Below are 71,636 nucleotides of genomic sequence, written 5' to 3'. Positions count from 1 at the left end.
AGGAGAGAGACCCAAAGGTCTGGATGTAGAGGGATTCTAGGTCCAGGAGGCAGAGAGGGACCTGGGCCGGGAGGCAGAGAGGGACCAGGGCCAGGAGCTACAAGGTGTCGAGGGCTGGGAAGACCCGGGTCACCAATGTCGCTAGGCAGAGAGGGACCAGGTCTGGGCGGAAGATGGGGAGGGAGGTAGAGGGGACCAGGGATGGAAGGTTGACAGGGGGACCAGGGTCAGAAAGTAAAGTGGGGTCAGGGGTGAAAGGCAGAGGGTTCCAGGGCCGAGAGGCTGGGGGGGACCAGGGCAGGGAGGCATATGGGGACCAAGGCCAGGAGGCAGAAGCGTACCTGGGCAGGGAGACGTGGGGACTAGGGCCGGGAGCTAGAGGGTACTCAGGGCCGGAACGGAGAGAGACCCAAGAGGCTGGAGGTAGAAGGAGATCAGGCCCAGGAGTCAGAGGGGCACCAGGGCAGGGCGTCAGAGTGGGGCCAGAAGACAGAGGGATACTGAGGCCGGGAGGCAAAGGGGGACTGGGGCTGAGAATTGGGAGGGACCAGGGCAGAGAGGCAGAATGGGACCAGGGCCAGGAGGCCGAGTGGGACCGTGGCTGGGAGACAGAGGGGGATCCAGGCGGGGAGGCTGTAGGGTACTTTGGCCAGGAGGCAGAGGGGGACCAGGGCCTGGAGGCATAGTGGTACTAGGGCAGGTATTCAGAGGGGCACCAGGGCCAGAATGCAGAAGGGTACCTGGACCGGGATACAGGGGGATCAAGGCTGGGGATCAGTGGGTTAACTGGGCTGAGAGATGGGGGAGCAGGGCAGGGAGGCAGAAGGTGACCAGGGCCAGGAGGCTGTGGTGTACTTGGGCCGGGAGGTAGAGAGGGACCAGGGCCTAGAAGTGGGGGTGTTCAGGGCCAAGAGGCAGAGGGGGACCAGGGCCTGGAGGCCTAGTGGCACCAGGACAGGTAGGCAGAGGGGTACCTGGGCCGGGTGACAGGGGGGACCTGGTCTCGGAGGCAAAGGGGAACCAGGGCCGAGAAGCAGGGCGGGGCCAGGGAAGGGAGGCAGAGGGGGACCACGGTCGGTAGGTATTGGGGTACCTGGGCCAGGTGACAGGTGGACCAGGGCCAGGAGGTAGAGGGGACCAAGAGCCGGAATGGAGAGAGCTCCAAGGGCCTGGAGGTAGAAGGAGACCAAGTCCGGGCTTCACAGAGGGACCTGGGATGGGAGGTAGAGGGGTACTTGGGTCAGGAGACATGGGGACGACGGCCAGGAGGCAGAGATGTACCAGGCCGGGAGATGGGCAGCAGTGCCGGGTTGAATATGGAACCCAGGGCTGGGACGGAGAGGGGGTCCCGGGCCTGGGGACAGAGTGGGACCAGGCCTTGGAACCATAGGGGGCCCAGGGTCAAAAGGCAGGGAGGTACCTGGGCCGGGAGGCAGAGGGTGACCTGGACCAGGAAGCAGAGGGGTACCTGAGCCGGGAGGCAAAGGGGGACAAGGGCAGAAAAGCAGGGGCGACAAGGGCAGGGAGGCACGGGGGACCAGGTCCGGGAGGCCGAGGGACACCTGGGCCTGGAGGCATAGAGGGACCAGGATTAGGAGGCAGAGGGGTACCTGGACCAGGAAACAGAAGGACCAGGGCCAGGAGGTAGGTGTGACCCAGGGCTGGGACAGAGAGAGGGGCCAGGGCATGGAGGTTGAAGGAGACCAGGGCTGGGAGGCACAGAGGAACCAGGGCTGAAAGCCAGATGGGGATCAGGGTGGGGAGACAGAGGGGGATCAGGACCAGGAGGCAGAGGGGTAACTGTGCCGTGAGGCAAAGTGGGACCAGGGTCGAGAAGCAGGGGCGACAAGGGCAGGGAGGCAGAGGGGTAGCAGGGTTGGGAGGCTGAGGAGCACCAGGGCCAGGAGGCAGATGGGGACCAGGGCCAGGAGGCACAGGGGTACCTGGGCCGGGAGTTGAGGGGCCCGGGCTGGGAGGCAGAGGGGGACCAGGGCAGGTAGGCAGAGGGGTACCTGGACCAGGAGGCAGGGGGACCAGGGCAGGGAGGCAGAGAGGGACCAGGGCTGAGTGGCGACGGGGCGCAGGGACTGGGAAGCAGAAGGGAGCCTGGGCCAGGAGACATGGGGACCACGGCCTAGAGGCAGAGGGGGAGGGCCAGGGCCAGGAGACGGGCAGCATGGCCGAGTGGTATATCGGACCCTGGGCTCGGACAGAGAGGGGGACCCAGGCCTGGAGGCAGAGGGGGACCAGGCAGAGGGGGACCAGGGCAGGTAGGAAGAGGGGGGACGGGGACCAGGACCGATAGGCAGAGGGGACCCAGGGCCGGGAAGGAGAGAAATCCAAGGGTCTGGAGGCAGAGGGGGACCAGGGTCGAGAGGCGGGAGAGACCAGGACAGGGAGGCAGAGTGGGACCCGGGCCAATCAATCAATCGTATTTATTGAGCGCTTACTGTGTGCAGAGCACTGTACTAAGCGCTTGGGAAGTACAAGTTGGCAACATATAGAGACAGTCCCTACCCAACAGTGGGCTCACAGTCTTAAAGGGGGAGACAGAGAACAAAACCAAACATAGTAACAAAATAAAATAAATAGAATGGATATGTATAAGTAAATAAGTAGAGTAATAAATATGTACAAACGTATATACATATATGCAGGTGCTGTGGGGAAGGGAAGGAGGTAAGATTGGGGGGATGGAGAGGGGAACGAGGGGGAGAGGAAGGAAGGGGCTCAGTCTGGGAAGGCCTCCTGGAGGAGGCGAGCTCCCAGTAGGGCCTTGAAGAGAGGAAGAGAGCTAGCTTGGCAGATGGGCAGAGGGAGGGCATTCCAGGCCCGGGGGATGACGTGGGCCGGGGGTCGATGGCGGGACAGGTGAGAACGAGGCGTGGTGAGGAGATTAGTGGCAGAGGATCGGAGGGTGCGGGGTGGGCTGTAGAAGGAGAGAAGGGAGGTGAGGTAGGAGGGGGCGAGGTGATGGAGAGCCTTGAAGCCGAGGGTGAGGAGTTTCTGCCTGATGTGCAGATTGATTGGTAGCCACTGGAGATGTTTGAGGAGGGGAGTAACATGCCCAGAGCGTTTCTGGACAAAGACAATCCGGGCAGCGGCATGAAGTATGGATTGAAGTGGTGAGAGACATGAGGATGGCAGATCAGAGAGAAGGCTGATGCAGTAGTCCAGACGGGATAGGATGAGAGCTTGAACGAGCAGGGTAGTGGTTTGGATGGAGAGGAAAGGGCGGATCTTGGCAATGTTGCGGAGCTGAGACCGGCAGGTTTTGGTGACGGCTTGGATGTGAGGGGTGAATGAGAGAGCGGAGTCGAGGATGACACCAAGGTTGCGGGCTTGTGAGACGGGAAGGATGGTAGTGCCGTCAACAGCCAGGAGGCAGAGGTGGACTTTGGCCTGGAGGCTAAGGGGTAAGTGGACTGGGAAGCGGGTCCAGGCCCAGGAAGTAGAGGGGTACCAGGGCCAGGAGATAGGGGGACCAGGGCCGGTTGGTAGAGGGGACCCAGGGCTGGGAAGGAGAGAGACGCAAGGGCCTGGAGGTAGAGGGAAATTAGGGCCGGGTGGCACAGAGAGACCAGGGCCCGGAGGCAAGAGGGACCAGGGCTGGAAGGGACCAGGGCTGAGAGGCGAAGGGTACCTGGGCCGGGAGACAGGGGGACCAGGGCCGGGAGGCAGAGGGGTACCTAAGCTGGGGGACGGGTTACCAGAGGGCGAAAAGGGGCCAGGATGCGGCCAGGAGGCGGCAGGGTACCTAGACCGGGTGTCAGAGGGGAAACCGGGCAGGGAGGCAGAGGGCGACCATTGCCAGGAGGCAGAGGGGGACCAGGGCCGTGAGTCAGAGGGGGTCCAGGGACGGGAGGTAGAGGTAGACTGTTGCCGGGAGGCAGAGGGGTACCTGGACCGGGAAGCAGGGGGACCAGCTTTGGGAGGTAGGGGGGTACCTGGACCAGGAGACAGGGAGTCCAGGGCGGGCAGATAGAGGGGACCCAGGGCAGCGACGGAGAGAAGGACCAGGGCCTGAAGGTAGAGGGAGAACAGTGCTGTGAAGCACAGAGGGACTTGGGCCGGGAGGCAGAGGTGATCCAAGGCGGGGACGCAAGGGGGACCAGGGCCAGGAGGCAGAAGCGTACCTGGGCTGGGAGACAGGAGAACCAGGGCCGAGAGGCAGAGGGGTACCTGGACAAGGAGATGGGGTTCCAGATGAGGAAAAGGGGCCAGGATGCATCCAGGAGGAGGCAGGGTACCTAGGCCAGGAGTCAGAGGGGGATTTGGGCTGAGAGATGGGGGAGACCAGGGCAGGGAGGTATAGGGTGACCAGGTCTGGGTGGCAGAGGGAGACCAGGGCTGGAAGTCAGGGGGGACCAGGGCCGGGAGGCTGAGGTGGACCATGGCCAGGAGGCAGAGGTGGACCATGGCCGGGAGGCAGAGGGGTACCTGAACCAGGAAGCAGGGGGACCAGTACCGGGAGGTAGAGGAGCACCTGGGTCAGGAGACAGGGAGACCAGAGTGGGCAGGTAGAAGGGACCCAGGGCTGCAATGGATAGAAGGACCAGGGCCTTGAGGTCGAGGGAGTCCAGGGCCGGGAGGCACCAAGGGAGCAGGGAGAAGGAAGACAGGTGGACCAGGTCCAAGAGGCAAGGGGACCTAGGCCGCGAGGTAGAGGGGACTCAGGCGGGATGGAGAGAGGGGCCAATCGAAGAAACCAATGCCAATCCTTGCACTGCAGTATGCAGTCTATCAGGAGTCTATTTTACCGCACCAACCATTTTTCTTCTAATGTGCTTATATAGCGAGGCTAAGAAAGAAAGTCGTTTGAATGTCTATTCCCTGCAATCTTGTAAAGCCACTTGCTTTGAAACCGGTCTGGGATGAAATACTATATGAACCCTCCTTGGAATATAATTTCACGTCCATCTACAATAGTAATAATGTAACAGAAGATGTCTTAAGGGAATCGAAGAAACCAACGCCAGTCCTTCCAGTATGCAGGCTATCGGGAGTCTAATCCACCGCACGTACCATTTTTCTTCTAACTGGTTAAGAAAGAAAGCTGCTGGTTTCTCGCAGTTGATTGGTAGCCACTGGAGATTTTTGAGGAGGGGAGTAATATGCCCAAAGCGTTTCTGGACAAAGATAATCCGGGCAGCAGCATGAAGTATGGATTGAAGTGGAGAGAGACACGAGGATGGGAGATCAGAGAGAAGGCTGGTGCAGTAGTCCAGACGGGATAGGATGAAAGCTTGAATGAGCAGGGTAGCGGTATGGATGGAGAGGAAAGGGCGGATCTTGGCAATGTTGCGGAGCTGAGACCGGCAGGTTTTGGTGACGGCTTGGATGTGAGGGGTGAATGAGAGAGCGGAGTCCAGGAGGACACCAAGGTTGCGGGCTTGTGAGACGGGAAGGGTGGTAGTGCCGTTAACAGAGATGGGAAAGTCAGGGAGAGGACAAGGTTTGGGAGGGAAGACAAGGAGTTCAGTCTTCGACATGTTGAGCTTTAGGTGGCGGGCAGACATCCAGATGGAGATGTCCTGAAGGCAGGAGGAGATGCGAGCCTGGAGAGAGGGGGAGAGAGCAGGGGCAGAGATCTGGGTGTCATCTGTGTAGAGATGATAGTTGAAGCCGTGGGAGCGAATGAGGTCACCAAGGGAGTGTGTGTAGATCGAGAACAGAAGGGGACCAAGCACTGAACCTTGGGGAACCCCCACAGTAAGAGGATGGGAGGGGGAGGAGGAGCCTGCAAAAGAGACTAAGAAGGACCGGAGAGATGAGAGGAGAACCAGGAGAGAACGGAGTCTGTGAAGCCAAGGTCAGATAGCGTGTTGAGGAGAAGGGGGTGGTCCACAGTGTCAAAGGCAGCTGAGAGGTCGAGGAGGATTAGGACAGAATCCTCCAAACAATGGAGGACACCAAACAATGGCCCTTCTAATCCGGCGGCTACTGGCCTTCGTCCTCGCCCAGATCCTGGCTCTCCTGGGACTGGCTCTCCTCTCCTGGATCCACCTGGTACTTACCTTCCTCGTCCATCTAGGTCTCCTCCTCTTCCTCCTAGACTAGGCCCTCCTCCTCCCTCGGTCCAGGTCCTCTTCCTGTGTCTCATCCTGGCCTTTCTGTTCCTCCATATCTTGGCCCTCCTCCTTCTGCTGACCCTCTTCTTCTTCTGCCTGGTCCTGGCCCACCCCGTTCCGTCTGGTCCTGGGCCTCCTCCTCCACCTGCTCCTAGCTCTCCTGCTCCAAATGATCTTTCTGCCTCCTCCTCTGTCTGATCCTCACTCTCCTCTTTCGCCTGGGCCTGGCACCACTCCTCCACATGGTCCTGACCCTCCTCACCCACCCGGTCTTGGCCATTCTCCACTTTCTGGTCCTGGTCCTCCTACCCCATCTGGCTCCTCCATCTGGCACTGGCCCTCATCCTCTGCTTGGTCTTGGTTCTCCCCTAAAGCCTGGTCTTATCCCTCTTCCTCCGCATGATCCAGTTCCTCCTCTGCCTGGTCCTGGCCCTCCTCCTCTGCTGGATCCTGCACCTACTCCTTCTCTTGGTCTTGGCCCTCCTTCTCGTTCTTTTCCAGGCCCGCCAACCCTTCCTGGTACTAGTAATCCTCCTCCACCAAACACTGTCCCTCCTTCTCCGGCTAGTCCTGGCCTTTGTCCTCCGCCAGGTCCTAGCTCTCCTGGGATCTCCACCTGGTACTTGCCTTCCTCGTCCATCTAGGTCGCTTCCTCCTCCTCCTGATCTTGGCCCTCCTCCCTCAGTCCAGGTCCTCTTCCTCTGCCTAATCCTGGCCTTCCTCCTCCTACAGTTCCTGGACCTCCTCCTTCTGTTGATTCTCTTTTTCTTCTTCTGCCTGGTCCTGGCCCACCCCCTTCTGTCTGATCCTGGGCCGCCTCCTTCACCTGCTCCGAGCTCTTCTCCTCCAAATGATCTTTTTCCCTCCTCCACTGTCTCTCCTCCATCGCCTGGGCCTGGCATTCCTCCTCCACATGATCTTGACCCTCATCACCCACCTAGTCTTGGCCATCTGCCACTGCCTGTTCCTGGCCCTCCTACCCCATCTGGCTCCTCGACCTGGCACTGGCCCTCATCATCTGCTTGGTCTTAGTTCTTGCCTTCAGCCTGGTCTTAACCCTCTTTTTCCTAATTATCCAGTTCCACCTCTGCCTGGTCCTGGCCCACCCCCTTCTGTCTGGTCCTGGGCCTCCTACACCACCTGCTTCTCGCTCTCCTCCTCCAAATGATCTTTTTGCCTCCACCTCTGTCTGATCTTCGGGAAGGCCAATTTCAAAACAGTACAAGGATGCTTTCATATTTAACGAGCTTACAGTATAGGGATTTAACCTTCGGAGGTCAACAGAGGTTTGGGAAGCAGAGAACTGAAGAAAGAATTTGTTATTCTAAAAAAAGCAATCACCAACATTACTGCAAAACAAAAAAAAATTTATCCTAGGAGGATGTTATCTGTAAGGACATGGGCTGTCAATAACGGCATCTGCTATTTCTACAAATCATCATCCTCCTCAAAAGTATTTACTGAGTGCTTATTGGGCACAGAGTACTGTACTAGGCATTTCTGGGATCATATTTCTATTAAAAATTGTGGCAGGGAATTGTGAACATTTGAAAATGGTTAATCTCGATGGGGCTCCGGGAAAACCGAACCAAGCTACAGCGATCCGGAGATGTCGGAAAGTAACTTTATGACAACTGAAAATGAGAAGTAGTGTGGCCATTCTAGTGAGAAGCAGAGGGGCGTAGTGGAAAGATCCCAGACCTGGGAGTCCAGAGGACCTGGGTTCTAATGCCGGATCCGCCGCTTGCCTGCTGTGCGGCTTTTGGCAGGTCACTTCACTTCTCTGGGCCTCTGTTACCTCCTCTGCAAAATGGAGATGAAGACTGTGAGCCCCAAGAGGGATAGGAACTGTGTTCAACCTGACAAACCTGTATGTGCCCTGGTGCTTTGTACAGTGCCTGGCACCTAGTAAGTGCTTAACAAATACTATTAAAAAGAACAAAAAAAACCCCAAAAAACCCACAGTGCTCTTAATGTGGTTGGAGTGCATATTTCCTGGACTGAAATAAATCTGAGGTAACATAAAAGTGTAAACACCGGCAAAGAATAATTCCTGGGTAACTTCTCTGTGGACATCTCTAGGAAAGGGCTTCCCAAAGAAAAACAGCCCATCACGTGCCGTACGCAACAAAAGACGAAAGAGCAAATAGATATCGGGATCAAACTTTACATATAAAATCCCCTGGCCACCGGAATTCCAAATCTCTTCCGGACTATTCCAGTGCTTGGCACATAGTATGCACTTAACAAATACCATCCCCATGGAAATGTGGACCTGACTCTCAGACCCAGCCCTTACACACACATCCTTACGTTTGGCCATTTCCCTTATCTGGAACTTATTTTCAGGTGTTGTCTTCCCTTCTACACTATAAGCTCCTTGTGGTCAGGAACCGTGTCTACCACCTCTATTGAATTTTACTCTCCCAAGTGCTTAGTACAGTGCTCTGCACACCGCTTAAGCGCTAGACAAATACCCTGTGGACTGATTATTTCTTTAGAAATTGAAGCCCAAAGGCAGGATCCCCTCACTTTTCAAAAGCCTCCCTTCCTTCTCCTTGCCTGGGCTCGTTCAGGGTCTCCAAAACCCCAACCTAAATGGCTGTCCTGATTACTGATGCCATCCTCTGAGGCTCCCCAGCAGTCCCCAGAAGCGCCAGGTCACTGGTTTGGGTGAAGTGTCCACAAAGAATTCCAACTGAGGAAAGGCCAAGAGGCCACTGTTAATCATTGCCTGGGTTAGCTCACTTGGCATTGACAGAGTCCTTTTCCTCCAAAGTTCCCAGAAAGGCTCGGGGGGCTCTTCTTTTCAAACCAGTCTGGAAGAGAGAAGAGGGACCTGAACCTTCGAAACCGACGGGGAGACTGCGTTTTGTAATAATAATTCACTCATTCATTCAATCGTATCGAGTGCTTACTGTGTGCAGAACACTGTACCTAGTGCTTGGAAAGTGCAATTTGGCAACAAATAGAGACAATCCCTACCCAACAACGGCTTCACAGTCTATAAGGGGGGAGACAGAATAATAATAATAATAATAATAATAATAATAATGATAATTGTGGTATGTGTTAAGCGCTTACTATGTGCCAGGCACTGTTCTGAGTGCTGGGGTGGTTACAAGCAAATCGGGTTGGAAACAGTCCCTGTCCCACATGGGGCTGACAGTTTCAATCCCCATTTTACAGATGAGGTAATCTGGGCCAAGTGACTTGCCCAAGGTCACACAGCAGACAAGTGATGGATCTGGGATTCGAACCCATGACTTTCTGACTCCCAGGCCCATGCTCTAGCTGCTCATTCCATCTTATTTACTGAGCACTTACTGGGTGCAGAGCACTGCACTAAGCACTTGGGACCGCCCACAACAAGTTTACAGTCTAGAGGAACGAGGAACTCTTCTGCCCACCAAAACCTGCCTCCTTGTCATTCAGAGATGAAACCAGGGGGCCGGTCTCACCTCAGTAGATCAGTGGTTTTTACTGAGTGCTTACCCCGTGCGGAGCACTGTGCTAAGCGTTTACCTGAGTTTCTAGCTGGTGCTCTTCTTGCCACTCACATTAGTTACTTTAATTTGTTCTCCACAGGTCCCCTGTGAGGCTGGGTTCAGGTATTACCATTCTGCTTTCCAGATGGGGAAACTGAGGCCCAGGGAGGTGAAGTGACTTGCCCAAGGCCTCGCTGCAGAAGGGCGACAGAGCTGGGAATAGAAGCCAGGGTTTCCAGGGCCGCGGCTCTCCTACCACTCCAAGCTGCCTCTCCGTAGCGGGAAGACCGTACCTCACCCTCTGCCGGGTTTACAGTATTGCTCCCCATCCACGAGTACCACCAGAGTCTCCGGGGCCCCTTTGACGGGGATCAGCTCGCTTCCGCACAATAGCCGGGTGACCTTCCCAGTTGGGATCAAACACACGCTCCGGGCCAGGAGCTGTCTGATACCCCACCCGCCGCGTCAAATTCTTAATCTCCCATCCAAGAGCCTTTAGAAATGGGGAGACCCTCAGGGAAGTGAAATAACCTCGAATTCTAGGCACAGCAATTGTCCGTGCCTAGGGTTTAGGGACTTAATTAAAACGGGAATGCACTATAAATAGGGGGTGGGGGTGGGGGATGCAGACAGTGAAATGGGTTTGATTCCATTTCCCCCATTAAAAAAAATGATAAGAATTCTTCCTCCTGGAGTTGCTATTTTAGGGGTGGGCAGACTTGTGGCAGATGAGAGAACCGAGGTGTCAGTATTACCCACTTCCAACTTTGGCTTTTCCAGAATTCTTGAGAGGCATTTCTGGTTCGATCGAACTCACTAACATTTTGCTGCCACGGTGTTTTTCTATCTTGACCATTCACATCCATGAACAGGCACAGGGACAACTCAAGTGAAACTCAAAGCAGTGAAGAGCCCTTCAGGTAGACAGTGTGATAAGCTAAACTGCAAAACCTGGACAATGTTTTTGGACTAGAAGGCAGTTGCTATGGAGATGGTTGCTAATTGCATTCAGCCAGGAGAAGGAGGGCATTCAGGATAGGCAGAACTGGACTGTATCTTAGAAGGCGCCACGCCGTACACAATCTGCACATCTCTCATCTCTAGAATACCTGGGTGCCTTTGCTTAGCTTGCAGAACAGCCTAAGAAATGACAACGGCGTGTTTTTCTTCCCTCCAGCCCAGGTTCGGTCGATCACATCCAGGATCCACCAGTCCTTCCTTTGGGGGTGAGGGGGACCAAAGGCACCCCAAAACTCCATGCCTGGGGCTCTCCGAGAGGAAGAGAAGTGAAAAACCCCACAGAACCGTATGAAACATTCCGATTGGCTGCCTTCCTTTCGAGCCACATAAAAGAGCCATAAAATGAAAATCACTTCCAAGAGAGTAAGCCTCCTGTGATTCACGGTTTGCCTCCACCACGAACTAGAAGTTACTGGGTCAGGACTCATAAATGAAATAAAATAAAATAAATTCAGTATTTCCTCCTCTGATGGGGTCACATGGAACCAGGCAGGTTTGCTGACTCATCCTCCGGCAGATTAAAACGAATGTGTTGAAACTCAAATGGTTTGCCCTGTAGGGCGGACCTTTCAGCTGATTTCAATTAAAAGAGAAGGCCACCGATAGCTTCATGGCCCTTTCATTAGGTAGTATTTATTGAGCGCTGACTGTGTGCAGAGCACTGTACAAAGCGCTTGGGAAAGTACAATACAATGATAAACAGTGACATTCCCTGCCCACAATGAGCTTACCATCTAGAGGGGGAGAGAGACATTAAACTGGGCCCATTGCTTGCACTGGACTCGCTCTGAGTGGCCTAGGGATTCATATGTGGAAGCTTAGTTTCCTCATCCAGAAAATGGGGACACAACACCCATTCTCCCTGTAAGCCCCATGTGGGATAGAGACTGGACCTACCCCGGCGCTTAGAACATTGCCTGACACGTCCCAAGTGCTTACAAATACCCTAATAATAGCCATAATAATAACGAGTCAAAGGAATCCGCCATAGCGATTTACTGGGGAGAGCAATTGGTCGGCCCAGTTGCCACTCACTGCCTAAACTGGAATCTAACTGGGACTGAAACTGTTCATTCAAGCCCCTGTGCCTCAGGACTAATATAACAATTGGGCTATTTGTTAAGCACTTACTCTGGGCCAAGCACCTTGCTAAACGCAGTATAAAATCCTAAAATGACCAGCTCAGACCCAGTCCCTGTATACTATACTCAGCAGATCGCTGCCTAGACCAGCACACAATGGCAGTTTTTCTTTTTTATGGTATTCGTTAAGTGTTTACTGCATGTCAGACACCATTCTAAGCATTGGGATAGATACATGTTTACTCAGTTGGGCACAGTTCCTGTCCCGCATCAGGTTCACAGTCTAAGTAGGAGGGAGAACGGGAGAATTGAGGCCTGGAGAATCGAGGTGACTTGCTCAAGGTTAGATGGCAACCTTTGGCCAGAGTCAGGATTAGAACCCAGGTCCTCTGATCCTCAGGCTGGCACTCTTTCCAATAGGCCAAAGTGCTTCTTTAACACATTTGATGGCATAATAATAATACTAATAATGATAACTGTGGTACTTGTTAAACACTAACTGTGTGCCAAGCACTGTAGTAAGCCCTAGGGTAGATACAAGATCAGATACAAGATACAAGATCAGATCCCACATGGGGCTCACATGTTACTAAAGGGAACAGGTTACTAAATTTCCATTTTGCAGATGAGGGAACTGAGGGCCAGAGAAGTGAAGTGACTTGCCCAAGGTCACACAGCAGACAAGTGGCAGAGCCGGGATTCGAACCCAGGTCCTTCGGAGTCCCAGGCCCGTGCTCTATCCACTAGGCCACGCTGCTTCTCGGCCTTACAGCGAGGGCCTGATTCTGCTCTTAAAGAACACACAAACTGGCCACTTTCCAACCGAAGCCTGAATTTTCTAATGCTGTATTTGGTTCGAATCAATCAATCAATCAATCAATCGTATTTATTGAGCGCTTACTATGTGCAGAGCACTGTACTAAGCGCTTGGGAAGTACAAACTGGCATCACATAGAGACAGTCCCTACCCTACAGTGGGCTCACAGTCTAAAAGGGGGAGACAGAGAACAGAACCAAACATCCCAACAAAATAAAATAAGTAGGATAGAAATGTACAAGTAAAATAAATAAATAAATAGAGTAATAAATATGTATGTATGTATGTACAAGTCGAAGTAGGTCTTTCGCGCCAAGAACCACGGGCTTTGGAGTCAGAGGTCATGGGTTCAAGTCCTGGCTCCACCGCTTGTTAGCTGTGTGACTTTGGGCAAGTCACTTCACTTCTCTGGGCCTCAGTGACCTCATCTGTAAAATGGGGATGAAGACTGTGAGACCCCCGTGGGACAACCCGATCCCCTTGCAACCTCCCCAGCTCTTAGAACAGTGCTTTGCACATAGTAAGTGCTTAATAAATGCCATTACTATCATCATTATTATTAGGGTTTTCCTTCTTGTTCTCAGAATCTCCGGATTTGGAGTGCTGGGCCAGAGTCCAAGTAGAGGAGATGGATTCTGTTGCTGAGAAAGGGAAAGAGAGAGACAGGTAGAGAGATAGGGAGATAGCAATCATACAAACGTGCACACAGCAGGTTCAATAAGTTTCAGCTCACCCCACCTCTGCCATCCTGAAATTGAGGGAGGCCAGAAGGGCTGAGAGTGGTTCACCATGGCTTACTGGATAGAACATGGGTCTAGGGCTCAGGAAGACCTGGGATCTAATCCCGGCTCTGCCACATGTCTGCTGTGTGACCTTGGGCAAGTCGCTTCACTTCTCTGGGCCTCAGTGACCTCATCTGAGGGGTCTGAGGGGTCTCAGTGGGGTCTGAGACTCTGAACCCCTGTGGGACAGGGACTGTGTCCAATCCAATTTGCTTGTACCCACCCCAGTGCTTAGTACAGTACCTGTCACACAGTAAGCAGTTTACAAATACCACAATTATTATTGTATTCCTGCAGGAATTACCACCGGGAGGCAGATGCCAGAGAAGCAGTATTACACACAGGGGATCGAGAGGGCAAGGCAAAGCAGAAAGGAGCCGGTAAATTGTTCTGGGGGAAATGTACGTTCCGCCTAAAAATATAATGGGAAGACTCCAAATGGAATATCCCGGCCCTTTACGGTAGCTCTTCATGGGGACGCTAGCATATCTACCGTAGGAGATCGACACGTGGGATTTTAAGAGGACCCAGGGGCCAACCTTCACACGCCTCCGAGGCCCCGCTTCCTATTTCCCGGCCCATCTGCAGAGGAAGCAGCGTTGTCTAGTAGATAGAGCACAAGCCTGGAAGTCAGAAGGACCTGGATTCTAGTCCCAGTTCCTCCACTTAACTGCGGTGTGACCTTGGGCAAGTCACTTCGCTTCTCTCAGACTCAGTTCCTCATCTGTAAAATGGGGATTAAATCCTATTCCCTCCCACTTAGATTTTGAGCGCCACATGGAACTGGGATTGTGTCCGACCTGATTACCTCGTTATCTCCCCCGGGACTCGGAACAGGGCTTCACACATAGAAAGCACAAAATAATGATGATGATAATAATAATAATAATAATGAAGAGTACAAGACATTATTTTGATGTTATATCAATAACAAAATAAGAATAACAAAAATCAAGAGTTCATGTCACTTGAGTACATCTCAGCAAGTCAGGAAAGCACAGGGTTACGGAATAAGTCCGTTGAACCTGCAGTTTTAATACCAGGTTTTGACTGGGGAAAGATTCTCTGGGAAGACACGGGGGGGGGGCAGTGTGGCCTAGTGGATGGAGCACAAGCTTGGAAGTCAGGAGACTCAAGTACCGTGTGACCTTGGGCAAATCACCAAACTTCTCCAGGCCTTGGTTTCCTCATCTGTACAGTGGGGATAAGACAGACTGTGAGCCCCCTTTGGGACGGGGCCTATGTCCAGTCCCAATAAATACCACTGATCCATTTCATACTCTTGCACCTACCCCTGGGTTTAGCACATAGTGTTTAAGTAAATATTATTGTTAAGGAAATTATCTTTGTTAGGGCCACGAGCCACTGGGAAACGACAAGAAAATAGAAGGTTCCTATTTACAAAAATTCAAAGGGGTGGGTATTTGACTGGCACTTGATGTTCCGCCATCTGAATCCTGGAAACAGTTAGAAGCTTGAAGTATCCCAGGGAAAGGGAAATATAGGGGCTGAAATTCCCAGGGCTTCCCAAGCTATTTTATTGGAAGATCCTTATTCACTTACTTACTTCGAAAGCAAGGCCGGAGTGGGCCACAACCGTAGAACGCGGTAACCACCGGGCACGACTGGCACCGAGAGGAGCATTTCTCCATGTCCTGAGGGACTTGGTGCAGAGTGTCGGTGTGCCGGTAGCCAGGTACGTCATTCCCTTCGAGGTAGGGGACCTCGGCCACTCTTCAGTTACGGAGTTTAAGCACTGGTTCTCGGGGTGGGAAATATATTTGTTATATTGTTCTATTAAACTCTCCCAAGTGCTTAGTATGGTACTCTGCACACAGTAAGCTCTCCATAAATACCGTTGATCATTTCTATTAATGTCTGTCTCCCCCTGTAGACTTTAAGCTCACTTTGGGAAGGGAATTTGTCTGTTGTATCGCTCTATTTCACCCTTCCAAATGCTAAGTATAGTGCTTTGCACAAAGTAAGTGCTCAATAAATATGACTGGTTGATTGATTGATTATCTTGTACCTTAGCTCAGTGCTTGGCACTTAAAGAGCACTTAATCCATACCATTTTTTTTTAAAAAAAATGCTATCCCTGCCCTCAAGGAGCTTACAGTCTAATGCACGGTGTAGTGCATCGAGCACAGACCTGGGGGTCAGAAGGCCATGGGTCCTAATTCCAGTTCCTCCACTTGTCTGCTGTGTGACCTTGGGCAAGTCACTTCACTTCTCTGGGCCTCATCTGAAAAATGGGGATTGAGACTGGGAGCCCCACGAGGGACACGGACTGGGTCCAACCCGATTTGCTTGTATCCACCCCAGGGCTTAGTGCAGTGCCTGGAACATAGTAGGGACTTAACAAATACCACAGTTATTATCATTAATGGAGACTCCATACAGCCCCAGACAGACACTTCCACAGGAGGTATAGGAGCATGAGAGTGCGAGGACCTTGAGTTCCCTCCCTTTTAATAACTGAAAGACGATTACACCCCCAACCTTCAGAGCCTTATTGAAGGCACATCTCTAGCTCCAAGAGGCCTTCCCTGACTAAGCCTTCATTTCCTCCTCTCTCACACCCTTCTGGGGCATGCTGACTGGCTCCCTTGATTCACCGCCCCCCCCATCCCCACCGCACTTACGTACATATCTCTAATTTTATTTATTTCTATGAAGGTCTGTCTCCCCCTCTAGTCTGTAAGGGCATGGTGGGAAGGGAACATTCATTCATTCGTATTTATTGAGCGCTTACCGTGTGCAGAGCACTGTACTAAGCGCTTGGGAAGTACAAGTTGGCAACATATAGAGACGGTCCCTACCAAACAGTGGGCTCACAGTCTAGAAGATGCCTGTTATATTGTTATACTGTAATCTCCCAGGAGCTTAGTACAATGCCCTGCACACAGTAAGGACTCAATAGATATGACTGATTATCACAGTGAAGAAATACATCCAACTAATGCACCTGAGGCTTAATCCCCAAGGTATTTCTACCACAGAATTTTCTTATTAGTGCTACTTGGCCTTAGGCCCCCTAATGCAAAATTAGGCCTTCCTAATGCAAAATCTTGTAATTCTGTTCTTAGGGCTAGTTAGTCCTTTGGCCCCAAAGCCTTCTTTACACAACATTGTGTTCTTAGTCAAAAGAGCACGGGCCTGGGAGTCCAGAGGACCTGGGTGGGTCTTCTGTGGGACCTTGGGTGAGCCGCTTCACTTCTCTGGACCTCAGTTCCCCCATCTCCATAATGGGAATTCAAAACCCGGTCTCCCTTAATTAATCAATCAGTCATAGTTATTGAGCGCTGACTGCATGCAGAACACTGTACTATGCGCTTGGAAGAGTACAGTAGAACAATATAACAAACACATTCACTGCCCACAATGCCTATGTAGACTGTAAACCCAGTGTGGGATCTGATAATCTTGATTCTATCCCAACGCTTAGTACAGGTAGGTGCTAGGTGACCTTGGGCAAACCACGTCACTTCTCTATGCCTCTGTTCCCTCATCCATAAAATGGGGATGAAGACTGTGGGCCCCAAGAGGGACAGGGACTGTGTCCGATGTGTTTAGCTGGTTTCTGCCGCAGCAGTGAGTACAGTGCCTGGCACATAGTAAATACAAAATAATTCCTGCATCACAGTGCCTGACCAGGTGTGCTGGAATCCTGGACAGATGGGCCAAACACAGATCGACACAGTTCTTGGCTTCCCGTCGACGGTCTTGGAGACTATACGTGAAGAGGCCTAGTGGGTAGAGCCCGAGCCTGGGAGTTGGAAGATCCTGTGCTCTAATCCCGGCTCTGCCACTTGTCAACTGTGTGCTCTTAGGCAAGTTGCTTCAGTTCTCTGTGCCTCAGTGGCCTCGTTTGTAAAATGGGGACTAAGACTGTGAGCCCCATGGGGGAAAGGGACTGTGTCTAACGTGATTACTTTGTATCTATCCCACCACTTAGAACAGTGCCTGGCACATAGTAAGCGCTTAAACAAATACCACCATTATTATTATTTTTCTCTGTGCCTTAGTTACCTCATCTGTAAAATGGGGATGAAGATTGTGAGTCCCATGGGGGACAGGGACTCTGTCCAACCTGATTATCTTGTATTAACCCCAGCACTTTGGACAGTGCCTCGCACCAAGGAAGCACTTAACAAATACTATTAAAAAAAAGCCAATTAAAAAGTCTTTAACCAGTTCCCCTTCTTCCTCCATCCCTTAACTTGTGTGGGTCCCTTAAGGTTCTCTTTTGAGACCCTTTCCATCTGACTTTACACTCACTCCCTTGGGGAGGGAGTTCATTCATTTCCACGGCTTTAATTATCGCTGTTCCGGGTGAGATTTTTGGAAAATGCCCTGGGCGGTAGAGAGGCCAGAGGCAGAGAGACCAGTGAGGAGACTGATAGGATAGTCAAGCCGGGATGGGACAATATTTGCCGGATGTGGTGGACTGTCAGGAGATGGCGTTTGCAAAATGTTTCGGGCTTCTCAGCAGAGAGCCATAAAATAAAGCCAAATGCTGAATACCCAGATTATTAGCAAGAAGCAGCGTGGTTTAGTGGATAGAGCTCTGACCTGAGAGTCATAAGGACCTGGATTGTAATCCCAGCTCCACCACCTGTCTGCTGTGGGTCCTTGGGTGAGTCACTTCACTTCTCTGGGCTTAGGTTCCATCTCCTGGAAAATGGGGATTAAGGCTGTTAGCCCCATGTGGGACATGGATTGCGTCCAACCGGATTAGCTTCTATCTACCCCAGTGCTTAGTACACTGCCTGGCACATAGGCACTTAACAAATGCCATGTAAAAAAAAGACAAGAATATTCAGAATTTTGTAAGCTCGTTGTTGAGAGGGAATGTGGCTGTTTGTTGTTGTTTTGTACTGTTCCAAGTGCTTAGTGCAGTGCTCTACACACACAGTAAGCGCTCAATAAATTCGATTGAATAAATAATTGAATAAATGAACATCAATCGAGAATCCTATTAGGTTCCATTCCTTCTCCCTCTGCCTCCCTAAAATCTTTCTAACCAATGGAAACATGGTCTAATTTGAATTTCCCCACCTCTACCTGCCCCAGTGCACTTAATCCTACCAGAGATCCTGCATCATTAGGCCATAAACTCCTAAAAGACCAGGAGGTGTCAGGTCTTATAAGTTTTTTTATACTTCCAGCCACCTAGTAGAGTGCTCTTGCATAAAGCAGGCATTCAGTAAATGCTGCTGAGGATGATGACGGATAAGCCTCACTTTTCTTCATCTCCCACTCCCTTCTGCATCACCCTAACTTGCTCCCTTTGCTCTTCCCCTCTCCCCGCCCCCCACAGCAGTTATGCATATATCTGTAATTTTATTTACTTATATCGATGCCCGTCTCCCTGCCTTCCCCCCCAACCCCCAGACTTTGAGCTCACTGTGGGCAGGGATTGTCACTGTTGATTGTTGTATTGTTCCTACCCAAGAACTTAGTACAAGTGCTCTACACACAGTAAGCGCTTAATATATACAATTGAATGAATGAATGAATGAATTGTTCAATCAAGGGCATTTAATGAATGCCTACTGTGCGTGCAGGACACCGGACTAAAAACCTGGGAAAGCACAGTAAAGCAGAGTTGGTAGATATGTGCCTGTCCCAGAAGGAGTGTACAGTTTACAGGTGAGAGAACAACAAACGGTTTGTGATATTTACTGGCCAGTACACGGTACCATTCTCAATATTTCAAGCAGGAGGAGCAGCGTGGCCTAGTGGATATGGCACGGGCCTGGGAGTCAGAGGGCCTGAGTTCTAATCCTGGCTCTAGAACTTGTCTGCTGCGTGATCTTGAGCAAGTCACTTCAATTCTCTGGGCCTCAGTGACCTCATCTGTAAAATGGGGATGAAGATTGTGAGCCCCATGTGGGACAGGGACTGTGTCCAGTCTGATGACTTGTATCTACCCCAGTGCTCAGTACAGTGCCAGGCACATAGTAGGTGCTTTAAAAATTATATTAAAAAAAGTGCACGGAAATGGTTTGAATGCAGGCTACTAGAAGGAGACTGATGAGCTCCCAGGTGACAGGGATAAAAATGGAGGTCAAACAATCCTCCATCCACAGTTCTTGCCTTCCAGTATAATTATTACAGTATCCCATTTGATTTGCAGTGTCATAAACGCCACATGTATTGAGAATACACAGGTGCAGATAGGGTCAGCAATCTTGTATTCTGGCTAAAAGGAAACAGATACAGTTTATTTATTTATTTATTAACGGGACTGAAACAGAACTTTGGTAAAGACAGGCACCTAAAAGACATGAAAAATGAATACAAGATTTCCTCCCCAGTATCTCCAGGGGGCTGTAATTTAGGGAATACATTTTTACTAAGTTGGATATATCCCTACCCAAATTTGCCATAACACCCAGTCAGAGGCCTGGAGGGGACTATGAGAGGTTGGCTAGAATATTCCCCTGCCTCCAGGCGAGGCTACTTTTAAACCATCCCGGACAGACAACACCGAACCCTTCTTTAAAAGGTTTCCAAAGGCTCTGCCATTGGTTTCATTGCCGAAGCTTCACTGGTTATTGTGACATTTGTGCCAGGCTCTGTAAACTAGGCGCTGGAGTAGATACCAGCTAATCAGGTTGGATACAGTCCCTGTCACACGTGGGACTCACCATCGTAATCCCAACTTTCCAGATGGGGTCACAGAGGCCCAGAGACATGAATTGACTTACCCAAGATCACACCGTGGACAAGTGGCTAAAATGGGTTTAAAACCCAGGTCCTGTGACTCCCAAGCCCGTGTACTTTCTGCTACGCCATGCGCTTCATTGTGTTCCCACCCAGCCAAATATCTTCCTAATGGCTTCAATTTAAAACAGTGCTTGACACATAGTAAGTGCTGAACAAACACCACAATCGTTAATTTTTATCATTTTCTGAAATGAAATATCCCCGATTATTGTTGGGGGTTTGGGGTTCGTTTTTTTTTTTTTCTTTTTTTTTATATAGAATCTGTGGGACACTATCCTCATCCCACATTTGGCTGAAAGTCTAAGTAGGAGGGAATAGGGTTGAATCCCCATTTTTCAGCTAAGGAACCCGAGGCCCAGAGAACTGAAGTGACTTGAGGGCATGCCCATTCCTATAGGCAGAAAAAGAGAAGCACAATTTTGGTCACCCTGAGACTCCCAAGGACTTTAGAACTGGAGCAAGGGAACAGGGAAGGGTCCCCAAGTCTTGAATATTCTTTTTTTTAATGGTATTTGTTAATCACTTACTACGTGTCAAACATTGTTCTAAGCACTGGGTTGGGTACAGGTCAATTAGGTTGGACACAGTCTCTGTCCTTCATGGGCCTCACGATCTAAGTAGGAGGGAGAACAGGTACCGAATCCCTGTTTCACAGTTGAGGAAACTGAGGCCCAGAGAAGTCAAGCCACTTACCCAAGGTCACACAACAAGCAACTCCTCACTCTTGGCTTCAAGGCTCTCCATCTCCTCGCCCCCTCCTACCTCACCTCCCTTCTCTCCTTCTCCAGCCCAGCCCGCACCCTCCGTTCCTCTGCTGCTAACCTCCTCACCGTACCTCGTTCTCACCTGTCCCGCCGTCGATCCCGGGGCCCACGTCCTCCCCCTGGCCTGGAATGCCCTCCCTCTGCACATCTGCCAACCTAGCTCTCTTCCTCCCTTCAAAGCCCTACTGAGGACTCACCTCCTCCAGGAGGCTTTCCCAGACTGAGCCCCCTTTTTCCTCTCCTCCTCCCCATCCCCCTCGCCCTACCTCCTTCCCCTCCCCACAGCACCTGTATATATGTTTGTACAGATTTAGTGCTCTATTTATTTTGTTCATGATGTGCATCTAGCTTTATTTCTATTTGTTCTGATGACTTGACACCTGTCCACATGTTTTGTTTTGTTGTCTGTCTCCCCCTTCTAGACTGTGAGCCCGTTATTGGGTAGGGACCATTTCAATATGTTGCCAACTTGTACTTCCCAAGCGCTTAGTTCAGTGCGCTGCACACAGTAAGCGCTCAATAAATACGATTGAATGAATGAATGAATGAAGTGGCAGAGCTGGAATTACAACCCAGGCCCTCTGACTCCAAGGTCCAGGTTCTTTCCACTAGCTTCTCTGAAATCACTGGGAATTTCACAGTGTTTGAAGATCAGCCTACCAATGTTTGGGGAATCCATGTGAGTCGTCCTCAGTGGGACCAGCTGAGGAAGGGTCGAACTGCCCAGTCTTCCATGGTCTGGACTCAAACTCCGGGTAGGACCCAAACTACCCTGAATGTTTTGATGACACTTCATTGAGGCGAGCATCCAAGGTGTGACCTTGGGTAAGTCACTTCACTTCTCTGGCCCTCAGTTCCCTCCTCTGTAAAATGGGGATTATGACCGTTACCCCCCTGTGGTACGAACCTTGTCCAAACTGGCTAGCTTGTATCTACCCCAGCACTGAGTTCAGTTCCTGACACATAGGAAGCCCTTAACTAGACTGCAAGCTCATTGGGGGAGGGAATGTGTCTGTTTTTTTCTATACTTTACTCTCCCAAGCGCTTAGTACAGTGCTCTTCATACAGTAAGTGCCCAATAATACGATTGACTGACTAACAAATACCACTGGGAAAAAGGCCACATTTTTTGATTCTCTGACAATATCAAATCGGAATACTGGATTATACCAACGACTGTGTCTGACTTACCAACTTATTTTTCTGAAGGTAAGTATATCATTAAATAGGTCAGCACATTTGGAGAAACTGTGCGTACTTCTCCATTCATCCTTCCTCACCCGCCCCCAAAATGTTCATTTTCACATATTACCTCTTACAAGGACCTGATGAAACTGGTGTAATTGGAAATCATAGAATGGCATATGTGATGCTTGTACTCTATTTGCACTTTTTCTTGTAAATTTCCTATACAACTCTTTTATAAAACAGGAAAATGTCCCGATTTATCACATGACTGATTAAATCCAAAATGACACCGTGTGGTGTCAAATAGGATGTGAACTTTTCCTCTCATCTTCAGATCTATATGGGCAGCAGGCCAGTCATCACGTGCTGGGAGTTGAAGAGCGAGTATGTTCTTTTATTAGAAAGGATTGGAGTGACCTTTGCTCTCGGGGGTTAATATTTCTGTCTGCAACCAGGGCTCCCTGCAGACAATCTAAGATTTTTATCTGCAATACGGAACTGAGGGTGGTCACCATCAATCGAAGAATGATATTTATTGAGAGCCTACTGTGTGCGGAGCACTGTTCTGAGTGCTTGAGAGAGTACAATATAGCAGAGTTGGTAGTAACGATACCGGCCTACAACGCGCTTGCAATTTAGACGGGGAGACGCACATTGAAATAAATCACAGATAGAGCTGTGGCCTAGTGGACAGAGCCCGGGCCTGGGAGTCCGAAGGATCTGAGTTCTAATCACAATTTGTCTGCTGGGGGACCTTGGGTTAGTCACTTCATTTCTCTCTGCCTCAGTTACCTCAACCGGAAAATGGCAATTAAGTCCGGGGGCCCCTTGTGAGATGAGGTCTATGTCCACATTGATTGGCTTGTGCCCACCCCAGCACTTAGAACGATGCCTGGCCCACATTAAGAGCTAAACAAATTCCATTAAAAAAAAGGCGGGGGGTGGCAGGGGGTGGGGGGGGAATGGCAGAGTAAAGCATATGTCCATAATGGCTGGGGTGGGGTGAGTATTGGCACTTAGAACAGTGCTTGGCATACAGTAAGCACTTAACAAATACCATCATTAATATTATCAAAATGCCCAAAGGGAACCTAGGTTTATCTTCCTAGACCTTTGGCTAACAATAAATATAGAGTAATCAATCAATCAATCAATCGTATTTATGGAACACTCACTGTGTGGAGAGCACTGTACTAAGCATTTGGGAGAGTACAGTACAACAGTATGAGTAGATCCATTCCCCGCCCTCAATGAATTTATTCATTCATTCATTCAATCGTATTTATTGAGCGCTTACTGTGTGCTGAGCACTGTACTAAGCGCTTGGGAAGTACAAATCGGCCACATATAGAGATGGTCCCTACCCAACAACGGGCTCACAGTCTAGGAGGGGGAGACAGACGTGAATACAAATCAATAAATGATGGATATGGCCATTCATGCTGTGGGGCTGTGGGTGGGGTGAAAAAAGGGAGCAAATCCAAGTACAACCAGAGGTAGAAATTGAACCCAGATAGAGCAAGAAAAAGAATCTGACTTCAGACTTCTGATGGAACTGAAGTTCCGGAGGACTGTGGGCCCCAAACTTCAGCATGGCTGAGGGACCTGGATTCGCCCCAACACCACCTCTGACTCGAATGATTTCATCTGTGATCTGAGCAAGGAAAGTAGAACAGCTTCAAGTGACGAGCGCTCAATAAATATGATTAAATGAATGAATGAATGAAGAAGCACAGTCTCAAAGACTGCGGCTTATTTTGTCAGTGACTGCAGTGATCGAGACCTGCTAGATGGGTGATGATATAGAGTGAGGGAAGGGATCTAGGGAGGGCTACAAAATCCTGCATTATCAATGAATCACATTTTTCATTATTATTATTATTATTAATAATAGTAGTAATGATCATAATACCTGTGGCATTTGTTAAGCACTTACTATGTGCCAGGCACTGTGCTAAGGGCTGGGATGGATATAAGCAAATCAGGTTGGACACAGTCCCTGTCCCGCATAGGGCTCACAGTCTTGGCCCCCATTTTACAGATGAGGTAACTGAGGCAGCGGGAAATGAAGTGATTTGCCTAAGGGCACCCGGCAGACAAGTGGCCGAGCGAGGATTAGAACCCATGACCTTCTGGCTCCCAGCACTGTGCTCTATCCATTATGCCATGCCTCTTACTGTGGGCAGAGCACCTGGGTTAGCTGTGAGCTCGCTGTGGGTCAGGATTGTCACTCTTTATTGTTCTGCTGTGTACCTTTCCAAGCACTTGGTACAGTGCTCTGCACACAGTAAGCACATGGTAAATACAATTGAATGAACGAATACAGTAGAACAGACAAAGTAGTAGTAGTAGTAGAGTAGACACGTTTCCTGCCCACAGAGAGCTTACAGTCTAGAGGGGGAGACAGACACTAATATAAATGAATAAATTACAGGTATGGACTCAAGTGCCCCGGGGCCGAGGGAGGAGTGAATAAAGGGAGTCGATCAGGGTGGCCAGAAGGGAGTGGAAATGAGGAAACGAGGGCTTAGTTAGGGAAAGCTTCTTGGACAAGATGTGTCTTCAGTAAGGCTTCGCCAAAGAGGGGAGTGATCATCTATCAGAGATAATATAGATGATATAATGATAATAACAATCATAATGATGGTATGTGGTAAGTGCTTACTATGTGCCAAGCGCTGGGGTAGATACAAGATTATCAGGTTGTCCCATGGGGGGCTCACAGTCTTAGTCCCCATTTTACAGGTGAGGGAACTGAGGCACAGAGAAGTTACATAACTTGCCCAAAGTCAAGCAGCTGACAAGTGGTCTGCACACAATAAGTGCTCAATAAATATGATTGAATGCACTGAATAAATGGTAGAGCCAGGATTCCAACCCACAACTTCTGACTCCCAAGCCCGCACTTTTTCCACTAAACCATGCTGCTTCTGAAAGAGGGAGGGTGTTCCAGGCCAGAGGTGGGACATGGGCGAGAGGTCAGCAGTGAGGTAGACGAGAGCGAGGTACAGTGAGAAGGTTGGCATTAGAGGAGCCAAGTGTGCGTGCTGAGTTGTAGTAGGAGAGCAGTGAGGTGAGGTAGGATGGTAGATAAGTAGCAAGTAGGATGGAAGATGGTCCCAGGGCATTCTCTAGCAGATCATTTTCTTCGGGGAAGGAAAGTGTGGGAGGAATTCTTGGAATCTTTCAAGTGGAGTCGCTCCCGTGGACGAATTTACTCCAGCCGTTGTGGAGGCTGCCGAGGGGGCTGCTGTGGGCATAGTGACTGTGGACTCTGATCTGGGGGGAACCAGAAAAGCTTCTCCTGAAGCCACACACCCTATTATTCTGGTTGCAGTAATCACTGTCCTCTCTTCTCTGGTCCCTGGGTTTTTATTTTTCATAGGCTCCCATCTGTCTGTCACCGGCGCCCCCAGGGCATCAAGGACTGTCATCTCATTCAGTTATTTACTATCAGTGCTTGACACAGTGCCTTAATGACATTATTCATTAAGCGCTTTCTATGTATTAAGTACTGTTCTAGGCCCTGGGGGAGATACAAGTTAGTCAGTCCAGATACTGTCTCAGTCCCACATGGGGCTCACAGGCAAGTAGGAGGGAGAACAAGTACTGAATCCCCATTTCGCAGCCTGGACTAGGGGATAGAGCATGGGCCTGGGAGTCTTGGGAGTCCTTCTGACTGGATTCGAATCCTAGCTCCGCCACTTGTCTGTTGGGTGGCCCTGGGCAAGTCACTTCACTTCTCTTGGCCTTAGTTCCCTCATCTGTAAAATGGGGATTAAGACAGTGAGCCCCTTAAGTGGGATAGGGACTGTGTCCAACCCAATTTGCCTGGAACAGAAACAGGGATATCTGCTCCAGCGCTTAGTACAGGGCCTGGCACATAGTCAGCACTTCACAAATGCCACAATTATTGTGGTCATTATTATTATTTTGCAGTTGAGGAAACTGAGACTTAGTTACTTGCTCCAGGTCACACAGCAGGCTAACAGTGGAACTGGGATTAGAACCCAGGCCCATGCTTTATCCATTGGGTCACATAGCCTCCCAGTGCTTGGCACATAGTAAGGGCTTAATCAGTTCTACTGCTACTACTGAGAAGCATCAAAGCCTAGTGGCTAGAGCCCAGGCCCAGGAGTTGGAAGGACCTGGGTTCCACTTGTCTGACGGGTGACCTTGGGCAAGTCACTTCACTTCTCTGGGCCTCAGTTCCCTCACCTGTAAAATGGGAATTGAAATTTATGAGCCCCACATGGAACAGGGACCATGTCCAACCTTCTATCTACCCCAGTCCTTAGTACAGTGCCTGGCACAGAGTAAGCACTTAACAAATACCACAATTATTATGATTATTGTTATTATTTTGCAGTTGAGGAAAATGAGGCTCAGTGACTTGTCCAAGATCACACAGCAGGCAAGCGGTGGAGCAGGGATTAGAACCCAGGCCCATGCTCTATCCACCGGGGTCACACTGCCTCCCAGCATCTGGCACACAGTAAGGACTCAAACAATATTATTACTACTACTGGTAAGGAGAGCGAGGGTAGACCAGGAGGCCGGAAGACAACAGGGACAGGTGGCCGTCAGATGGCAGGAGAGATGGACATTGTGGGATTTTAAAGACAAGAAGGAACTGGGAGGGGAGGAGCCCGCTGACCTCTCAATTTTCCCGGGAGACAAGAGCACTGGAAAGAGATGAGGCCCCCTTGGGGGAGGGCAGCAGGGCAATCAGTGTCATCTGGAGGGTGCCAAGTCTTGGTGAGAATACTAATGATAACTGTGGTATTTGTTAAGTGCTTACTATGTGCCAGGTACTGCACTAAGCGCTGGGGTAGACAGACGGTTGGACACGGTCCCCGTCCCACATGGGGCTCGTGGTCTTAATCCTGATAACAAATAATAATAATACTAATAATAATAATAATAGTGCTACCTGTTTAGTGCTTACCATGGTCCAGGTACTGCACTGAGTGCTGGGGTGGATACAGACAAATCGAGTTGGACATGGTACCTGTCCCATGTGGGGCTCCCACTCTTAATCCCCATTTTACAGATGAGGGAACTGAGGCTCAGGGTAGTGAAGGGACTTGCCCAAGGTCACACAGCCAACAAGTGGCGAAGCTGGGATTAGAACCCAGGTCCTTCTGACTCCCAGGCCCAGGCGCTATCCACTTGTCTGCTGTGTGACCTTGAGCAAGTCACTTCACTACTCTGGGCCTCAGTTCCCTCATCTATAAAATAGGGATGACATGAGATGAGGAGGAGGCAGGAGAGGGCAGGGGACAGGGTGAGGATGAAGGGAGGAGGTGCCCATGATGGAGTCGGGGGCTTCATTGGCCACAGCAACAAGGAGACCCAAGGTCACAGGGGTTGAGATCTCTATAGTCCCACCCCATGCACTGCTGTGCTCCTGAGCACCAGTAAAATCTCTCCAACAGTAGCAGCGTGGCCTAGAGGGAAGAGAAGCAGCATAGTCTAGTGGTTAAGAGCACAGGTGTGGGAATCAGAAGGACCTGGCCCTGTACTAGGCACTGGGGTAGATACAAGCTACCAGGTTGGATACAGTACATGTCCCACATGGGGCTCACAGTCTTAATCCCCCAATTACAGATAACGTAACTGAGGCACAGAGAAGGTAAGTGACTTCCCCAAGGTCCCACAACAGACCAGTGGTGGAGCTATGCCTAGAATCCAGATCCTTCTGACTCCCAGGCCCCTGCTCCATAATAATAATAATAATAATAATAATAATAATAGTAATAATGATGGCATTTAAGTGCTTACTATGTGCAAAGCACTGTTCTAAGCACTGGGGGGGGATACAAGGTGATCAGGTTGTCCCACGTGGGGCTCACAGTCTTAATCCCCATTTTATAGATGAGGGAACTGAGGCTCAGAGAAGTTAAGTGACTTGCCCAAGGTCACACAGCAGACATGTGGCGGAGCAGGGATTCGAACCCATGACCTCTGACTCCAAAGCCCGTGCTCTTTCCACTGAACCAAGCTGCTCCTCCACTAGGCCATTCAGCTTCTCCATTATTCGCTGGGTGGATAATATTAGTTATTATTAATGCCATCTCTGATTCTAGACTGTAAACTCATTCACTAGACTGTGAGCTCGTTATAAGCAGAAAACCCTGTCTGCTAATTCTGTTGGATTGTACTTTCCCAAGTGCTCAGTACAGTGCTCCGTACATAGGAAGTGCTTAATAACTACCACTGATGGATTGACAATATGATCTAGATACCTCCCCCACGACCTTGGAGGGGAGGATTCTGCATAGAATAAACTTATCCAGGAGACCCCCCTGGCTTGGGTTGGGTTTGGGTCGGCCCAAGCCACTGGGAACAGTTCTTTTCCCCGGGCGCCGGGTTGAGATTCACGCGGTAGAACCAGGACCTACCGGCAGGTGGCGCCCGAAGCTTGGGAAGGGCCGGCAAGGCTCTCTCTTGGTCAGTTCCTCCAGAATCCAAGAAGGATCGATCGATCGATCAATCAGACGTATTCATTCATTCATTCAATCGTATTTATTGAGAGCTGACTGTGTGCAGAGCACTGTACTAAGCGCTTGGGAAGTACAAGTTGGCAACATATAGAGATGGCCGCTACCCAACAATGGGCTCACGGTCCATTGAACGCTTCCAGCGTGCAGAGCACTGTGCTAAGTGCTTGGGAGAGGTACAATACAACAGAGTTGGTAAACACGTTCCCTGCCCACATTGGGCTTATAGTCAAGAAAGGGAGTCAGTCAGTCAATGGTATTTATTGAGCATTTACTGTGCAGAGCATTGTACTAAGCTCTTAGGAGAGGACAATGTAACCGAATTGATAGGGGGGAGACAGATATTACGGATATACACGTAATCAATCAGTCCATCAATGGAATTCACTGAGCGCTTACTGTGTGCTGAACACCACACTAAGCCCTCCAGAGAGGACCATACAACAGAATTAGCAGACACGTTCCCTGCCCCAAACGAGCCTACAATCTAGAGGGGGAGACAGACATCAGTATAAAGAAATAGAATACTCAATTTTTAAAAATGCTGTGGGACGGAGGGTGGGGACAAATAAAGTCCTCTAGACTGTAAACTGGGTCATGAATTTTTGAATCGCAGTTTTGCCTGAATTTCAACACGGCCCTCCCAAATGATGAGTCAAGGCTCGAGGAGTCAGAGAATGGGGAATGGCAAATAATAGTAATTCATTCATTCATTCAATAGTATTTATTGAGCGCTTACTGTGTGCAGAGCACTGTACTAAGCGCTTGGGAAGTACAAGTTGGCAACATACAGAGACGGGCCCTACCCACCAGCGGGCTTACAGTCTGGAAGGGGGAGACAGATGACAAAACATTAATAAAATAAGTAGAATAGTAAGTATGTACAAGTAAAATACAGTAGAGGGGGCAAGGTGATGGGCAGCCTTGAAGCCAAGAGTGAGGAGTTTCTGCCTGATGGGCTGGGAAGAGGGGAATGAATAAAAGGAGCAAGTCAGGGCAACGCAGAAGGGAGTGGAAGTATAACATGATTTAGTCACGGGAGGCCTCTTGGAGATGTGTCTTCAATAAAGCTCTGAAGGTGTGGGAGAGTAATTGTCTCTTGGATATAAGCAGGACGCGGGCACGAGGTTGGCCAAGGGATTGAGATAGTGAGTTGGCATTAGAGGAGCCAAGTGTGTGGGCTGGCTTGGAGAAGGGGAATAGCGAGGTGAGGTAGGAGGGGGCAAGGTGATTGAAGGCTTTAAAGCCAACGGTGAGGAGTTTGAACGAAGCCCCCCAGCTGGAACCGTGTTTTCCAGGCACTGCATGCTAAAGTAGCTCCACCCCTTGGCCCAGTAGGTTCAGATCTCCCCAAATGGGAGGGCATACCTGTAGTCGGGAGGGATGGAGAGATGGAAGAGGGGGAGAGGAAAGAGGGGGCTCAGTCTTGGAAGGCCTCCTGGAGGAGGTGAACTCTCAGTAGGGCTTTGACAGGAGGAAGAGAGCTAGCTTGGCGGATGTGCAGAGGAGGGCATTCCACGATTATTAAAATTATTATTTTAATACTTATTTTAGTAATAATGATGGCATGTTTTAAGCACTTACTATGTGCAAAGCACTATTCTAAGTGCTGGGGAGGTTACAAGGTGATCAGGTTGGCCCACGGGGGGCTCACAGTCTTAATTCCCACTTTACAGATAAGGGAACTGAGGCCCAGAGAGGTGCAGTGACTTGCCCAAAGTCACACAGCTGACAATTGGCGGAGCCGGGATTTGAACCCATGACCTCTGACTCCAAAGCCCGTGGCCTTTCCACTGAGCCACGCTGCTTCTCTCTCCACCTCTCCTCCTCCGATGGGGTTTTGGGAATCGAACAGTCCGGCTTGCCAGGGTGATGCCAGTTTGGAAATGCCCAGATAGAGCCCGGGCCCGGGAGTCAGAAGGACGTGGGTTCTAATCCCAGCACTGCCACTTGTCTGTGGCCAGCTGACGTTGGGTGAGTCACTTCACTTCCCTGGGCCTCAGTTTCCTCATCTGGAAAATGGGGATGAAGACTGTGAGCCCCCTGTGGGACGGGGACTGTATCCACTCTGATTGGCTTGGATCTATCCCACAGTGCCTGGCATAGTCCATGATCAACTTTGTGCCTAGTACATTGCCTGGCTCAGAGCAAGTGCTTAACAAGTATCAGTGAAAACTAAAAACAAAAAGGAAAAGGGCAGAGAACCGGTGAAAGTGACTGCACGACCCAGCTTCTGGCTTCTCAGCCGCGGAGAGTGAGGCCTGCCCCTCTGCAGTGCGCAGTTGGCTCCTCGCTCATCACCAGATTCTATTGTAAATGCCCTTTAGGCATTTCGCTTTCTGGGATCGCAGGTGAGCCGAACCTATCGTCGCCAAGCTTGTTGACACCACCCCGGCGCCCCGCAGGGGTCCGGGCAGGCGAGACGTCTTCTAAGCGCAGAAGACAATGGGGCTGTAATTAGCCCGGAAGAAGCTGGAGGTGATGTTGGACCAGCAGCAGAATTGAAAGGCTGGGGGCAAATGCCAGTGGTGGCTGCTGCTCACCGTTCTGGGTAAGGTTAACCGAGCCCACCAAGGCCGAGGGCACCGGCTAGTGCCTAGTGGCTAGCGGCCAGGCCACACTGCTCCCTCTTTCTCCCAGGGGGACACAGGCTGGACCTGGGTGGGGCTAGCACCTCAGGATGGCAGGAATCAGTTCTAGCCTCTGGACTGGAAACTTGTTGTGGGCAGGGAATGTGTCTGTCATATTAATGTATTGTGCTCTCCCAGATGCTTCGTACACTGCCCGGCCCACAGTACCGTGCAGGACTCACCGGCAGGGAGTCCCGGAGGGCACCAGTCTCCCCAACAGCTCAGAAATCCGGGCACTGGGGTTTCCCAGTTCTGGCCCTGGCTCCAAGTTCTGACATCTCGGCGAGTTGCAGGTACCTGACAGAAAATTGCATTTCAAGTGTAGTAATAATAATAAAGAAGCAGCATGGCTTAGTAGAAAGAGCACGGACTTTGGAGTCAGAGGATGTGGGTTCTGATCCCGCCTCTGCCGCCTGTCTGCTCTGTGCTCTGCACATAGTTAAGTGCTTAACAAGTACCGTAATTATTGTTATTATTATTATTATTATTATTATTATTATTATCTTGAGAGAAGTTCAGGGAAGGGCACTCTGCTGTCTGGGAATTTCTCCTATTCCTCCGAGAATCCCCGGGTGCCTGCACCGAAACCATCCTTTCCCACATCCTTGAGATCATCCAATTTCAGCTCAGCAAGGTCCACATTTGGCTGGGAAACTCATCTTGAGCTGGTCACTCCCAGACAACCGGGCAAGGCACTTACCCCCATCCCTCTCAGGAGTGCCAGAAAAAGAAACACCCGCTTCATCTGACAAAGAGAGACTTTGGGTCAGTAGCAGACTGGGAGTCTGAAGGACATGGGTTCCAATCTCGGCTCCGCCACGTGTATGCTCTGTGAGCTTGGGCGAATCACTTCACTTTTCTGTGCCTTAGTTATCCCATCTGTAAAATGGGGATGGAGACTAGTGGGACCGGGATAGCATCCATCTCAATTTGCTTGTATCCACCCCAGCGCTTACTACAGTACTTGGCATCTAGTAAGCACTTCACAAATACCACAATATTATTATTATTATTATTATCATTATATAGGGCACTCAAAGGGGCCCTGCCAGCAAGCCAAATTCTGAAACCTGCCACCCACCACCTCCCTGAGCAGCAAAAATGGGCAGGGAAACTAGAGGCCTCCATTTGCTTCCTCCACCCCTCCTCCTCCCCTTCCCCATCCCAGACCACAGCAGTTTTCTGGGGTCCTGCTGGCTGCTGGTGAGGCGGGGGCGGGGTCTCCCTGGAGCCGGAAACCCTGGCTGCTGGGAAGGGTGTAGGTCTCTGTGAGTCTCAGGGCCACAAGGCTTCTATCTGAGAGGGGGAGAATTCAAGGGTGGGGCAAGGGCCCCCTACCCCAAACGCTTAACAAATTCTTAAGCTTTAGTATCGATCGATTCTACAGTCGATCGAGAGTATACCTATTGAGAGCTTACTGTATGCAGAGCACTGCACTAAGCGCTTGGGAGAGGATGACAGAACAATATAACAGACATAGTCTCTCCCCACAATGAGTTTACAGTCTAGAGTCTAATCCCGGGGGTGCCTGAAGCTCCACCTACTTTTGTCGAGAAGCAGTGTGGCCTAGTGGAGAGAGTCTGGGCCTGGGAGTCAGAAGGATCTGGGTTCTAATCACTACTCCACCACTTGTCTGCTGTGTGACCTCAGGTCCCTCATCTGGAAAATGGGTATTAAGACTATGAGCCCCACCCACGTGGGACAGGGACTGTGTCCAACCTGATTAGCTTGGATCTACCCCAGTGCCTGGCATAGTAAGTGCTTAACAAATAACACAATTATTATCATTATTATTCTTTTTAACAAATATCGATCAGTCGATCGTACTTGAGTGTGTACCGCTTGCAGAGACTGACAATATTACCGAAACGTTCCCTGCCCACAGTGAGCTTACAGTCTAGAGTCTAATAACCCAAGTTAGTGTACATGTTCTCCCTTCTACTTAGAATGTGAACCCCATGTGGGACATGGACAGTGTCCAACTTGATTTGCTTGTATCCACCCCAGCGCTTAGAATAGTGCATGATACAAAGTAAGGGCTTAGTAAATAGTACAATTATTAATAATTATATTAATGATAATAATAATGGTATTTAAGCACTTACTGTGTGCTCCACACATCACTAAGCGCTGGGGTAGATATAAACAAGTCAGGTTGAACACAGTCCCTGCCCCACATGGGGTTCCCAGTCTCAATCCCCATTTTATAGAGAAGGTAACTGAGGCCCAGAGAAGTCAAGTGACTTGCCTCAGGTCATACAGCAGACAAATGGTGGAGTAGCGATTAGAACCCAGATCCTTTCTGGCTCCCAGGTCCAAACTCTAGCCACTAGGCCACTAGACAGCTGACAAGTGGTGGAGCTGGCATTAGAACCCATGACCTTCTGACTCCCAGGACTGTGCTCTATACACTATGCCATGGTGCTTCTATTATCATTATTATTATTATTATTATTCCCTCTAATCTTTAAAACTCCTTGTGGGCAGGAGTCGTGTCTGCCTACTCTGTAGTAGTTTACTCTCCCAAACTCTCTTCCTGTCACAAGGGTGCCAAGACAGGAGATGACTTTTCCTTAAGCCAATTATCTATCAATTAATCAGTGATATTTTTGTGTGTAGTGCACCATACTAAGCGCTTGGGAGAACCCAATACAACAGAGTCAGGAGACACAGTCCCAGCCCGCAGTGAGCTCAGAGTCTAGAGGGGGGAGACAAACATGACAGAAAGAAATTACAGTAATTGATCCGGGGCTGAGAGGTGAATAACGGGAGCAAATCCAAGAGTGAGGGTGATGCAGAAGGGAGTGGGAGAAGAGGAAATGAGGACTTAGTCAGGGAAGGCCTCTTGGAGAGGTTGTGCATGTAGTAAGGCCGGGAGATAGACTAATTTGTAGGACTAAATCCTACCTGGGCTTTGTTGCCAAAGTGATTTTCAACTGAACAAGGGTGTTCTTGTGTCAGGTTTAATGTAATGAATTATGTAAAATGACAGGGGAACTTTAGAATGTTGACCACCGAACCTTGCCTGCTGCGTGACCTCGGACAAGCCACTTAACTTTTCTGGGCCTCAATGTCCTCATCGGCAAAAAGGGGAGTAAATTCCTCTTCTCCCTCCCTCATGGGCTGTGAGGCCCATGTGGGATGGGGACTGTGTCCGATCTGATGATGTTGTATCTACCCCAGTGCTTATTACACTCACTGCTTAGCATGTACTAAGCACTTAAAGTTAGCATTACTATTACTACAACTACCATTATGATTATCAATAGTGTTATTATTAATAATAATAATGGTATTTGTTAACCGCTCATTAGGTGCCAAGCACTGTTCAAAGTGCCAGAGTAGATACAAGTTAAGAAGCTTGGGCTCACTCTCTTAATCTCCATTTTCCAGATGAGGGAACTGAGGCCCAGAGAAGTAAAGCGACTTGCCCAAGGTCTCACAGCAGATATGTGGCAGAATCGGCATTAGAACCCAGGTCCTTCTGATTCCCAGGCCCAGGCTCTGTCTGTCTGGACCCCTGGAAGACCTTGGGGAGCTGGGGAGGGCAGAGGCTGGGGTGGGAGCAGGAAGGGGTCAGGGTGGGCTACCCAGCCTGTAACCCAACTGGTTGGCTCATGAGGAACCCACCTTTACCCCACCTGGAGCTTGGCCAGAGAGCTGGCAGGAAAGGGGAGCCAGTTAAAGCCAAGAGAGGAAGAGGAGGAGGAGGGGGAGGAGGAGGACGAGGAGGAGGGAGTGAAGTCATTGGCCTGGAATGTGAAGAGAGCAGTTGTATTGGTAGGGAGGGCCCCTTATCCCCCCAAGTTAGAGCCCCTGACCAATGGAGATGTCACCAAAGGCGGCCCCCTCCCCAGGGGAGAGAGAAAGAGAGAGAGAAGAGAGACAGAGAGAGAGAGAGGAGAGAGATAGACACAGAGAGAATGGAGAGACAGAAGAGTAAGAGAGATAGACACAGAGAATGGAGAGACAGAAAGAAGAGTAAGAGAGAAAGACAGAGATATGGAGGGAAGAGAGGGAAACAGAGCCAGAGATAGACAGAGAGAGTGTTCCACAGGGTTGTGAGTCAGGGAGGCAGCATAGCAGTGGGCAAGAACCAGGGCAGGGCTCCAGGTACTCTCCCAAACCCCTAGTACAGTTGCTGTCTTGTGCTGTCGAGTCCTCTCCGACCCATAGCGACACCATGGACGCATCTCTCCCAGAACGTCCAACTTGCATCTGCCATCGTTCTGGTAGTGTATACAGATTGTTTTCTTGGTAAAAATCTGGAAGTGGTTTACCATTGCCACCTTTCGCACAGTAAACTTGAGTCTCCGCCCTCAACTCTCTCGCCTGCCGCCGGTGCCCAGCACAGGCGAGTTTTGACTTGTAACAGATTCCCTTCCACTCGCTAGCCATGGCCCAAGCTAGGAATGGAACGGGTAGGCCTCTGCTTGATCTTTCTCTGGTAATCGAGACTGGTAGAGTACTGGAAACTCTCCAGGCATGACCTTGCGAGGGGCTTAGTACAGTGCTCTCCACATAATAAGTGCTCAATGATTGCCCGACAAGAGGAAATGGAAATTCCTCTTTGTTTAAGCCAAGCGGCTCTGGACCGCTTGGCCCAACCCTGGTCTCAAACCCTGCCCTCTCCCTGACTTTCCCATCACTGTAGACGGCACTACCATCCTTCCCATCTCACCAGCCCTCAAACTTGGGGACATCCTCGACTCCGCTCTGTCGTTCAGCCCTCACATCCAGTCCGTCACCGAAACCTGCCGGTGTCACCTCCGCAACATCGCCAAGTTCCGCCCTTTCCTCTCCATCCAAACGGCTACCCTGTCGGTTCAATCTCTCATCCTATCCCGACTGGATTACTGCATCGGCGTCCTCTCTGATCTCCCATCCTCCTGTCTCTCCCCACTTCAGTCTATACTTCACGCCACTGCCTGGATCATCTCTGTGCAGAAACGCTCTGGGCACGTTACTCCCCCCATCAAAAATCTCCAGTGGCTACCAGTCAACCTAGGCATCAAGCAAAAACTCCTCACTCTCGGCTTCAAGGCTCTCCATCGCCTCGCCCCCTCCTACCTCACCTCCCTTCTCTCCTTCTCCAGCCCAGCCCGCACCCTCCGCTCCTCTGATGCTAACCTCCTCACTGTGCCTCGTTCTCACCCGTCCCGCCGTCGAACCCCGGCCCACATCCTCCCCCGGCCTGGAATGCCCTCCCTCCACAAATCTGCCAGGCTAGCTCTCTTCCTCCCTTCAAAGCCCTACTGAGAACTCACCTCCTCCAGGAGGCCTTCGCACACTGAGCCCCCTCCTTCCTCTCCCCCTCCCCATCCCCCTTGCCCTACCTCCTTCCCCTCCCCACAGCACCTGTATATATGTTTGTACAGATTTATTACTCTATATTTAATTTACTTGTACATATTTACTATTCTATTTATTTTATTTTGTTAATTTGTTTTGTTGTCTGTCTCCCCCTCCTAGACTGTGAGCCCGTTGCTGGGTAGGGACCGTCTCTATATGTTGTCAACTTGTACTTCCCAAGCACTTAGTGCAGTGCTCTGCACATAGTAAGCGCTCAATAAATACGATTAAATGAGTGAAATGGTCTCAGAGCCCGACAGGCTTCCCACAGACCACAGGGAGCATGCCACCCCTGGGTCCTGGGCCATGTTTTGGGGTAGGGGGGAGAGGGGGTGGAAGGAGAGCACTGGTTCCCCTAGAGCTGTTTGGGCTGGACATCCAGAGTAAAGGAGAGTGGATAGAGCCCAGGCCTGGGAGTCAAAAGGTCATGGGTTCCAATCCCGGCTCCGCCACATGTCTACTGTGAGACCTTGAGCAAGTCACTTCACTTCTCTGTGACTCAGTTCCCTCATCTGTAAAATGGGCATTAGGGCTGCGAGCCCCATTTGGGACACGGTCTCTGTCCGACCCCATAAGCCTGTATCTACCCCAGTGTTTACAACAGTGCTTGGCCCATTGTAAATGGTTAAGAGATACTACAGTTATTATTATCATCATCATCACCTTCATGGTTACCTTGGCAGAAAATATGGCAAGAATAAATCTATAGGTTTGAAACTCCAGTTACACTTATTTTTGAAATGGACAAGCTGGAAGGTTTCAAAGACCCCCTAAATGTGGGGGGAATCTCCCACTAAAAAATCTACTTGGACCCACCCAGGGGCTCAGATACTAGGCACTTAAGTAGAATTACAGATCAAAGACAGTTATAACAAGTGAGTGCTGAGACCACGCCTATCGATAACGCAGGAAACCTCTGGGACAAGGACAGATTGAATCAAACACCACAGAGGTCAAGCCTTGGCATTTTATAGTATATGGAAAATGCCAATACAAGTCGTATCACAAAAGCAGCATGGCCTAATGAATAGAGCCAGGGCCTGGAAGTCAGAAGGACCTGGGCTCTAATTCCAGCTCTGCCACTTGCCTACGGTGTGACCTTGGGCAAGTCACTTCTCTTTTCTGTGCCTCAGTTCCCTCATCTGTAAAATAGGGGTTGAGACCGTGAGCCCTAGATGGGGCAGGGACTGTGCCCAATCTGATTAGCTGGTATCTACCCCAAGTGCTAAGTACAGTGCCTGGAACATAGTAAGTGCTTAACAAATGCTAAAAAAAAAAATTAAAATTCTGAATTGGTTCACTGAAGCAGGCCCTTCCTTTCTGTAGGAGGACCCCTTATCCACCACTCCTCCTTTGTTGTTTATCACTTCATGCTATGTTAAAGAGATCTTTTTCATTCATTCATTCATTCATTCAATTGTATTTACTGAACGTTTACTTTGTGCAGAGCACTGTACTAAACGCTTGGCAGAGTAAGAAAGAACAATAAACAGATATGTTCCCTACCCACAATGAGCTTACAGTCTAGAGACAACGAGCTCCTGTAGGAATTCTTAACTTCCTAGACTGTTCCAGGAAAGGGAGGGGATTCCTGACAGGGAGGGGTATACCTACCTCTGCTGGCCTCTTTCAATCCTACCGCAGTGGCCTCTGAGTTATTTTATGCGTCCGTCCCTCCATCCTGCCGCCGGTTTTCCCTCCACGGTGTTTCTTGGATCTGCCCCTTTCCTCCCTACCCTTTATCCACGCCTGGGGTTTCAGACTCTCATCACCTCCCACCTGGACTCTCGGATGAGTCTCCCTGCCGCTCTCCCGGCCCCTGTCCTCTTATCGTCTCAGCTCATCCTGCATTCTCATGCCCAGATCATCTTCTGAAAACATCAATCGATCCATCAATCAATGGTATTTATCGAGTGCTTAATGCATGCAGAGCGCTGTACAAAGTGCTTGACAATACAACAGAGTCGGTAGACACGTTTCCCCCTCTACCTCGCTAGTCTCCTACTCACCTTGCCGCACTCCCACGACAACCAAGCCCACACTCTTCGCTCCTCCGGTGCTACCCTTTTCACCATAACTCGATCTCGTCTCTATCACCACCGACCTCTCGCCCACGTCCTGCCTCTGACCTGGAACGTCCTCCTTCCTCGTATCTGACAGACAATGACTCTTCCCCCACTTCAAAACCTCACTGAAGGCACGTCTCCTCCAAGAGGCCTTGCAGACTAGGCCCTCCTTTCCTCTTCTCCCACTCCCTGCTGCATCCCCCTGACTTGGTCCCTTTATTCATCCCCCGCTCCCAGCCCACAGCACGATGTCCATATCTGTTATTGATTGATTGACTGATTGATTGATATTGATAGCTGTTTCCCCCTCTAGACTGTAAGCTCACGGTGGGCAGGGAATGTATCTGTCTACTGTCATACTGTACTCCCTCAAGTGCTTAGTACAATGCTCTGAACATAGGAAGCGCTCAATAAACATGACTAACTCTAAGTTCTTTGAGGGCAGGGAACGTATCCTCCAACTCTGTTATCCCGTTACACTGTAAATGCTCAATAAATACGATTCAGTGATTCCCTTCCCAAAGTGAACTTGAAGTCTGAAAACATCATTTAAAATATATGCTCCCCCTCCTCAAAACTTTCCAGCGGTTACCCATTTCTCTCCCCATGGAACAGATCCCCTAACCATTGGCAGCTAGACTTTCCATCAAATCCCTCTTTACTTTTTCCCTCTTTTCTCCCACTTTACCCCAACTTGTACACTTGGCTCCTCCCAAGCCAACATGGCCTAGCGGCTAGAGCAAGGGCCTGGGAATTAGAAGGACATGGGTTCTAATCCCAGATCTGCCACTTGTCTGCTGTGTAACCTTGGGTGAGTCATTTAACCTCCCTGTTAAGTGCCTCAGTCACCTCCTCTGTAAAATGGGGATTAAGAGTGTGAGCCCCATGTAGGATAGGGACTGTGTCCAACCTGATTAACTTAGATCTACTCCAATACTTGGAACAGTACTTCACGCACAATATGTGCGTAACAAGTACTATTATGGTGATGATGATGGGGGTGGTGATGATGCAAATCTCACCCCCACCGCAGGAATCCTGTCACATTACCGCCTAGTGGGAATGCATTCATTCATTCAATCGTATTTATTGAAAGTTCACCGTGTGCAGAGCACTGTACTAAATGCCTAGGAGAGTACAATGGAATGATAATACAGACACATTCCATGCCCACAACGGAAGTGGAAGGCACAAGACTGGGCAGACACGGGCCTGTCCCAGTGAACCTCCACTCTCTGGTGTGTGGGTGGACGACCCACCGTGGTTTGGGCGGGACGACTCCCTTCTCTGACGTAGGCAAGTGAAAGAGTAACCTGGCCCAAGACCGATTAAGACACGGAATGATGTTTCCCCATGTCTCTGCTGCTTGTAAGCTGTGAGCCACCCCCTTCCCCCTCCAAATCCACCCACAGCCTCCCACGCATGCCAAGTCAGGCAGGCAGACATTCACATACTAGCGGGCGCCCGCACACACACCCTCCCACACAAGAACACACAAATAATAAGGACAATTGTGGTGTTTGTTAAATGCTTACTCTGTACCCTGCACTGTTCTAAGTGCTGGGGTAGATAGGAGATCATCAGGTCCCACGAGGGGCTCCCACTCTTGAGGAGGAGGGAGAACAGGGATTGAATCCCCATTGTACAGATGAGGGAACTGAGGGCCAGAGAAGTGAAGTGACTTGCCCAAGGTCACAAAGCAGGCATAATAGTAATAATAATAATAATGGTATTTGCTAAGCGTTTACCATGTGCCAGGCACTGTGCTAAGTGCTGGGGATACAAGCAAATGGAGTTGAACACAGTTCCTGTCCCTTGTGGGGCTCACAGTCTAAATCCCCATTTTACAGGTGAGGGAACTGAGGCCCAGAGAATAATAATAATAATAATGGCATTTATTAAGCGCTTACTGCATGCAAAGCACTGTTCTAAGTGCTGGGGAGGTTATAAAGTGATCAGATTGCCCCGCAGGGGGCTCACAGTCTTAATCCCCACTTTACAGATGAGGTAACTGAGGCACAGAGAAGTTAAGTGACTTGCCCAAAGTCACACAGCTGACATGAAGTGACTTGCCCAAGGTCACCCGGCAGACAAGTGATGGAGTCAGGATTAGAACCTTCCGACTCTCAGACCCATGCTCTATCCTCTATACCATGTGGAACCCGGATGAGAACCCAGGTCCTCTGACTTTCAGGCCTGTGCGCTTTCCACTAGGCCAAGAGTCAGTCAATCAGTCAATCCATCGTATTTATTGAGCGCTTACTGTTTGCACTTGGGATGCCTCAGGACCCCCTCCTCTAGACTGTAAGCTCATTATGGGAAAGGGTCTGCTAATTCTGTTAGATTGTCCTCTCCCAGGTGCTACAGACAGTGCTCTGCACATAGTCAGCGCTCAACAGACACCACTGATTGGCTGAGTGATTGACTCTTTGCCTGCAGAGCAGTTGTCTGTCAATCAGGCAAGGGGAGAGTCAGGGGGCAGGTTTTATGCCGAGACCACAAAGTCAGTTCAGCCAATCACGGTATTTACTGAGCGTTCACTACGTGCAGAGCACTGCACTGAGCGCTCGGGCAAGAACTAGTGGACACACCAGAACTAGCGGACATATTCCCTGCCGATAACGAGCTTCCAGCGTAGAAGGTATCAATGAATGGTCTTTACTATGTGCTTTCTTTGGGCAAAGCACTGTAACTAGGCACTTAGGAGGGTATAATGCAGTTGGTAGATACACTTGTGCTGTGAGGGATGATGATAATAATAATCGTAACAATGATAATAGTAATCAATATGTATTTGAAAATCCCTTTTGGTAATACAAAGCTGATTGATATCTTTCAAAAGGCCCGGCCCTGTCTGAAGAACTTTCCTGGAGATCTTCCTCTGGGCAGAGGATGGGAGGGAATAGCTGATGCTAAGGTCAGGCTTCAGAAATGACTCATGAGCCTTCCCATTTTATCAGTTTTCTTTTTTTCTTATGGTATTAGTTAAGTGCCTATTATGGGCCTACTACTGTTCTAAGTGATGGGGTACAGCTAATCAGGTTGGATACAGCCCATGTCCCACAGGGGCTCACAGATTAAGATTACAGATGAGGGACCTGAGGCCCAGAGAGGTGATGTGACTTGCCCAAGGTCACACAGCAGGCTATGAAGCAGAGTGATCCAGTGGAAAGAACACAGGCCTGGGAAACAGGGGACCTGGGTTCGAAACCCAGCTCTGTCACTTCTCTGCTGCTCAGTTTCCTCATGTCTAAAATGGGAATTTGATACCTGTTCTGCCTCCTACTTAGACTGTGACCCCATGTGGGCTAGGGACCGTGTCCGACCTGATGAACTTATACCTAGCCCAGTGCTTAGAACAATGTTTGGCACCTAGTAAGTGCTTAACAAGTATGATAATTATTGTAACCATACCAAGTACCATATTTATTAAATGTGGGAGCTGGGATGAGAACCCAGCTCCTCTAGACTGTCAGCTTGTTGGGGGCAGGGAATGTGCCTGTTGAGGGTTCTATTGTACTCTTCGAAGTGCTCAGTACAGGGCTCTGCACACAGTAGGCATTCAAGAAATACGACTAAATGAATTCTGACATTCCACGCTCCCTAACTGTGAAGTGCGGGTGTTTTTTTAGGCGCTTTTTTTCAGAATGCATTTCTTTTGGATGAGTGAAATCGGCTGAAGGAAGAAGCGTGCGTTCTGCCTTTATTTTGGGGAAAAAAAAACCCAAAACCAGACTTGGTTCAATCTACCTGACAAAGCAGTATCTGTGATCCCGTCGGGGGAGCCACGACTGACCTTTCCAGAGAAGACCATGGATGCCAAACCGGGAACGCTGTGTTCAGGACGGATGCCACTTGTCTGGTCGCCAGCCCACTAGGAGGTCCCTCCGTGGGGGTGGGAGACCCCGGCCCAAGGAGGCCCCCAGATGTGGGGAGACCCCGAGAACGCAGCTGAAGCCTCTCCGCACGCTGGATCGGAAGATGAGGTTGTGTGGAGGCAATTCTGCTGGATTCCTGGGGACGCGGGGGCTGGTGTCTCGGTCGCCTCGGTCAATCGGTCAGCTTCTTCGCCTTCTGTGACACCTTTATGGGCTCCGCTACCGGTTAATTGAGAGAGAGCAACTGCAGAGCAGAGATAAAAATCTCTGTTCCAGGAACCACAGTCCTGGGGAATTCAATCCACTAGATCCTAGGCTCCCTAACCTCCTTATGCCTTTATCTGTAAGGGCTGAGTACAGTGGTTTCTACACAGTAAGTGCTCAATAAATATGATTGAATGAATGAATGAATGGACCCCATCTCCACCCCACAACACTTAAGCATCTATCCCTACACCCTGCCACTTCCCATGCCATTCAGGCAAAAACTCCTCAACCTCGGCTTCAAGGCTCTCCATCACCTCGCGCCCTCCTACCTCACCTCCCTTCTCTCCTTCTACAGCCCAGCCCACACACTCGGCTCCTCTGCTGCTAACCTCCTCACTGGGCCTCGGTCTTGCCTGTCCTGCCGTTGACCCCCGGCCCACATCCTCCCCCTAGCCTGGAATGCCCTCCCTCCGCACATCCGCCAAGCTAGCTCTCTTCCTCCCTTCAAAGCCCTACTGAGAGCTCACCTCCTCCAGGAGGTCTTCCCAGACTGAGCCCTCTCCTTCCTCTCCCCCTTCCCATCCCCCTGCCTTACCTCCTTCCCCTCCCCACAGCACCTGTATATATGTATATATGTTTGGACATATTTAGTACTCTATTTATTTTATTTGTACATATTTATTCTATTTATTTTATTTTGTTAATATGTTTTGTTTGGTTCTCTGTCTCCCCCTTCTAGACTGTGAGCCCACTGTTGGGTAGGGACCGTCTCTAATGTTGCCAACTTGTACTTCCCAAGTGCTTAGTACAGTGCTCTGCACACAGTAGGCACTCAATAAATACGATTGAATGAATGACTGAAGTGCTCAATAAACACCACCAACTGATGGATCAATTGAAGGATTGACTGCTGGACGCCTCTGGTCCACTGGCAGGCCCCCCGGTCCCGGGGTCTGTATTTAATAATAATGATGGCATTTATTATGCGCTTACTATGTGCAAAGCATGTAGTGGAGTGAGCATGGGCTTGAGAGTCAGAAGGTCATGGGTTCTTATCATTCATTCATTCATTCATTCTATCGTATTTATGGAGCGCTTACTGGGTGCACAGCACTGTACTAAGTGCTTGCAAAATACAATTCGGCAACAGATAGAGACAATCCCTACCCAGCAGCAGGCTCACAGTCTAGAAGAGGGAGACAGACAACAAAAAAAAGCAAGTAGACAGGCCTCAACAGCATCAAAATAAATAGAATTATAGATCTATGCATATCATTAATAAAATAAATAGAATAATAAATATGTACAAATATACACAAGTGCTGTGGGGCGGGGAAGGGGGTAGAGCAGAAGGAGGGAGTAAGGGCAATGGGGAGGGAAGGAGGAGCAGAGGAAAAGGGGGGGCTCAGTCTGGGAAGGCCTCCTGGAGGAGGTGGGCTCTCAGTAGGGCTTTGAAGGGGAGAAGAGAGCTAGTTTGGTGGATTTGAGTAGGGAGGGCATTCCAAGCCAAAGGCAGGACGTGGGCCAGGGGTTGATGGCGGGACAGGCAAGACCGAGGCCCAGTGAGGAGGTTAGCAGCAGAGGAGCGGAGTGTGCGGACTGCGCTGCGCTGTAGGGGAAGCAGCGTGGCTCAGTGGAAAGAGCGTGGGCTTGGGAGTGAGAGGTCATGGGTTCGAATCCAGGCCCCACCACTTAGCTGTGTGACCTTGGGCAAGCCACTTCACTTCCCTGTGCCTCAGTTACCTCCTCTGTAAAATGGGGATTAAGACGGTGAGCCCCAAATGGGGCAACCTGATCACCTTGTATCCCCCCAGCGCTTAGAAGAGTGTTTTGCACATTGTAAGTGCTTAACAAATTCCACCATTATTATTATTATTATCATTATTATTATTATTAGAAGGAGAGAAGGGAGGTGAGGTAGGAGGGGGCAAGGGGATGGAGAGCTTCACAGCCGATTGTGAGGAGTTTTTGCTTCATGCGAAGATTGATAGGCAACCACTGGAGATTTTTGAGGAGCGGGGTGACACGCCCAGAGTGTGATTGAGAATGTGCACCCCACCTGGGACGGGGACTCTGTCCAACCCGATTTGCTTGTATCCACCCCAGCGCTTAGGGGTAGCGGTAGCAGGAAGAGGAAGTAGGGTTAGTGGGGGAAGGAGCAAGTGGGGGAAAGGAGGCAGAGGTACCAGGGAAAGAAATGGGAGAAAGAGGAAGTGGGGGGAAAGGGCTAACAGTAACTGGGGGGAGGGGTGGGAGGAGGAGATTGGGGAGAAGGAGGTGGGGGGAGTAGGTAGGCGTAGCCGGGGTGTGAGCCCATTGTTGGGCAGGGATTGTCTCTATCTCTCGCCGAAATTTACTTTCCAAGCGCTTAGTACAGTGCTCTGCACACAGTAAGCGCTCAGTAAATACGAATGAATGAATGAAAGTGGTGGAGAAGTTATCATTCATTCTCTCATTCGATCGTGTTTACCAAGCGCTAACTGTGCGTCGAGCACCGTACTAAGTACTTGAGAAGAATACAATAAAACAAGACACAGTAACATTCCCTGCCCACCGCTGACAGTTTAGAGGGGGAGACAGGCATTAATGGAAATAAATAAGGAAGCGGGGAGAGAAGATTGGGAACAAGATTGGGCGGGGGGGGGCGGGGGGAGGGCTAGGGGTAGCAGGGGAAGAGATGGGGAAGGAGGAAGTGGGGGAAAGGGCTAGGGGCTGTGGAGGGCAGGAGACTGAGGGAGAAGGAGGGGGTGGGAGGTAGGGATAGCAGGGAAGGGAATGGGGGAAGGAGGTAGTGGGGACAAGGGGCCAGAGGTAGTAGTGGGGAGGAGATTGGGGGAGAAGGACGTGAGGGAAGGAGGTAGTGGGGAGATGGGGAGGAGATGGGGAGGTGGGGGTGGGGGACGAAAGAAGTGGGAATAAGGGGCTGGGGGTAGTGGAGGAAGGAGATTGAGGGAGAAGGAGGTGGGGAGGAGATGGGGAGGTGGAAGTGGAGGAAGGGGGTAGGGGTACCTGGGGGAAGGAGAAAGGGGAGAAAGAGGTGGAGGAATGAGGTAGGGGTAATAATGATGATAATAAGAATGACGGTATTCGTTAAGCGCTTACTATGCGCCAGGCACTGTACTAAGCGCCCGGCTCCACCAATTGTCAGCCGTGGGCAAGTCACTTCACTTCTCTGGGCCTCAGTTACCTCATCTGTACAATGGGGATTAAGACTGCGAGTTCCCCTCCCTACCCCGCCCGTGGGACAACCTGATCACCTTGTAACCTCCCCAGCGCTTAGAACAGTGCTTTGCACGTAGTAAACGCTTAATAAATGCCAACATTATTATTATTATTACAAGCAAATCAGGTCGAACACAGTCCCTGTCTCATGTGGGGCTCACAGTCTCAATAGCGCTTTAGAACAGTGCTAGGCACAGAGTAAGCGCTTAACAAATAGAATCCTCATTATTTTGCAGATGAGATAACTGGCGCAGAGAAACGAAGTGGCTTGGAAAGGTTAGGGGAGCGGAGGGGGGAGATTGGGGGAGAAGGAGGCGGGGGAAGGAAGCGGGGAGAAAAGAGGGATAGGGGAGGCAGGGAAAGTGGTGGGGGCGGGGCAGGGGGTGTCCCTCTTCCTCCCTTCCTCCCCCCGGCCCGGTCTCAGGTACAGAAGCGGGGAAGAGAGGAGGGAGGAGGGAGACGGGGAGCCTGCTGACCTCTTTCTCTTCCATGGGGATTGGGAAGGTGGGCCGGGCGGCCAGCCTCCTGGGAGGGGCCAAGCAGCAGGCGGGGGAGCCGCCGGTCGGGCCGAGCCGGGCCCGGAGGCCCCAAGGGGACCACGGAGAGTCTGGCGGAGAGCAAGGGGAGCTAGGCGGGGAGCACGAGGAGCCAGCCTGCCAGCGCTCCACCGCCGCCGGGGGCAGGGGGGAGGGAGGGGCGGAGGAGAGAGAGATGGAGGGCAGGGGACTGCAGCCCACGGAGAAGGAGGGAGGAGGGAGCGCCCGGGAGGAGCCGGGGCGGGGGGAGGCTTGTACAGCGTTTAGCGCAGTGCTTGACACACAGTCAGCGCTTAACAAATAGCTCAGTTCTTCTCCTTATGATGATGATGATGATGCAAGGGCCGGGGACGGTGGACGGTCGCTATCCGGAGTCCAAGGCCCCGCGTACCCTTTCAGCCGAGGAGAGGGGCGGCGGTGGCCAGAGCAGAGCGTCGCCGCAGAGCCCCGCGGGGAAGCTGGTGGGCGACTCCTTTCTGGCCGAGTATCCGGGGCCGGGGAGATTAGAAAGGGGAGAGGGGCCCTACGGACTGAGGCCCCTCCCCGGACCGGCTCTGTCCGCCGTCGAGGAATCCCTGGAGAGGAGTACGATCCAAGTCCCAGACCTTGGCGAGGGGGACGGATGGAGTCAGAAATCAATAATAACAGTCATGATGGTCATGATCATAGTAATTCATTCATTCAATAGTATTTATTGAGCGCTGACTGTGAGCAGGGCACTGTACTAAGCGCTTGGGAAGTACAAGTTGGCAACATATAGAGGCGGTCCCTACCCAACAGCGGGCTCACAGTCTAGAAGGGGGAGACAGACAACAAAACAAATAGAATAAATATGTACAAGCAAAATAAATAAATGGCTCAAGTGCTGACTAGGTGCCAAAAACTGTTCTCAGCACTAAGGTAGATGCAAGGTGATCAGGTGGACGCAGTCCCTTTTCAAACCATGTGAGGCTCACGGTCCTTATCACAGTCACAGAGTTGTCCAAGGTCACACAGAGCAAGCCAGTGACTGGGATTAGAGGTCCAGCATGCTGGGGAAGCAGCATGACCTAGTGGATAGAGCACGGGCCTAGGAGTCAGAAGGTCACGGGCTCTACGACCTGTCTGCTGTGTGACCCTGGGTAAGTCACTTCACATTTCTGTGCCTCACTTACCTCATCTGTAAAATGAGGAGTGAGACTGTGAGCCCCACATGGGACAGTGGCTGTGTCCACCTGGGTTTGCTTGTATCCATCCCAACGGTTAGTTCTGTGCCTGGCACGTAGTAAGCTCTTGACAAATTCCATCATCATCATCATCAATCTCTCTCTTTTTGATGATATAAGTTTTTCAATGGTATGTGTAAGCACTGTATGAGGCACCATTCTAAACGCTGGGGTAGATATAAGGTCATCAGGTTGGCCACAAGTCCATGTGTTTACAGATGAGGGAACTGAGGCCCAGAGAAGGGAAATCACATGGCAGGCAAGTGGCAGAGCCAGACTAGTAATGATGATAATACAGATGACATTTATTAAGCGCTTACTATGTGCAAAGCACTGTTCTAAGCGCTGGGGAGGTGACAAGGTGATCAGGTTGTCCCACTGGTGGCTCACAGTCTTAGTCCCCATTTTTACAGATGAGGGAACTGAGGCCCAGAGAAGTCAAGTGAGTTGCCCAAAGTCACACAGCTGACAATTGGCGGTGCTAGGATTTGAACCCATGAATGTTGACTCCAAAGCCCGTGCTCTTTCCACTGAGCCAGGCTGCTTCTCAGAATTAGAACCTAGTCCTTCTGACTCCCAGGCCCATGCTGTATTGTTCTATTATCCTCTCCTAGGCACTTACTAGAGGGCTCTGCTCAGAGTAAGTACTCAATAATTACCATCGATTAATGATTGATCCCAACAGGGGTGGTCAAGCCACCAGAGGGTGGCAAGTCGCAGAGGGTAGCGTGTGGCCATCTGTGTAGCCAGCACCTGGCATTCTGAGGAGTGGAGGGAGAGGCAGAAGCAGCATGGCCCAGGTGGACAGAGCCCGGGGCCTGGGAGTCAGAAGGGCCTGGGTTCGAACGCCGCTTCTACCGTAATAGTATGTCAGTTCTGTAACCTTTCATTCATTCATTCATCAATTCAATCGTATTTATTGAGGGCTTACTGTGTGCAGAGCACTGTACTAAGCATTTGGAAAGTACAATTCATCAACCAAGAGAGATAATCCCTACCCAACAACAGGTTCACAGTCTAGAAGGGGGGAGACAATAAAACAAAACAAGTAGACAGGCATCAATAGCATCAATATAATTAAATAGACATAGATATATACACATCATGAAAAAAATTAATTGGCCAGGTCACTTCACTTCTCTGGGCCTCAGTTAGGGTGCTCACTGTTGGCTATGTTGCCAACTTGTACTTCCCAAGCGCTTGGTACAGTGCTCTGCACACAGTAAGCGCTCAATAAATACGATTGATGATGATGATGATGCTCAGCTAGGTCTAGTTCTCAGTGCTTAGTTCAGTGCTTGGCCCATGGTTAGAACTTACAATTCCACGATCGTCAGAAGTAGCGTGGCTCAGTAGAAAGAACACGGGCTTTGGAGTCAGAGGTCACGGGTTCAAATCCTGGCTCCACCAACTGTCAGCTGTGTGACTTTGGGCAAGTCACTTCACTTCTCTGGGCCTCAGTTCCCTCATCTGTAAAAAGGGGATTGAGACTGTGAGCCCCATGTGGGAGAGCTCACCTCCTCCAGGAGGCCTTCCCAGACTGAGCCCTCTCCTTCCTCTCCCCCTCCTCCCCCTCCCCCTCCCCAAGCCTTACCTCCTTCCCCTCCCCACAGCACCCATATAATCAATCAATCAATCAATCAATTAATCGTATTTATTGAGCACTTACTGTGTGCAGAGCACTGTATTAAGCGCTTGGGAAGTACAAGCTGGCAACATATACAGTCCCTACCCAACAGTGGGCTCACAGTCTAGAAGGGGGAGACAGAGAACAAAACCAAACATACTAACAAAATAAAATAAATAGAATAGATAGGTACAAGTAAAATAAATAAATAGAGTAATAAATATGCACAAACATATTTCCACTAGGCCACACCGCTTCTCTGAAATTTATATTTATGGATGATAGAAATCCTCATACCCATTCTTCTCTGAAATTTATATTTATGTATGATAAAGACTGAGCCCCTTCCTTCCTCTCCCCCTCGCCCCCATCTCCATCCCCCCATCTTACCTCCTTCCCTTCCCCACAGCACCTGTATATATGTATATATGTTTGTACATATTTATTACTCTATTTATTTTACTTGTACATATCTATTCTATTTATTTTATTTTGTTAGTATGTTTGGTTTTGTTCTCTGTCTCCCCCCCTTTTAGACTGTGAGCCCACTATTGGGTAGGGACTGTCTCTATATGTTGCCAACTTGTAATTCCCAAGCGCTTAGTACAGTGCTCTGCACACAGTAAGCTCTCAATAAATACGATTGATTGATTGATATACAGGTTCTGTGAGGAAGGGAAGGAGGTAAGATGCGGGGGATGGAGAGGGGGACGAGGGGGAGAGGAAGGAAGGGGCTCAGTCTGGGAAGGCCTCCTGGAGGAGGTGAGCTATCAGTAGGGCCTTGAAGGGAGGAGGAAGAGAGCTAGCATGGCGGATGGGCAGAGGGAGGACATTCCAGGCCCGGGGGAGGACTTGGGCCGGGGGTCGATGGCGGGACAGGCGAGAACGAGGCACGGTGAGGAGATTAGCGGCGGAGGGTGCGGGGTGGGCTGTAGAAGGAGAAAAGGGAGGTGAGGTAGGAGGGGGCGAGGTGATGGAGAGCCTTGAAGCTTAACAAATACCATCATTATCATTATTATTATTATTATTGAGGTCACACAGCAGACAAGTGGTGGAGTGGGGAGTAGAACGGACCTTCTGACTCCCAGGCCCGTGTTCTTTCCATTAAGCCGTGCTGCTCCGGTGAGCGTCTCCTCCAGGCGCGCTGGCCGGGCGGGTCGGGACTGGGCGAGTTCGGCGGCGGCGGCGGTTCTAGGCGGTGCGGGGCCGTCGCCATGGCAGCGGCCTTCCTTTTCCGCTAAGTCCCGCAGGTTCATTCGGTTCTGCTCTTTAAATTCCCCGCCTATTTCCGGGAGGACGCGGACCCCACAAGGGCAATCTGGGGGTGGGAGTCCAGCCCGCACATTCCGCCCTTCTGCTGCTAACCTCCTCAATGGGCCTCGGTCTTGCTTGTCCCGCCTTCGATCCCTGGCCCACGTCCTACCTCTGGCCTGGAATGCCCTCCTTCCTCATCCGCCAAACTAGCTCTCTTCCCCCGCTTCAAAGCCCTCCAGGAGGCCTACCCGAACTGAGCCTCCCTTTTCCTCTGCTCCTCCACCCCCCGCAGCCCCCCCCCCCGCGTTGCCCCTACTCCCTCCCTCTGCTCTACCCCCTCCCTCCCCCGCCCCACAGCACTTGGGTATATTTATTATTCTATTTATCTTATTAATGATGTTCATTCATTCATAGAGAAGCGGTGTGGCTCAGCGGAAAGATCACGGGCCTTGGAGTCAGAGGTCACGGGTTCAAATGCCGGCTCAGCCCCTTGTCAGCTGTGTGCCTTTGAGCAAGTCAGTTCACTTCTCTGGGCCTCAGCGACCTCATCTGTCAATGGGGGATTAAGACTGTGATCCCTCCGTGGGACAACCTGATCACCTTGTAACCTCCCCCAGCGCTTAGAACAGTGCTTTGCACATAGTAAGCACTTAATAAATGCCATTATTATTATTATTCATTCATTCAATCAATCATATTTATTGAGTGCTTACTGTGTACAGAACACTGTACAAATCGGCAACATATAGAGACGGTCCCTACCCAACAACGGGCTCAAAGTATATCTATAATTTTGTTTATCTAGTTTGATGCTATTGATGCCTGTCTAGTTGTTTCATTCTTGTTGTCTGTCTCCCCCCTTCTAGACTGTGAGCCCGTTGCTGGGATGGGATTGTCTCTATCTGTTGCCGAATTGTACTTTCCAAGCACATAGTACACTGCTCTGCCCAGACTAATATGATTGAATGAATGAATAGTGGATTGAGCACAGGCCTGGGAGTCAGAAGGTCACCCCGCTCCTCTGCTGCTCACCTCCTCACTGTGCCTCTTTCTCTCCTGTCCCACTGTCGACCCCTGGCCCATGTCCTACCTCTGGCCTGGAATGCCCTCCCTCCTCACATCCGCCAAACTAGCTCCCTTTGCTTCTTCGAGGCCCTACTGAAAGCTCACCTCCTCCAGGAGGCCATCCCAGGCTGTGCCCCCCTCTTCCTCTGCTCCTCCTCTCCTTCCCATCGCTCCTACTCCCTCAGCTCTACCCCCACCCCACCCCACAGTACTTGTGTATATAGGAACATGTTTATTATACTATTTATTTTATTAGTGATGTGCATATATCTATAATTCTATTTATTTATTTTAATGCTTTGTTTTGTTGTCTGCCTTCCCCCTTCTAGACTGTGAGACCGTTGTTGGGTAGGGATTGTCTTTATCTGTTGCCTAATTGTATTTTCCAAATGCTTAGTACAGTGCTCTGCACACAGCAAGCGCTCAATAAATACGATTGAATGAATGAATGAATGAGCTCTAATCCCGGCTCTGCCCCTTGTCTGCTATGTGATTTTAGGGCAATCATCCCACCTCTCTGGGCCCCGGTTACCTCATCTGGAAAATCGGGACCAAGATTGTGAGCCCCACGTGGGTCAGGGACTGCGTCCAACCCGATTTGCTTGTATCCACCCCAGAGCTTTGGACAGTGCCCGGCACACAGAAAATGCTTAACAAATATCATTATAATTTTTATTAGTATTATTATTCTTCTCAAAGATTGGGATTCTAATTCCGACTGTGGCTCATGGATGCTTATTTGACTGTAGGCAAATCACTTAACTTTTCAATTTCTTTGTCTTTAAAATGTGGATTCCATATCTGTAACTTCCTTCTTAGATGGAGCGCTCCCCCCCCCACCCCTGCACGCCCCACATTCCCCCACCTCTTTCTCCCTAATCTCCTCTTCCCAGCTACCCCTACCCCCTTCCTCCACCTCCTCATTTCCTCCACACTTCCCCCTGCCTCTTTCCTCCACCGCCTTCTCCCCCATCTCCTTCCTCCTCTACACTTAGCCCCTTCCTCCCACTTCTTCCTTGCCCCACCTCTGCCTCCCCATCTCCTTTCCATCCATGGAGAAGCAGCATGGCCCAGTGGAAAGAGCACAGGCTTTGGAGTCAGAGGTCAGCGCTTCAAATGCCGGCTCCACCAATCAATCAATCAATCAATCGTATTTATTGAGTGCTTACTGTGTGCAGAGCACTGTACAAGCGCTTGGAAAGTACAAGTTGGCAACATATAGAGACAGTCCCTACCCAACAGTGGGCTCACAGTCTAGAAGTAGTCCAGTTGTCAGCTGTGTGACATTGGGCAAGTCACTTCACTTCTCTGGGCCTCAGTGACCTCATCTGTAAAATGGGGATTAAGACTGTGAGGCCCCCTGTGGGACAACCTGATCACCTTGTAACCTCCCCAGCACTTAGAATAGTGCTTTGGACATAGTAAGCGCTTAATAAATGCCATCATTATTATTATTATTATCTCCCCCCTGCCTCCTTCCCCCATCTCTTGCCCTGCTTCCCCTCTCCCCCAACCTCCTTCTCCCCCATTCACCTCCCTGCTGCTACCCCTAGTTCATTCATTCATTCAGTCGTATTTATTGAGTGCGTACTGTGCTCTGGTAGTACAGTGCTCTGTACTAATTGCTTGGAAAGTACAATTTGGCAACAAATAGAGACAATTCCTACCAACAACGGGCTCACAGTCAAGAAGGGCGGAGACAGACAACAAAACAAAACAAGTAGACACGCATTAATAGCATCAATATAAATGAATAGAATTATAGATATAAACACATCATTAATAGAATGAATAGAATTCTAAATATGTACATATATACACAAGTGCTTTGGGGCAGGGGCAGGGAGGGGGGTAGAGCAGAGGGAGGGAGTAGGGGCGATGGGGAGGGAAGGAGGAGCAGAGGAAAAGGGGGGCTCAATCTGGGCAGGCCCCCTGGAGGAAGTGAGCTTTCAGGAGGGCTTTGAAGGGGGGAAGTGTGCTAGTTTGGCGGATGTGAGGAGGGAGGGCATTCCATTCATTCATTCAATCGTATTTATTGAGCACTTACTGTGTGCAGTGCACTGTACTAAGCACTTGGGAAGTACAAATCAGCAACATTTAGAGACGGTCCCTACCCAGCAGTGGGCTCACAGTCTACGAGGGGGAGACAGACAACACCACAAAACAAGTAGACAGGTGTCAATACCATTAGAAAATATAGAATTATAGCTATATACACATCATTAATAAAATAAATAGAGTAATAAGTAGATACAATTATACACAAGTGCTGTGGGGAGGGGAAGGGGGTAAGGCAGAGGGAGGGAGGGGGGATGATGGGAAGGGGAGAAGGAGGAGAGGAAAAGGGGGGCATTCCAGTCAATCAATCAATCGTATTTATTGAGCACTTACTGTGTGCAGAGCACTGTACTAAGCGCTTGGGAAGTACAAGTTGTCAACATATAGAGACGGTTCCTACCCAACAGTGGGCTCACAGTCTAGAATACAGAGATAGGACGTGAGCCAGGGTTCGGCGGCGGGACAGGCGAGAGTGAGACACAGTTGGCAGCAGAGGAGTGGAGTGTGCAGGCTGGGATGTAGAAGGAGAGAAGGGAGGTGAAATAAAAGGGGGCAAGGGGATGGAAAGCTTTGATGGCAATAGTGAGGAGTTTTTGCTTGATACAAAGGTTGTCAGGAAACCACTGGAAATTTCTGACAGTGCGGGGAGGCGGGTGGGTGGTGACATGCCCAGGGCGTTTCTGTAGAAAGATAATCTGGGCATCAGAGTGAAGTTTAGACTGAAGCGGGGAGAGACAGGAAGGTTGGGAGATCAGAAAAGATGCCGAGGCAGTTATCCAATCAGGATACGATGAATGACTGTACTATAATGTGGTTGCGGTTTGGATGGAGAGGGAAGGGCGGAACTCGGCTACTACCTTCTTCCCCCATCTCCTCCCCTGCTACCCCTACCTCCTTCCCTGTCCTTCTTCCCCAGTCTCCACCCCCCGACAACCCCTAGCCGTTTTCCCCCACTTCCACCTTCCCCATCTTTTCCCCTGCTACCCCTTTGCCCTTTGCTTCCCACCTCCTCCTCACCCAATCTCCCACCCCTACCCTGCTACCCCTAGCCCCTACCCCCACTTCCTTCTTTATATCTATTAATGTCTGGCTTCCCCTCTAAATTGTCAGCTCCTTGTGGTCAGGGAATGTATCTGTTTATTGTTATATTGTATTCTTCCCAAGCACTTAGTACAGTGCTCTGCACACAGTAAGCAGATTGATTGAATGTGCAAATGAATGAACAAACTAACTCCACCTTCTCCACCCCTGCTACCCCTGTCTCCTTCCCTCACCTCCTTCTCCCCCCGATCTCCTCCCCCCTACACCTAGCCCCTTCCCCCAATTTCCTCTTTCCCCCATTTCTTTCTCTGCTACCCCTACCTCCTTTCCCCCACTTCCTTCTTCCCCAATTTCCTTCCCCACTAAACCTACTTCCTCCCCCCACCCCCACCCTGGCTACTGCTACCCCTACCCCTAAGCACTGGGGTGGATACAAGCAAATCTGTTTGGACATAGTCCCTGTCCCAGGTGGTGCTCACATTCTCAATCCCCATTTTATAGAATGAGGGAACTGAGGCCCAGAGAAGTGAAGTGACTTGTCCAAGGTCACACAGCAGACAAGCAGCAGAGCCAGGATTAGAGCCCATGACCTTCTGACTCTGAGGCCCATGGTCTCTCCACTACACCATGCTGCTTCTCCAATACAGGTCCTGGGACTGGGGTGGGGGCGAGGTTCGGCGGGGGGGGCTGCCAGGGGACCAGAGGTGTCAATCTGTCCATCAATCAGTCAGTCAGTGGGGTTTAAGAGCAGTTACTGGGTGCACAGCACTGGACCAGCGCTTGGGAGGGAACGATAGAATGGAATTAGCAGGCACATTTCCTGCCCGTAGCAAGTCAAGAGGGTGATAGATACCTAAATACTGTAGGGTGGAGATGGGGTTCATTCATTCATTCATTTCATTCATTCATTCATTCAATCATAAGCAGCATGGCCCAATGGAAAGAGCACGGGCTTGAGAGTCAGAGGTCATGGGTTCAAATCCCGGCTCTGCCAGTTGTCAGCTGTGTGACTTTGGGCAAGTCAGTTAACTTCTCTGGGCATCAGTTACCTTATCTGTAAAGTGGGGATGAAGACTGTGAGCCCCATGTGGGACAATCTGATCACCTCGTATCCTCCCCAGCGCTTAGAACAGTGCTTTGCACATAGTAAGTGGTTAACAAATGCCATCATCATCATCCTATTTGTTAGGCACTTACTGTGTGCAGAGCACTGTACTAAGCACTTGGGAGCGTGCAAGATTACAATAGACACATTCCCTGCCCACAATGAGCATACAGTCTTGAGGGATGTGGAAGCACAATGGTCAAGGTCCTGGCTTTGTCCACCTTTCTCTCTGACCTTTCCCTCTGCCTAAGGCCCGCTTGACCACTGGGTGCGCCTTATGGGTTGACTGACTCAAATTGAGTAGCCAAGCTCAATCTCTTTCAACTACATTACAACATGGTAAAACCACTCCCCTGAACCAATCAAGACCCTGGCCTGGCCCTACTTATCACTCTATCACAGGAGGTCCAGGACTAAGCAGCCCCAGGGACCCACTGCTTTCTAGCCTAAAGTATTTCTCCTATTGTATTGTTCTGATGATTATGAATACTGTACCAATGGTGTAATAGTAATAATAATATTTGTTAAGCGCTTACTATGTGCCAAGCACTGTTCTAAGTGCTGGGGTAGATACAAGGTACTCAGGTTGTCCCACGTGACGATGATGATGATGATATTTGTTAAGCGCTTACTATGTGCAAAGCACTGTTCTAAGCGCTGGGGGGATACAAGGTGATCAGGTTGTCCCACGTGGGGCTCACAGTCTTCATCCCGCTTTTACAGATGAGGGAAGTGAGGCCCAGAGAAGTGAAGTGACTTGCCCAAAGTCACACAGCTGATAAGTGACAGAGCCAGGATCAGAACCCATGACCTCTGACTCCCAAGCCTGCACTCTTTCCAATAACCCACACTGCCCGCTTCTCATATATAAAGAAGCTCTGTATTGCTTGAAGCTGAGCTGGCCTTGACTCTCAGGGGAATCTCTGACACTCAACGCCTCTCCCTACTGGTGCCGGGTGAAGCTCTTGTAGTAATAAAACTTGACTCTGACATACCTTTTTCTAAACACAACTCAGAGTCTGAAAAGTTTCTCTTCCACCGTAATTTGGTGCCGTGACTCGGTTGACAACGCTCGACGACGGTCTGGAGCGGTCCATCTCTCAGTGACTCTCAAGTGCAACTGCAGAGGTAAGAGACCTTTTGAAATCTATTTGGCATTAGTCCTTAGGAAAATGGGAAAAAGACAATTAAAAGAGGTTTCTCTCGCACCGAAGGGAACTCCAGCTTATTTCATGCAAATTCATTATGGACCAAAAATTGATAAGTTCTCAGATGAATGGGAATTTTCTTACCCAAGATAAACCTCCTAAATTTCCCCACAGATGGAACTTTTGATCTATATAAAATAAGTTCATCATTGGAGCTTTGGAACCTAAAGGAAGTAAGATTGACCAGGGTCAGTGGGATTTAGGAAAGCATTCTTGTCATTTCTCTGTCTTGTCTACTTTTCTATCTCTGTCCCGATTGGCAATCACATCGGGCACCCTAGCATCCGTTTCGGATGGCCATGCGCAGGACCCTTGGTGTCCAAACTGCAAAAACCTGGGTGTGTATTCCTTACACCCATCTGACTTGGCGTAAACTGTCTTAAACTTCTTCTCCGAAAGAAACTCCATGCTCAGTACTACTCTTACCAGGTGGGTTTAGTTCAGTGCTAGATGTCAGGAGGACAGGGACCCAGCCAAACTCAACAAACTTGGTAGGTAATCTTCCTTAGTATGTACCCGGTACAGACTCTGGTCCTTTCAGAGTCCAAGTGATTGAAGTTGTAAAAAATGGAGTCCGGTGCTGTCCTGGGATTAAAATATATGTTTAAAATCTGCACTGACCAAATTAAACGGCAGACACCAAAATAGCCTCATAGGAAAAGATCAGTGTTTTGAGATAGACCTTTCCTGAAAATTTATGTCCTTGATAAAAGGAAGTTCTTGATGATGCCTGAGATCATCTCCATTCTGTTTTATGTGTGAATGTGTCGAGATTGGGTGCACCCTCGAGTTTGTGGAAACGTTTAGAGTGTTCTGCTTTAAGAGGTGGAGGGATTGCGTAAATGTATTGTGATTAAGATTGCCCTCGTGTCCATGGGCCAGAATGGCTATGTAGCGTGTTTTGGAACTCCAAGGATTTGGAGAGTAACAAAAAGATATTGCAAATAACTGTTATATTAAGAATCTTTTGTTTAAATTGCCAATTGTTGAATTAGTGATGGCATAAGAATAATTGTTAATATAATTGGGAAAGAGCTGTTGTTTCAAACGTTTTCATCAATTTATATCTGGCTATATGATGCTGCTGTTCACATACCAGTTCTATGGTTAAGAGTGTAGCTTCCTAGGTTTTAACCCAATAGGACACATTGGCTTCTAGAATAAGGTCAAGAAAAGGGATCCTCGTTCAACTGCCTCCCGGACAGCCGATCCTCGGTAACTTGATGCCCTTTTGGGGTGGTTTGAGAGGTAACCTGTTTGGGGTTACTTGAAAGGAAGCCCAGTTGGGGGTTTGAAAGAAAACCCAAGGAGACAACCGGTGTCTCCTTTCCAGTTTACCGGCTGCAGGAATAGAAGCGGGATTATTGTTCTCACTATACTTGTGTGTTGGAGATATAAAGTGTTCTCTCTCCCTCTCTCTCAATCAATCAATCAATTGTATTTATTGAGCGCTTACTGTGTGCAGAGCACTGTACTAAGCGCTTGGGAAGTACAAGTTGGCAACATATGGAGACAGTCCCTACCCAACAGTGGGCTCACAGTCTCTCTCTCTGTCTCTCTCTCTCTCTCTCTCATCTCACTCTCTCTCTCATCTCACTCTCTCTCTCATCTCACTCTTCCTAAGATCTGTGACCAGGAAGGGATTCAACGTCAGAACCTGTGAGAACCTCCTCTAAGGACTGTTCGCTGGTTATCTCCCAGAGCCATTAGTTATTGATTCTGATACATTTAAATGCTTCCATGGCCAATGATGTGTTACCGATGCTTTATTTCTCTTTCCTGTATGACTAAACAAAATGTTCAGCACATAGTAAGCACTTAAATACCAGGATGACTTTTCTTATTATTATTTTCGGTTAGATTATCGTAGATCTCTTAAGTGCATTCGGATCTAGGTCGGTTGGACGAGCATGATACAACCAAGTTGGTAAACACTTTCCCTGCCCACAATGAGCTTGCAGTCTAGAGACTAGCTTGCAGTCGATGGTATTTATTGAGCTCTTACTGTGTGTGCAGAACGCTGCACTAAGCACTTGGGAGCGTCCAGTATAACAGAGTTGATAGACATGTTCCCTGCTCAGAGCTAGTTCTCAATGTAGAGAAGGGAATGGGAAGTTCAGGAACGTCACTTCTAGGGGGCAACTGCGACTGCTTAGGGTCATTCCTAACCGATGCCATCTTGGTCTTCAGCCTCAGCAGGTCCCAAAATCCAGGGCCATTGGAGAGCATGGATCCTACCCAACCTCAAAAGATACCGGGCCCACATTCGGCCCCTCCATCCGACCTCGGTCCCCCCCGCTGAACGACGGCAGGCACCTTGAGAAGCCAGAGGCTTGACCGGATGAGCCTGGTTCTGATCCTGATCCTCGCAGAGGCGCAGCTGCCTGCAGCTTCCCTGTCCTACCCTCTGGGCCCCAGGGAAGGGGGCATCGGTGCCACTTCTTGGTGTGTGGGCAGGGGAGGAAGGAAGCATGGGGGCGTTTGGGCAGGGTGGGAGAGCAAATGGGTCAGACGTGGGAGAGCAAATGGGCCAGAAAGGCTGTCTTCAGCATCTTTACCATCCCAAACCCCTATTGGTCCTCGAGGAGAGGCGGGGCACTGTGGGCAGGAACGGCCGCTTTTTTGTTAATTGGCATTTGTTTAAGCGCTTACTGAGGGCCAGGCACCGTCCCAGGCACTGGGGTAGCTAATCGGGTTGGACACAGTAGGGCTCGCGGTTTTAATTCCTATTTTACAGATGAGGGAGGGAACTGAGGCACAGAGAAGCAAAGTGATTTGTTTTTCATGCTATTTGTTATGCGCTCACTATGCACCAGGGACCTGTTCTAAGCACTGGGGTAGATACAAGCTAATCAGTTTGGACACAGTCCCTGCCCCACATGGGAGCTCACAGTCTTAGTCCCTATTTTACAGATGAGGGAACTGAGGCATACAGAAATGAAGTGACTTGTCCCGGGTCCCACAGCAGACAAGTGGCAGAGCCAGGATTAGAACCCATGACTGCCTGACTCCTAAGCCTATACTCTACCTACTACGCCGTGCTGACGCAGCCCCTGTCGCACAAAGAGTGAAAATTAAGGGAAATTGCTTTCTATTTACTTCTCAATCAGCAGTAGTTCCCCAGCACCTACCGTGTGCAGAGCAGCGTGCAACTGTGTGCACAGCAGTGTACAGAGTGCTTAGGTGGGGACAATGTCAGTCAACATCATTCCTGCCCTCAGTCAGTCGGTAATGAGTCCGGAGCACTGTGCTGGGAAAGTTCAATATAACTAGATACGTTCTCTGCCCATAACAAGCTTTCAGTCTAGAGGCGGGGTCCAACGATAATAGAAACAAATAAATTACAGATATGGGCATAAGGAGGTTAGAGACCTTAAGATCTAGGGGAATGTATTCCCCAGGGCTGTGGTTCCTGGAACAGAGATTCTGTCTCTCTGCACTGCAGTTGCTTCCGATTAACCAGCAGTGGAAGCCCATAGAGATGCTGCAGAAGGTGAGGAAACTAACCGCCTGACCGAGGGGACCGAGCCACCGCCACCCCCGCATCCCCAGGAATCCAGCGGAATCGCTTCTGCACAACCTCGTCTTCTGAACCGGTGCGCAGAGATACTTCTGCTGCATTCTCAGAGCGTCCCGGCATCTGGGGGTCTCCCACCCCCACAGAGGGACCGCGTAGCGGGACGGCGACCGGACAGGTGGCATCCAGGCCTAAACCCAGCACTCCCTGTTTGGCATCCCAGTCTTCTCCAGAAAGGTCAGTGATCGCTCCCCTGGTGGGATGGCATGTACTGCTCTGTCAGGTAGATTGAATCATGTCTGTTCCCCCCCACCCCACCCCCCGAAACAAAAGGCGGAACGCTCGCTTCTTCGTTCAGCCGATTTCACTCATCCCAAGAAATGCATTCTGAAAAAAAGCACTTTAAAAATACCCACAGTTCACAGTTAGGGAACGTGGAATGTCAGATTTCATTCATTCAGTCAGTCAGTCATATTTCTTGAGAGCCTACTGTGTTGGTTGAGAGCACTGTACTGAGCATTTGGAAAAGTACAATAAAACCATCAACAGACACATTCCCTGCCCACAACGAGCTGAGAGTCTATAGGACCTCGGTACTAATCCCACCTCCTCCATCAAATAAATATGGTACTTTTTTTGATAACATTACTTATGGTACTTGTTAAGGGCTTACTATATGCCAAACACTGTTCTAAGCACTGGGACAGGTACAGGTTCATCAGGTCTGACACGGTCCCCGTCCCACATGAGGCTCAGGTCTGACACGGTCCCCGTCCCGTGTGGGGCTCACAGTCTAAGTAGGAAGGAGAACAGCTATCCAATTTCCATTTTAGAGATGAGGAAACACTGATGTACTCGCCCAAGGTCACGCAGCAGAGAAGTGACAGACTTGGGATTCAAACTCAGGTCCTTTGTCTCCCGGGCCCATGCTCTTTCCACTAGGTCATGCTGCTTCATAGCCTGCTGTGTGACCTTGGGCAAGTCACTTCACTTTTCTGGGCCTCAGGTTCCTCATTTGTAATCTTAATCTTAATCTGTGAGCCCCTGTGGGACATGGGCTGTGTCCAGCCTGATTAGCTTTATCTACCCCAGTGCTTAGAACAGTACTTGGTACGTAGTAGGCACTTGATAAATACCGTAAGACAAGAAGAAAACAGAGAAGATGAGAAGGCTCCTGAGTCATTTCTGAAGCTTGACCTCAGCATCAGCTATTCTCTCCCATCATCTGCCCAGAGGAGGATCTCCAGGAAAGTTCTTCAGACAGGACCGGGCCTTTGGAAAGACATAAATAAACTTCCCATTACCAAAAGGGCTTTTCAAGTACATATTGAATACTATTATCATTGTTATTATTATTATTATCATCCCTCACAACACAGGTGTACTTACCGATTGTATTATACTCTCCCTAGTGCATAGTTTCAGTCTAGAGGAGGGGGTCCTGTGGCATCCCAAGCACCTGCAGTAAATGCTCAATAAATTCTGTGGATTGATTGATTGATTGACTGATTGACTCATGACCTAGTGGAAAGAGCAGGGACCTGAAAGGCAGAGGACCTGGGTTAACATCCTGACTCCATCACTTGTCTGCTGGGTGACCTTGGGCAAGTCACTTCACTTCTCTGGGCCTCCGTTCCCTCGTCTGTAAAATGGGGATTGCGATTGTGAGCCCCACCTGGGACAGGGACTGTGTCCAACTCGATTTGCTTGTATCCACCCCAGCACTTAGTACGGTGCCTGCCACATAGTAAGCACTTAACAAATGCCGTCACTATTATTATTATTATAACTATACCTGCTGTGTGACCTTGGGTAAAGCACTTCACTGATATAGCTTTGGGGACTGTATCGTTCATTCATTCTATCATATTTATTGAGCGCTTACTGTGTGTAGAGCACTGTACTAAGCGCTTGGGAATAGGATAGTATATAGTATATTACACTATAGTATATTACAGTATAGAGAAGCAGTGTGGTTCAGTGGCAAGAGCCCGGGCTTTGGAGTCAGACGTCAGGGGTTCGAATCCCGATCCACCGCTTGTCAACTGTGTGACCTTGGGCAAGTCACTTCACTTCTCTGGGCCTCAGTTCCATCTGTAAAATGGGGATGAAGACTGTGAGCCCTGCGGGGGGCAACCTGATCACGTTGTAACCCGCCCAGCACTTAGAACAGTGCTTCATTCATTCATTCATTCCGTCGTATTTGTTGAGCACTTACTGTGTGCAGAGCACTGTACTAAGCGCTTGGGAAGTAGGGAAGCAGTGTGGCTCAGCGGAAAGAGGCCGGGCTTTGAAGTCAGAGGTCATCGGTTCAAATCCCGGCTCTGCCACTTGTCAGCTGTGTGACTTTGGGCAAGTCACTTCACTTCTCTGGGCCTCAGTTACCTCCTCTGTAAAATGGGGATTAAGACCGTGAGCCCCACGTGGGACAACCTGATCACCTTGTAAATTCCCCAGCGCTTAGAACAGTGCTTTGCACATAGTAAGCGCTTAATAAATGCCATCGTTATTATTATTATTACAAGTTGGCAACATAGTAAGCTTCGTACACAGTGAGCGCGGGCGCGGTCCGACCGCGCATGCGCCACACTCTCCAGGATGGGCCTCCCTCCTCCCCCAACCCCTGTGGCGCACTCTGACTGCACATGCTCCCACTCTGAAGGGTGTCTCGCTGTACCTAGAGAGTGGGCAGATGCTGGGGGTCCTGGGGAGCTCAGGTGAGCGGGGGCTCCGATCCGGCCAGTGGCTCTGACCACTTTGAGGCAGAGGCCTAGCCTGGCTTTGTTGCTGCGGCCCAGCCACCGGGGACCCAGCTGGGGCTGGGGAGGTGGGAGGCCAGTGGGTCATTGGCACTTCCGGGCAGCGTCTATGGGCCTGTCTCCTTGGACCCCACTCTTCCCATCCCCCTGGGCCATCCCTGCTCCTGTCCTGCCCACCCCTCAGCTTCCCCAGCTCTTTCCCCCCCAACTCTTCCCGCACTTGGCCCGTTTCTGTCTGGGCTCCCGCCTCAAGGCTCTCCTCCCTCCCCGGCTCTCCCATTCCTCCCCTCTCCCCCGCGACAGGTTCCGGGAGGACCATGCTGCCGGACGCGCTGTCGGGGCAGCTGAGGCAGCAGGGGACACTGGTGGGAGACGTGTGTGTGAACGGCCACCGGCTGCGCCCCGACCAGTTTCAGGATTGCATCTCCTATGCCCTGCAGGTGGGGACCCGCATGGCTACTGGGTGGTTTCCGTGGCAGGCAGTCTAGGTGCCGCAGCGTGTGTGCCGTCTGTGTGGAGTAGGCACTGCCGTGTGACTCCCTGGCTGGGCAGTGTCCGCTACAGGGAGGCATCTCGGCCAGGCAACGTAGACATCCCCGAGTGGCATCCCAGCCAGGCGGTATAAACGCTGCAGTGCGGTGTCCTGGCTGGACAGTCTAGCTGCTGCAGGTCTTCAGTGTGGGGCTAGACTGACTTCAGTGTCCTCTCCACCGCCGTTGGAGGAGGACACTTTTCTGGGCTACCTCCCCATCTGGGAGACCCTGACGTACGCAGCGCAACTGGCCATCGGCACCGGCTCCCCTGACTTCTTCTGCAGGAAGGTGGGTGAGCGGGCATCAGCAAACCCTAATCATCCAAACTATGCTCTTCTCTTGGGGAGAAGTCCATGCCTGAGTTTACCCCTTCAGTCTTTGGGCTTCTCATTTCAGGGGCTACCCCAGAGGCCCCCTGGCCACATGCAGAGTCACTGGGGTGTCCAGCCGGCCTTCCCCACAGGGACTCATGGGCAAAAGAACTTGAGGGGATCAGGGTGGGGGTGGGACACTGGGTGGTCACTCTGTGCCCTCAGGGAGAGGCAGGACTATTTGGTGGACATACTGACTGTACTCTGTGCCCACAGTGGTGTGGCCATGTAGTGGGGACACTGACCATGCTCTGTGCCCGCAGGCAGAGTGGTGGCCCTGCAGCGGTCACGCTGAGCTTGTTCTGTGCCCACAGGTAAAATCGGGGATGGTGGAGCTGAGACTCAGCCACGTGGCGGACACGCTGATCGGGAGCTGTGCGACCGGAGGCGTTTCTAATGGCAAAAGTCCATTGCGGCCCAACTCCTCCGGGATCCAAGTGAGTGGCTGGCCTGTGAAGCCATCTCTGGGCACTTCAGGGGCCCCCAGAAAGCAGGCCCTTCTGCTCTGATGTGGGTACTTTAAAGTGCTTTAAAGCCAATGGTACGGAGTTTCCGTTTGATGCAGAGGTGGATGGGTAACCACTGGAGGTTTTTGTAGAAAACCGATCCGGGTAGCAGAATGAAGTATGGACTGTAGTGGGGAGAGACAGGCGGCTGGAAGGTCAGCAAGGAGGCTGACGCAGAAATCCAAGTGGGATACGATAAACGTCAAAATGACACGAGCCACAGCACCATAAACCCTGGCATCATCGTTCATTGTAGTGTGGTCAGTAGGTGCCATGAAGGTCAGCAGCTTACTAAGGAAATGATACTGGAGTTTTCTCCTTTGCTGGCTTTCCTATCCACTTTCCTGTGAATTTTACTCCGAAATTTCTGAATAGCCGGCCATTGCCCGCCCATAGCCAACTGATCATTCGGATTGAAGGAACAGGTCTTCTGTTCTATAAGCTCTCGCAGAAGCTGGTGGTAAAAGTCATCATCACCAAAGATCTCTTCATCTGGGTCCTTCAAGTGAGCGTTGGCTGGAGCCTGAGGCAAAATCTCCTGCTGTCCTGGCATGCTGTCGGGGATAGGCTGGAGTTCTGGCTCGGCCTTGCCAAGAATACGGTACAAAGAGCTCTTAGTCTGCATCCGCCGAAGTAATCTCTCTTTTTCCATCGGAATATGGTCTATCTGAGTCAGTATTGGGTGCTCAAAGGCTCCAAAACCCTTTCCCGGCTTGCCAGAAGCCAATTTGGTTTTGTCGTGCCATTTTTGCAACGTGCTGTTACGATAGGTTGTGAAATCAGCAAAGCATTTTGCCATGAAGTCAGGGTAGTCACTCATCTCTAGCTTGCTTCCGCTTAGGTGGCCCTTTCCTCTGCAGCTGCTGCTGCTGCTGCTGTCCCTCCTCAGCAAGCAATTCCTCCTCCTCTTCACTGGAAATTTCCTCCTCACTCTCTGCTTTGGGTTTTTTCCCACCTACCAGGTGCCTCGTGTCTGGATGCTGGTAAAGCAGTTCATCCTGAAGATCCACCAGAGTCCTCAATAATGCTGTAAGTGCCTTGTGACTGTTTTTCAGGATGCTGGCAAACTCTGATCCTCCCTTGTCCTTGAATATGGGGAATGTTTCTGGCTGTGGAAGCTGGTTGGTGGTGAGCAGGGCCTTCTGCAATTTGATTCTTCCTTCCAAAGGAGGTCCCATAATGCTATTTGGTTCTTCACAGCTCTTCCTTTCTCCATTTCCTCTGTCACTTTCCATTTCCATCTCCATTTCCATGTCCCACATGGGGCTAACGGCCTTAATCCCCATTTTCCAGGAGATGGAACCTAAGCCCAGAGAAGTGAAGTGACTTGCCCAAGGACCCACAGCAGACAGGTGGCGGAACTGGGATTAGAACCCAGGTCCTTCTGACTCTCGGGCCTGGGCTCTATCCTCTCGGCTACTCTGCTTCTCACCATTAATGTGGGTATTCAAGCTTTGGCTGCATTTTATGGCCCTCTGACAAGAAGCTCAAAATATTTTGCAGACATCATCTCCTGACGGCCCACCGAGTCCGGGGAATATTGTCCCGTCCCAGCTTGACTACCATATCGGTCTCCTCACCGGTCCCTCTGTCTCTGGTCTCTCTATTGCCCAGGGTATTTTCGAAAAATCTCACCTGGAACAGCGATAGTTAAAGCCATGGCAGTGAATGAGCTCCCCAGAGGGAGTGAGTGTAAAGTCAGACGGAAAAGGTCTCAGAAGAGAACCTCAAGCGATCCATACAAGTTAAGGGATGGAGGGAGAAGAGGAACTGGTGAAAAACTTTTTCTTGACTTTGTGTTTTGAATGGCATTTGTTGAGCACCTCCTATGTGCGAGGCACTGTTCTAAGTGCCGGGGTTGATACAAGATAATCAGGTTGGACAGAGTCCCTTTCCCCCATAGGGCTCACAGTCTTATTCCCCATTTTACAAACGAGGTCACTTGAGGCACAGAGAAGTGAAGCGACTTGCCCAAGGACACCCAGCAGACAAGTAGCAGAACTGGGGTTAGAACATGTGTCCTTCTGACTAGTAAGCCCGGTCTCTGTCCACTAGGCCTTGCCACGTATAGACTCTGAAACCATCGAGGGGCAGATGAGAACCGTGTCGACCGGCGTTCGGCCCACCCGTCCGGGATTCTGGCACGCTGTTGGACACCGTGACTCATGGGAATTTTTTGTGCTCGCTCTGTTCCAGGCCCTGTACTAATTGCTTGGGCAGAAACTAGCTAATCACATTGGACACGGTCCCTGTCCCTTTTGGGGCCCACAGTCTTTGTCCCCATTTTGCGGATGAGGGAACTGAGGCATAGAGAAGTGAAGTGACTTGCCCAAGGTCACACAGAAGACAAGTGGCAGAGCTGGGATTAGAGTCCATGATCTTCTGACTCCCAGAACCGGGTCTGTGTTTTAGATGGAAAAACATTGTTTTACCACGGAAAAACATTTCATCGTCACAGGCGCGTGATGATGACACTCCCCCGATTCGAGGCCAGAAGGGAGGGGATGCAGGCAGGAGCAGGAAGGCTGGCTCTAGGCCATAGGTCTGGGGTTTCCTTTGCTAACCCCCTGCCACACCCTAGACCGAGCCACCAGAGCCCGTCGTCGCGATATGGGGGTTGCTCGCTGGCCTCCCGTAGCCCGAGCCGCCATCTAACGGTTATCGGTCAATCGTATCTATGAGCGTTTACTCTGTGCAGAGCACTGTACTGAGTGCTTGGGAAAGTACACTGCAGTAGAGTTGATAGACATAATCCCTGTCGTTAAGCTTGCAGTCTACAAGGGAAGACAGACAGAAGTGCTTAGAGGGATACCATCCAAGTGCACAGGCCACATAGAAGGGAGAACAAATAGGGGAATTGAGAACTTAGTTGTGGAAGACCTTTTAGAGGAGATAATAATAGTGATAATAATTCTGGCATTTGTTAAGCGCTTACTCTGCATCAACCACTGTTCTAAGCGCTGGGGTAGATACAAGGTACTAGGGTTGTCCCACATGGGGCTCACAATCTTAATCTCAATCCCCACTTTATCGATGAGGTAACTGAGGCATAGAGAAGTTAAGTGAAGTTAAGAGAAGTTGTGGCTTCCCCAAGGTCACACAGCAGACAAGTGGAGGAGCCGGGATTAAAACCCACGTCCTCTGACTACCAAGCCCGTGTTCTCTCCACTAATCCACGCTGTGGAGAAGTGATTTTAAGAGGGCTCTGAAGGTGGGGAGAGTGGTGGGCTGTCTAATTGGAAGGGCCAGGCTTTCCTGGCCGTTCCTTGGGTCCGGTGTCTGTGGCCCGGATGTGGGGGTTGTGAGGAGGGAACTGAGACGGGACAGGAAATGGGGGTGGGGGTCGGGCCGTAGATGAGACTGACTGGAGAGGCATTTGGAATTAGTGTTTCTCTGGACAGACCCTTTCATCCTATCCTATTCGTTCATTCGATTGTATTTTTTGGGCACTTACTGTGTGCAGAGCACTGTACTAAGCACTTGGAAAGGACAATTTGGCAACAGATAGAGACAATCCCTACCAGACAATGGACTCACAATTTAGAAGGGGGAGACAGACAACAAAACAAATCAAGTAGACAGGCATCCCTAGCATCAGAATATATCAATAGAATTATAGACAAATACACATCATTAACAAAATAAATAGAATAATAAATATGTACAAATATACCAAAGAGCTGTGGGGCGGGGCAGTGGGTAGAGCAGAGGGAGGGAGTAGGGGCGATGGAGAGGGGAGGAGGAGCAGAGGAAAAGGGGGTGCTCAATCTGGAAAGGCCTACCTGCCCTACTCTATCTTTCTGGCAGCCATACCCTCGTCCAGTGATGCAGCAGGACCTTCCCTCAGGGACAACTGATCAGGGACAACCCAGCAGTTTCCAATCAGGGCACACCCCGCCCTGCCCCCCACAATCTCCCTGCCCTATATAAGCCTACAGGGGCCCCACTCACTTCAAGGCTGCTTGTCTTTGAATCGTCGTAAGGGCTGGGTTTGGTGAGCTGGGGAGAATAAGGGGATTTTTGGAAGGCGGTTTTGATGATTTGGGGGCCTTGAATCTGCTTACTGGTTTGATAGCTGGGAGCTCTTTAAGGCCACGTAATTTCCCCAAGGTTTTGCCTGTAGGGTTGTGCTGAGAGGGTATCTTTACTCTACCCTGACCTCACTCATTCCTGCGTTGGGAGGTAAGGGTGGTTAGTGGGCAAAAGGGCTACTACTCCATCTTAGATGGCTTCCTGGGCACTCAAACTGCCTCTTTGTTCTACCATTTCTCTCCCTGGCAGGGGAAGTTCTAAGGGACGCTTTGCTACAGCAGTCAATCAACAGCATTTGAGATCTTCCTTTGGGAGGAGTATTGTACTAACTGCTTGTGAGAGCCTAATAGAACAGATTAAGCAGACATGTTTCTTGCAGCCTTGCCTCACCACCTCAACACACCTGTCCCCACTTCTCTGTTCTCATTATGGTGTTGCTTTCCCATAAACCTTCAGATAGGCCTGTCTTGTGCATGCTGACGTAGTTCTCTTTTCACAGTTTCTAGACTGTGAGCCCACTTTTGGGTAGGGACTGTCTCTATATGTTGCCAGCTTGTACTTCCCAAGCGCTTAGTACAGTGCTCTGTACTGTAGTGCTCTGTACAGCGCACAGTAAGCGCTAAATAAATATGATTGATTGATTCTCTTTGAATCTTACAGGTCCAGTATCGGTGTAATGAGGGGGATCGGATCCACATGATGCAATACAGGTAAGGGAAGATTCTGGGTAAAACAATAGGTACTTAACTGATGTGGGGTGAATGCTTCAGTGCTTAGCGGGTGGGATTAAGTGCACTGGTGAGCTGGAAGGGGAAAATAAAATGTTTGGGGAGGGGCTAGGGAGATGAGAACTTTAGAGAAGGCCTGTTGAAGAAGAAACAACTTCAGTAGGCATTTTAAAGAGGTGGAAGACCCCTGGTACATTGATTGGGTAGGTGGGGGGGGTGGGAGTGGCAGATGGGAAGATATTTGGGATGGGTTGAGGGTGGATGTGGTCCAAGTGAGGCATAAGGAGCTGACTGGAGTTTGCGGGCTTTTCCTAATCCCGGGTGAGTGCCATCCGGAGGTGGATGTCGAAGGAGTCTTGATGAGCAGAAGAGAAGGACTAGCTCATTTCTCCTCCCAGAAGCTTCTCAGCACCCTTCCTGGCCATGAGGACTGTTGCCCCTTCAGTGAGGACCCAGATCAGCTGATCCCCATGGAGTGGAAGAATCAGGAGCTGAGCTTCCATTCATTCATTCACTCAATCATATGTATTGAGCGCTGATTGTGTGCAGAGCACTGTACTAAGCGCTTGGGAAGTACAAGTTGGCAACATATAGAGATGGTCCCATCTCTAAGGGAAGGTGATGGGGCCATGTGTGGATGACTAGGGGTTAATGCAGGAGGAGGATAAGGTGTGCAGAGGGGCCTGTCACTGTCAGTACTGTGGCTGGTTCTACCAAGTGGGGCTAAGGTTTTGCATAGGGAACTGACTCAGTTTGACTTTGGGACTGAGGAGATCCAGGACCCTTAATTCAATAGATGGGTCATTCCTGCCTGAACCCACAGTCCTGTCCACAGGGTCACCCTGCAAATCCTCAGCACCTCTAGCAGTGGAACCCCTCTGTGCTTGACAGTGACTGCCTCTGAGGGAGTTGGGAGGATGGGCTGGGGGGTTGGGGGGAGGAGCGGGAAGAGCCTAGTGTTTAGAGTGAAGCTGACTAAAGTGTTCTGTGGCTTGCTAGATGTGAGCTCTACTGGGCCAGGAAACTTCCCCAAGCCCCTCCGTGCGGGGCTGTTCTGTGGAGGTATCATTCTCACGGACGTCGACCTCATTAATGCTTGGGTTCGGGGTCAGGGTTGGGTACTGGGTTGAAGGGCCTAACGCTTTCGCTGGGCTACCTGGCCAAACTGCCTCTTTGTTCTCCAGCTTCTTGCTGTGGCTGTGGAAGTTCTCAAGGGCATTTGGCTCCTGCAATCCATCAACGGTACGTGAGGGCTTGCAGAGCACTGTACTAAGTGCTTGGCGGAGTACACTGCAATACACCTCTTGCATGCCACCCTCACTCACCCACCTCAGCACACCCGTCCCCACTTGTCTGTAATTCTAACAGAGTTCTCTTCCTATCTTATAGGTCCAGCATCAATATAATAAGAGGGACCCAGATGATGCAATACAGGTAAGGGAAGAATCTGAGTAAAAAGATATGTACTTAATGGGGATTAATGCTTCAGGGCTTAGTGGGTGCGAGTAAGTGCATGGGTGAGCTGGAAGTGAAAATAAAATGCATGTTTGGAGGGGTGGGGGCATCGGGGGCTGGCAGTGGGGAGGAGAGCTTGTCAGAGAAGGCTTGTTAGAGAAGAAAAAATTTCAGTAGGGCTTTACAAGATGTGGGAGAAGGCTGGGAGATCCACTGGGAAGGTGTGGGTCGGGGGCGGAGGGAGGATGTGGTCCAAGTGAGGCATAAGGAGCAGGCTGGAGCTTTCGGGCTTTCTCTAATCCCAGGTAAGTGTCGTTTGAAGGTGGATGTCAGAGTCCTGATGACGGGAAGAGATGGACCAGTGGATTTCCCTTCCCAGAACCTTCTCACCAACCTTCCTGGCCATGAGGACTGTTTCCCCTTCAGTGGGGACCCAGAGCAGCTGATCCCCATGGAGATGAGGAATCCGGAGCTGAGCTTCCATCTCTAAGGGAAGGTGATTGGGGGGCATGTGGGGATGATGAGGGGTTACTGCAAGAGGAGAACCTGGTGTGCAGAGGAGCCTGTCACTCTCAGTACTGTGGCTGGTTCTACCATCTGGGGCTAAGGCTCTGCATAGGGAACTGGTTCTGTCCGACTTAACTCTGGGACTGAGAAGACCCAGGGTCCTTAATTCTATAGAGGGGTCACTTCTCCCTGAATGCAGTCCTGTCCACAGGGTCACCCTGCAAATCCCCAGTTCCTTTAGAGGTGGAACCCCTCTGTGCTTGACAGTGACTGCCTCTGAGGGAGATGGGAGGGTGTTGGGGGAGAGGGGAGGGGGGAAGAGCC

At 50.3% G+C, this 71,636-nt stretch overlaps 2 long non-coding RNA genes and 1 pseudogene across 2 annotated transcripts in view; 2 read left to right on the top strand and 1 right to left on the bottom strand.

Moving 5' to 3' along the window:
- LOC119923215 overlaps positions 1-11,034 on the top strand; it is a 17,680-nt gene extending 6,646 nt beyond the window's left edge. The window contains exon 2 of the long non-coding RNA XR_005448792.1: positions 10,737-11,034. This is a non-coding gene — a long non-coding RNA (uncharacterized LOC119923215). The remainder of the gene's footprint in view (positions 1-10,736) is intronic.
- Positions 11,035-42,024: 30,990 nt separating this feature from the next.
- Positions 42,025-60,636, top strand: LOC119923217. The gene is made up of 4 exons (XR_005448795.1): positions 42,025-42,749; positions 56,713-56,824; positions 59,095-59,349; positions 60,350-60,636. It is a non-coding gene; the product is annotated as an uncharacterized LOC119923217 (long non-coding RNA).
- Positions 60,637-64,261: 3,625 nt separating this feature from the next.
- LOC119923213 lies at positions 64,262-65,815 on the bottom strand (annotated as a pseudogene).
- Positions 65,816-71,636: the final 5,821 nt, after the last annotated feature.

This window comes from Tachyglossus aculeatus, unplaced genomic scaffold, assembly GCF_015852505.1.
Source record: "Tachyglossus aculeatus isolate mTacAcu1 unplaced genomic scaffold, mTacAcu1.pri scaffold_157_arrow_ctg1, whole genome shotgun sequence".
NCBI classification, from domain to species: Eukaryota; Metazoa; Chordata; class Mammalia; order Monotremata; family Tachyglossidae; genus Tachyglossus; species Tachyglossus aculeatus.
This window is presented reverse-complemented; position numbering and strand designations above follow the sequence as displayed.